The sequence below is a fragment of the Mustelus asterias genome, chromosome 5 (genome assembly GCF_964213995.1).
Source record: "Mustelus asterias chromosome 5, sMusAst1.hap1.1, whole genome shotgun sequence".
Classification (NCBI taxonomy): Eukaryota; Metazoa; Chordata; class Chondrichthyes; order Carcharhiniformes; family Triakidae; genus Mustelus; species Mustelus asterias.
In genome coordinates this window covers 148257533-148329621 of record NC_135805.1, presented here as the reverse complement: position 1 = coordinate 148329621, position 72089 = coordinate 148257533, and the positions used below count along the sequence as shown (strand labels likewise).

Sequence of the window (72089 nt, the reverse complement as noted above, 5' to 3'; positions counted from 1 at the left end):
GATAATGGTATAAGATATACAGGGGGGCATTAGAGGGGAAGACATAGAGATGATTGAATTAATAAGGTACTAACTTGGGCCTGATGAAATACATCCTAGGATTCTTTGGGAGGCAAGGGATGAGATTGTAGAGCCTTTGGCTTTGATCTTTGGGTCCTCGCTGTCCACGGGGATGGTGCCAGAGGACTGGAGAGTGGCGAATGTTGTTCCTCTGTTTAAGAAAGGGAATAGAAATGACCCTGGTAATTATAGACCGGTTAGTCTCACTACGGTGGTTGGTAAATTGATGGAAAAGGTCCTTAGGGATGGGATTTACGACCATTTAGAAAGATGCGGATTAATCCGGGATAGTCAGCCCGGATTCGTGAAGGGCAAGTCGTGCCTCACAAATTTGATTGAATTTTTTGAGGAGGTAACTAAGTGTGTTGATGAAGGTAGGGCAGTTGATGTCATATACATGGATTTTAGTAAGGCGTTTGATAAGGTCCCCCATGGTCGGCTTATGATGAAAGTGAGGAGGTGTGGGATAGACGGAAAGTTGGCCGATTGGATAGGTAACTGGCTGTCTGATCGAAGACAGAGGGTGGTGGTGGATGGAAAATTTTCGGATTGGAGGCAGGTTGCTAGCGGAGTACCACAGGGATCAGTGCTTGGTCCTCTGCTCTTTGTGATTTTTATTAATGACTTAGAGGAGGGGGCTGAAGGGTGGATCAGTAAATTTGCTGATGACACCAAGATTGGTGGAGTAGTGGATGAGGTGGAGGGCTGTTGTAGGCTGCAAAGAGACATAGATAGGATGCAAAGCTGGGCTGAAAAATGGCAAATGGAGTTTAACCCTGATAAATGTGAGGTGATTCATTTTGGTAGGACTAATTTAAACGTGGATTACAGGGTCAAAGGTAGGGTTCTGAAGACTGTGGAGGAACAGAGAGATCTTGGGGTCCATATCCACAGATCTCTAAAGGTTGCCACTCAAGTGGATAGAGCTGTGAAGAAGGCCTATAGTGTGTTAGCTTTTATGAACAGGGGGTTGGAGTTTAAGAGCCGTGGGGTTATGCTGCAACTGTACAGGACCTTGGTGAGACCACATTTGGAATATTGTGTGCAGTTCTGGTCGCCTCACTATAAGAAGGATGTGGAAGCGCTGGAAAGAGTGCAGAGGATATTTACCAGGATGCTGCCTGGTTTGGAGGGTAGGTCTTATGAGGAAAGGTTGAGGGAGCTAGGGCTGTTCTCTCTGGAGCGGAGGAGGCTGAGGGGAGACTTAATAGAGGTTTATAAAATGATGAAGGGGATAGATAGAGTGAACGTTCAAAGACTATTTCCTCGGGTGGATGGAGCTATTGCAAGGGGGCATAACTATAGGGTTCATGGTGGGAGATATAGGAAGGATATCAGAGGTAGGTTCTTTACGGAGAGAGTGGTTGGGGTGTGGAATGGACTGCCTGCAGTGATAGTGGTGTCAGACACTTTAGGAACATTTAAGCGGTTATTGGATAGGCACATGGAGCACACCAGGATGATAGGGCGTGGGATAGCTTGATCTTGGTTTCAGATAAAGCTCGGCACAACATCGTGGGCCAAAGAGCCTGTTCTGTGCTGTACTGTTCTATGTTCTATGTTCTACCTTAATGCCACAAAGCATTCTGCTTATATCTTTATCGAATTCTGAGCATGATCAAAGAGAGAAGATGAATGACAACTTCAATTCAAGAACGCTTCATGGGCAAGGCAGCAGAACTTCACCCAACAAAGATGACAAGAAAACAGTGCCGAGTATAGCGTGATTATAACGCAAAATATAATTGAATTTTACTTGGTTAACATTGATCAATGGTCGAAACTTATAAAAAGGGAAGAATCATGACAATTGTTATAATAAATGTATGCATTTCTATCTTTCTAGTATTGAATGTACAGATTTTGATTCAGGAAGGGCCAGCAACTGAGGGCCTCCAGCATTCCCCTTGGGAGGTATGTGCTAATACCTACTTATATTTGGCGTATGCAAGAATGAACAATCAGGTGAAGTGTTGGATATACAGTATACAGTAAATGGCAGAACCCTTAAGAATATTGATAGGCAGAGGGATCTGGGTGTACAGGTACACAGGTCACTGAAAGTGGCAATGCAGGTGGAGAAGGTAGTCAAGAAGGCATACAGCATGTTTGCCTTCATCGGCCGGGGCACTGAGTTTAAAAATTGGCAAGTCAGCTTGCAGCTTCATAGAACATTAGTTAGGCCGCACTTGGAATATAGTGTTCAATTCTGGTCACCACACTACCAGAAGGATGTGGAGGCTTTGGAGAGGGTACAGAAAATATTCACCAGGATGTTGCCTGGCATGGAGGGTATTAGCTAGAAGGAGAGATTGGAGAAACTTGGTTTGTTCTCACTGGAACGATGGAGGTTGAGGGGCGACCTGATAGAAGTCGACAAGATTATGAGAGGCATGGACAGAGTGGATAGTCAGAAGCTTTTTCCCAGGGTGGAAGAGTCAATTACTAGGGGGCATAGGTTTAAGGTGTGAGGGGCAACATTTAAAGGAGATATGCGAGGCAGATGTTTTGCACAGAGAGTGGTGGGTGCCTGGAACTCGTTGCCGGGGGAGGTAGTGGAAGTGGATATGGTAGCGACTTTTAAGGGGCATCTTGACAAATACAAGAATAGGATGGAAATAGAGGGATATGGACCCCGAAAGGGTAGGAGGTTTTAGTTAAGTCGGGCAGCATGGTCGGTGCAGGCTTGGAGGGCCAAAGGACCTGTTCCTGTGCTGTAATTTTCTTTGTTCTTTTGTTCTTTATATGTTCACACATTCCCACCCATGCAGGAGGGATTATATTTTTACAACCAATGCCCTTATCTTGGGCAGAATTGATAATCATGATGTGGAGATGCCGGTGTTCGACTGGGGTGGGCACAGCACCAGGTTAAAGACCAACAGTTTTATATAGAATCACAAGCTTCTGGAATGCTGCACCTTCATTAAATGAGTGAATTGATAATGGCAGACCAACCAGCCCAAGATGCCAAATATCCAGGACACGACATACCAGGATTGTCAAGTTGGGAGGCAAGGGAGGGGTTTCACAAGAGTGAGGCCTGTGCAGGAAAGTTAAACTATATGAAGGGATACACACCTGTTTATAATCTTTAAAAAAATCAGCTCCTAATTGAGCTTTAAAGCAGCCAACACCAAAATCGAGAGGAATCTATTACACAGAGAATTTGGAAGTTCTGGGAAAAATGTCGGTGTAAGCGATTATGCTTATACAGTAAGCCCAAGGAGTGTGCTATGCCTGAGTCCACCCAGTAATGACCAGTCATGCAATATATTGTATTGCTTTTGTGGAGCTAACACTTATTCAACCTTATATGGTCCAGCTCTGATGAAGAGTCATCTAGACTTGAAACGTCGGCTCTGTTCTGTCTCTACAGATGCTGTCTGACCTGCTTAGATTTTCCAGCATTTTTCTGTTTTTGTTTCAGATTCCAGCATCCACAGTATTTTGCGTTTATTGAAATGGTACATATTGGATTCGTGGAGATAGGCCATATGCTTGGCTTCCTGTTGGTTGGAAGGGATCTTGTTACCTTGGATATGCAATCCCGTACATATATCAAACTCCTGAATTCCCTTGCCTGCAAAGACATCAGCAAGCTATCACAGAGAGAGAAAGGATTTTTTGGCAAAATATTTCCCTCGTATGGAGTGGCTAAAATAACGCGAGAGTTTAGAATTGTGCGCTCCATTTTGGAATAAGCTGCCAATGATACAGCAACTGCCCTTGCTAAGATGAATGATGAGTTGTCATGCATACTATGGTGCTTCAACATGGGATGGCATTGGATTATGTCTTGGCAGCAAGAGGAGGCACATGTGCAGTAATTGGATCAGAGTGTTGCACTGACATACCAGACCGTTCAGAAAATGTAACCAATCTAGTTTCCCACATCAAAGGGGAGGTGGAGAAACTCAAAAACCCTGAACCATTGACCTTAGGTGGTTGGTCTCAGGCTGGCTTGCCTCTATGGGAAAATCGATCCTGCAAGGGACTATATTAGTTTTATTGTGATCTTAGTGTTAGTAGTAATTGTATTTCTGATCAAATGTAGATGTGCATGACTTTTCAAGTCCAAGCAAAGCACAGCATCAGGGATGGCCGTCAGGGTAAAGAAGAGGGGACCCCAGAAACCAACTCGTTCTTTAAGGACTAAGATTAGTTACATAGATAAATTTATTGAGAGGCCTATTCTTGGGCTGGCCAAGGGCCAAGAGGGGGGAACTGTTGTAAGTGGGCCAAATTAGGCTAATGAAAACATATCTAATGATGAGTTTAAAACATTAGCATAATACTGACATGGAGTAAATGATTTTAGATTAAAGAATGTACTAATAGGAGACTGACAGTGTAAAAGGCAGTTTGAAAAAGTAACCAGCATTTCTCATTTAAGCATGTATTTTCAACATAGAATGGACATAGCTTATTTGTTAGCATGTATTTTGTAAAACGTCAGCCAACGTAAAGTGCAGCAAGGTCTGATGGAATGAGACACTCAGGAGAGAGACACACTACGCAGAACAATGGTAATATTGAATGTGGACATCTTTATCAGTAGATGCCGGGAATGAAATGGCTTCCAATATCAGCTCAATGGATAGAGGCACACAAAGTCATGTTGATAACACAGATGCAGCCAGACACTAGCATTCTCTCAGGGTCTGACTTATCGTGACGTGAATATGAATCTGTGGGAACATTAACTTCAACCTTTGCTGTATTGCTGGACAACCGAGGGAGCTACCATCCAAACTTATGGACAAATAAGATGCCATGAGGTCAAGATGTAAATTGTTATTGGCTGGAGCTGGTGGCAGGGATGATTATTGGCTGATTTGCATTGTGCCTACCAGAAAGGGGGAAGATAAGATTCTGAGAAATGTATAATTGGCCTTAAGGAGCATTGTGTTTTGAGAGTGGCATTGGGTTTGCCACAGCCTCCTAATGGGTTATGCAGCCATCTAAGAGAATTCTCCCATTCGATCGATTGGTGAATAAAAGACACGTCTTGGAACAGGAATTTGTTTCACGAGTTTTTGTGTTTAGATTAAGTTGGAGCAATTCACAATCTCACACAAAAAAACCCTACACACATCCTCGGCACCCAGACTGTGTACACCACCTGTGAACCCAGACTGGGCACACGTCCTGTGTCTATAGACTGTGTACACCTCCAGTGAACCCAGATTGACTGGATTCGAAGTGGCCACACCTTTCTCTCTCACTATCTGACCATTGTCTAACTTACAAAGGTTGACATTTTGGACTTTGTAACCTTTCCCGACCCTGTTTAACTCTGTGCTGTACAAAGCTCAATGCTGCTGCTGTAACTGTGGTGACCACCCCACTTCCTCCCAGACTCTCTTTCCTCTCTCATTCAAAGTTTCCTGGTTTGAGGCTCTGAGTCTTGGAGGAGGAGACACAGTCTCTGTCCCTTCCAGCTCTCACATCTCGATGTAGCTGTGACTAGGAGATAGAGACAGGTGCCTTGTTACTGCTCTTTGGTGAGTCCTGCACCCGGCCTCTGTGCAACACTGTCGTACGTCTGGTCTGTGTGGTATCTGAGTGTGGGAATGGCAGAGGGGTGAGTGGGAATGAACCCGGGAGGTGTCTGATCTCAGTTAGCTCCAGGGATTAAAGCTAGTTTGGGATGGAGTGTGTTGGGGTGGATGGTGAGGGTGGAGATTTGCCTGTGTTGGATTCACTTTGAGTCACGTTGAGGGCAGTGATCCTGGAGTCAGTTTGCTGGACAGTTTTGGGATTTCAGTGACAGCTGCTGATCAGGATCCTCCCGATTCCCATGTTAAATCTGTAGTGGATCTCAACCTGAGATCCCCGGAGATCCGCTGTGTTGAGGTCGGGTGTTTGCACCTCCTGAAATCAAAGTATTCACCATTAACCAGGGTCTGAGCTCAAATACTGACTGTGTCCATTTGAACAAGGAGAGCAGTGAGAAGCTGCTGCCTTGGGAACAGGTTCCAGGCTGATTCACTGATTTATTTTTGGTGGCACAGCGGCACAGTGGTTAGCACTGCTGCCTCACAGTGCCAGCGCCCCGAGTTCAGTTCTGGTCACTGTCTGTGTGGAGTGTGCATGTTCTCCCTGTCTCTGCGTGGGTTTCCTCTGGGTGCTCCAGTTTCCTGCCACAGTTTGAAAGACGTGCTGGTGAGGGTGCCTTGACCCGAACAGGCGCCAGAGTGTGGCAACTAAGGGATTTTCACAGTAACTTCATTGCAATGTTAATGTAAGCCTACTTGTGACACTAATAAATTGACTTAAAAAATAAGCGGCAAGGTGAATTTGGCAGACAAGGAGAGATCCTGGGTTTTGTGTCTGATCGGATCTGTTCAAAGAATTGCAGAATCATAGAATCCCTACAGTGCAGAAGGAGGCCCTTCTGCCCATTGAGTCTGCACCAGCAGCAATCCCACCCAGGCCCCATCCCTGTAACCCCATGTATTTAACCTGCTTGTCCCCCAACACTAAAGGGCAATTTAGCATGGTCAATCCACCTAACCTGCACATCTTTGGAGTATGGGAGGAAACAGGCTGTCAGCGAACCCAAGTCCCTGGCACTCTGAGGCAGCAGTGCCACTGTCACACACCATTTGAGTTGATGAAAAAGGTAGAATCAACGGATTTTACGGTCTTGCTCGGGCGAGATCGTAAAATCCTACCCGAGGCCAATGGAGATGTTTGTTCTGGGAACCTCGCCCGCCCCGGATGCGGGTTAGAGTTTGGGCCTTTGTGGATATTGTAGGAAAAAATATGTTGCTCTTTTCAATCTGACCATCACAGTCTTGCTGTCTAAGTTCCTGTATCTTTGAACTGAACATTTTATAAGTTGTAGCCATTGCTTTCTGTTATAAAGCCTTGGTACTATTAATATTGCCCTCAGAACTGTATGTGTGTGAGAGAGTATGTGTGTGTATGTGTGTGTGAGAGTGTGTATGGGTGTGTGTTTGTGTGTGTGGGCGTGAGTGTGTATGTGTGTGTGTGTGCGTGTGTGTGTGTGTGGTTGTGTGTGTTTGCGAGAGTCAATATGTGTGTGTGTGTGTGTGTGCGTGTGTATGAGAGAGAGTCCGTGTGTACGGGTGTGTGTGTGTGTATGTGTGTGTGAATGTGTGCGTCTATGTGTGTGGGTGTGTGTATGTGAGTGTGTGGGCGTGCGTGTGTGAGTGTGTGCGAGTGTGTGTGTGACTGGACGTACGTTTGTGTGTAAGTGTGTTTGTGTGGGTGTGGGTGTTTGTGTGTGCATGTGTGCGAGTGTGTGCGAGTGTGTGTGCATTTGCGTATGTGTGTCTCTGTGTGTCAGTGTGTGTGTGCGAGTGTGTGTGAGTTTGTGTATGTGGATGTGTGTGTAGTTGTGTATGTGGGTGTGTGTGTGTACATGTGTGTATATGTGTGTGAGTGTGCATGTGTGTGATTGTGTGAGTGCATGATTGTGTGTGTATGCTTGGGAGTAAGTCTGTGTGTGAATGTGTGTGTGTACCTGTGGGTGTTTGTATGTGTGTATGTGTGTGAGTGGATGTGTGATTGTGTGCGTGAGTGTGTGTGTGCATGTGTGTATAAGTGTATGTGCGTGTGTGAGTGCATGAGTGTGTGTGTGTGTGTCTGTGTGGGTGTGTGAGAGTGTGATTGTGAATGTGTGTGTGTGTGTGAGAGTGAATGTGCGTGTGTGAGTGTATAAGTGTATGCGTAAGTCTGTGTGCAAGTGTGTGTGGGTGTGTGCATGTGTGTGTGTGAGTGTGTAAGTGTATGCGTGTGTGTGAGTGTATAAGTGTGTGCATGTGTGTGTGAATATGTGTGTGTGTGTGTGGGTGTGATTGTGTGTGTGTGTATGTGTGTGTGTTTGGGAGTAGGTCTGTGTGTGAGTGCCTGTGGGTGTTTGTCTGTGCATATGCGTGAGTGCATGTGTGATTGTGTGTGTGAGTGTGTGATTGTGTGTGTGCGTGTGTGGCTGTGTGAACGTGTGAGTGTGTGGGTGTGTGAGTGTGTGATTGTGTGTGTGAGTGTGTGATGATGTGTATGTGTAAGTGTGTGAGTGTTTGTGTGTGAGTGTGAGTGTATGTTTGTGTGTGTGTGAGTGGGTGTTAGATTGTATGTAAGCGTGTATGTGTGGGTGTGGTGTTTGTGTGTGCATATGCGTGAGTGTGGGTGTGTGTGTGTGTGTCTGTGTGGGTGCCTGTGTGTGTGTATGTGTATGTGTGTGTCTGTGTGGCTGTGAGTGCGCTGTGTGTGTATCTGTTTGTGGATGTGAGTGTGTGTGTGTTTGTATGTGAGTGTCGTGTGAGTGTGTGTGCATGTGTGAGTGTGTCTGTGTGCGAGTGTGTGTGTGTGTGTGGTTGTGTGTGGGGGTATGTGTGTGGGTGGGTGTGTATGTGTGTGTGCGTGTGTGAGTGTGTGTGTGTGTGAGTGTGTGTGTGTGTGTGTGATTGCGTGTGTGTGTGTCTGTTTGGGAGTAAGTCTGTGTGTGAGTGTGTGAATGTGTGTGTGCCTGTGGGTGTTTGTGTGAGTGCATGTGTGATTGTGTGTGTGTGAGCGTGTGTGAGTGTATAAGTGTATGTGTGTGTGAGTGTTTGGGAGTAAATCCGAGTGTGAGTGTGTATGGTTGTGTATGTGTGTGCGTGTGTGAGTGTGTGTGGGTGGGTGTTTGATTGTGTGTGTGTGTGGGTGTGTGCGTGGGAGTGGGTGTGTGTGTATATGTGCACGTGGGTGTGTGTGTGGGTGTGTGAGATTGGGTAGGTGTGGGCGTGTCTGTACGTGATTGGGTTTGTGGGTGCGAGTGTGTGTGGGTGTGTGGGTGTAGGTGCGAGTGTGTGTGTGTGTGTGTGCGTGTGTGTGTGTGTGTGGATGTGGGTGCGAGCGCGCTGTGTGCGTATCTGTTTGTGGGTGTGAGTGTGTGGGTGTGAGTGTGTGAGTTTGTGAGTAAGTGTACATGTGTGGGTGTGTGTGTGTGTGTATGTGTGAGTATGTGTGTGTGTGTGTGTGTGTGTGTGTGCGTGTGTGGTTGTGTGTATGTGTGTGTATGTGTGTGAGTGTGTATGTGTGTGTGTTATTGTGTGTGCGTGATTGTGTGTGCATGTGTTTGGGAGTAAGTCTGTGTGTGAGTGTGTGAATGTGTGTGCCTGTGGGTGTTTGTGTGTGTGCGTGTGTGTGAGTGCATGTGTGATTGTAAATGTGTGTGTGTGTGAGAGTGAATGTGCGTGTGTGAGTGTATAAGTGTATGTGTGTGTTTGTGTGGGTGTGTGGGTATATGAGTATGCATGTGTTTGTGTGTGTGTGGGTGGGTGTGTGTGTTTGGGAGTAAGTCCGTGTCTGGGTGTGTATGTGTGTGTGTGTGGGTATTTGTGTGATTGGGTAGGTGTGCGTTTGTGGGTGTGAGGGAGTGTGGGTGTGTGTGGGTGTGAGTTTTTGTGTAAGTGTGTGGGTGTTTGTGTGTGAGTGTGTGTGTGTGTGTGTGAGTGCGTGTGTGTGTATGTGTGGTGTGCGCGTGTGTGTGTGTGTGAGTGTGTGTATGTGTTTGTGAGAGTGTGTGTGTTTGTGAATGGGTGTGAGTTGTGTATAAGTGTGTATGTGAGGGTGTGGGTATTTGTGTGTGTGTAAGTGCTTGAGAGTGTGAGTCTGTATGTGTGAGTATTTGTGTGAGTGTTTGAGTTTGTATGTGTCAGTGTGGATGTTTGTTTGCGTGCGTGGGCGTGTGTGTGCATGTGGGTGTGTGTGTGTTTGTGTGTGATTGGGTAGGTATGGGTGTGAGTTTGTGGGTGTGAGTGTGTGTGGGTGTTTGTGAGTGGGTGGGTGTGGGTGTGAGCGTGTGTGTGCGTAGTGTGGGTGTGAGTGTGTGAGGGTGTGAGTGTGTGTGGGTGCGAGTGTGTGTGCATGCTTGTGTGTATGTGTTTACGTGTGTAGGTGTGTGTGTCTGTGAGTGTGTGAGTATGTGGGTGAGAGTGTGCGTGTGTGGGTGTGTGTGTGTTTGTGAGTGGGTGTGAGTTTGTGTGTAAGTGTATATGTTTGGGTGTGGGTGTTCTGTGTGTGTATGTGTGTGAAAGTGTGAGTGTGTGTGTGTGAGATTGTGTGTGTGTGCGTGAGTGTGTGTGTGTGTGTGTGTGTGAGTGTGTGTGTGTGTGTGTGTGTGTGTGAAGTGAATGTGTGTGTGTGTGAGAGTGTGTGTGTGTGTGTGTGTGTGTGTGTGTGTGTGCGTGAGTGTGTGTGTGTGTGTGTGTGTGTGTGTGTGTGTGAAGTGAATGTGTGTGTGTGTTTTCTGTCTGTTTAAATAAACATTGAACAGCCCAGACAGCTGGTAATTTAAGAGTGTCTAATATCTCCATTGTCCTCATTCAGACTGCCGAACTCGAGCATATTATTAAGAATTGGAACTGGGCTAACATCTTTCTTTTAAGGCATTGCTGCAGTTCTCCATGGGATCAGAGTTAATTTAACAATCTTCTCAGCTAATGTCCCTCTTTTGTGAAACTGCAAGGCTGATCATTTCCATCCCCCAATGCCCCAGCTCTGTTTGTTTCATTGAGTCCCTCCAATGGAATTTAGGACATGTCAGATGGACTAGGAGGTAAATCTAGGTTTTTTAAATGACCTGAGTTCAATTTACTTATAAAATGGGAATACATTTCTAATTACTCTGGTAACTTTGGTAAACTTCCAGGAGCCAATCAATGCAAGGCTTGGCTGAGTCCTTTCGGGAAGATTGCCACAGTTTATTTTAGTTCAATCTCTTTAAACACATGCCTGTTTCTCAGGTATCGCACTTCTTACTACCCCATCCCCCCATTTCCATCGAGAGGAGATACTGGTGCCACCAATCAGCTTGGACCTCCAAGACCATCGAAAGAATCAAATCACAGGATGTACAGGCATTTAGAGAGGCAAGGACTGATTAGGGACAGTCAGCATGGCTTTGTGTGTTGAAATCATGCCTCACAAATTTGATTGAGCTTTTGAAGGGGTAACCAAGAAGGTAGCTGAGGACAGTGCAGTTGATGTTGTCTACATGGACTTTAGCAGGCCTTTGACAAGGTACCACATGGTAGGTTGTTGCATAAGGTTAAATCACACGGGATCCAGGGTGAGGTAGCCAAATGGATGCAAAATTGGCTTGATGACAGGAGCCAGAGGGTGGTTGTAGAGGGTTGTTTTTCAAACTGTAGGCCTTTTACTAGTGGTGTGCCTCAGGGATCGGTGTTGGGTCCACTTTTATTTGTCATTTATATTAATGATGGCATGGTTAGTAAGTTAGCAGATGACCCCACATTTGTTGGCATAGTGGACAATGAAGAAGGTTATCTAGGATTGCCACAGGATCTTGATCAATTGGGCTGACGAATGGAAGATGGAGTTTAATTTAGATAAATGCGAGCTGGTGCTCTTTGGTAGATCGACCGAGGGCAGGACTTACTCAGTTAATGGTAGGGCATTGGGGAGAGTTATCAAACAAAGAAATCTAGGGGTACATGTTCATAGCTCATTGAAAGTGGAGTCACAGGTGGACAGTATGGCAAAGAAGGCATTCGGCATGCTTGGTTTCATTGGTCAGAACATTGAATACGGGAGTTGGGACGTCTTGTTGAAGTTGTACAAGACATTGTTCAGGTCACACTTGGAATGCTGTGTTCAGTTCTGGTCACCCTATTATAGAAAGGATATTATTAAACTAGAAAGAATGCAGAAGACATTTACTAGGAGGCTACCAGGACTTGATGGATTGAGTTATAAGGAGAGCCTGGAAAGACTGGGACTTTTTTCTCTGGAGCGTAGGAGGCTTCAGGGTGATCCATGGAACTCTGTAAAATAATGAGAGGCACAGATCAGCTGGATAGTCAATATATTTTCCCAAAGATCAGGGAGTCTAAAACTAGAGCTGAGAGGGGAAAGATACAAAAGAGTCCAGAGGGGCAATTTTTTCACACAGAGGTTGATGAGTGTAGTAGTACAGCCGAGTCCAATTTTGTCTTTTACAAAGCGTTTAGACAGTTACATGAGTAGGATGGCTATCGAGGGATATGGGCTAAACGTGGGCAATTGGCTTAGTTATTATGCAGCATGGGCAAGTTGGGCCAAAGGGCCTGTTTCAATGCTGTAAACCTCTTTGACTCTAAATGCGGTGTCAGAGTTCCTAAATGTCTGCTCCATGCAGGAGAAGGAGCATGCGCAATGGGAGGGTGGAGCTATGCCAGTGTCTCCAATGGACTCATGTCAGTCACTGTCTGTAGACTGACAGGAGTAGCGAGAGGAGACGCCAGTGCGCATGTGTGAATCAGCATCCTCAGGACAAATAAGTCCAAATTTGGGGGACATTCACACAATTTGCAAATATTGGAACAAATAGATTTTGAGCTAAGCCTGGCTTTGTTCGTCGCTGTCCTTGCTGACAGTTTTGCTAATATTTTCATTCTTTGTATTGAATCTCCTCGAGTTGGAATCATTCTCTGACAAATATTCTGTTCAATATCTTTTAGGTTATTCTGTTAGTTCTGAGTCATCGTCCTTCCTGAAAGTTGCTGAGTTCCCCTTCCTTTCAACTGAAGCCTCTACGAGTTGAAACAACATTATTTTATCTGTGATCTCGTGCTATCGTGTCATCTTTAGCTACACTTCCTTGCTCTCCCTCTCTCAAAAGCCCAGTCTGCAGGTACAACAGGTGATCAAGAAGGCAAATGGGATGTTGGCCTATATTGCGAGGGGGATAGAATATAAAAGCAGGGATGTCTTGATGCACCTGTACAGGGCATTGGTGAGGCCGCAGCTGGAATACTGTGTGCAGTATTGGTCCCCTTATATGAGGAAGGATATATTGGCATTGGAGGGAGTGCAGAGAAGGTTCACCAGGTTGATACCGGAGATGAGGGGTTTGGATTATGAGGAGAGGCTGAGGAGATTGGGTTTGTACTCGTTGGAGTTTAGCAGGATGAGGGGGGATCTTATGGAGACTTATAAGATAATGCGGGGGCTGGATAGGGTGGAGGCGGAGAGATTCTTTCCACTTAGTAAGGAAGTTAAAACTAGAGGACACAGCCTCAAAATAAAGGGGGGTCGGTTTAAGACAGAGTTGAGGAGGAACTTCTTCTCCCAGAGGGTGGTGAATCTCTGGAATTCTCTGCCCACTGAGGTGGTGGAGGCTACCTCGCTGAATATGTTTAAAGCGCGGATGGATGGATTCCTGATCGGTAAGGGAATTAAGGGTTATGGGGATCAGGCGGGTAAGTGGTACTGATCCACGTCAGATCAGCCATGATCTTATTGAATGGCGGGGCAGGCTCGAGGGGCTAGATGGCCTACTCCTGCTCCTATTTCTTATGTTCTTATGTTCTTATGTTCTCTCTATCTGTACCTCTGTCTCGTTCTCTCTCTTTGTCTCAATCGTTCTGACTCTATTTCTGTCTCTCTCTCTCTGTCTCTATCTCTCTATCTGTCTCTCTCTGTCTGTCTCTCTGTGTGTCTCTCTCTCTGCCTCTGTCTCTCTATCTCTGTCTCTATGCCTATCTCTCTCTCTCTGGCTCTCCCTCTATCTCTGTGTGGGTGCCTCTCTCTCTCTGCCTCTGTGTCTCTCTGTCTCTGTAAGTCTATCCTTCTCTCTCTCTCTCTATGTTGTTCTCTGTCTCTATCTCTCTCTGTCTTTCATTGGAATGGATTTGGGGGAACGGTCGGGAAATATACAGGGGATTTGAGGAAAAGCTTTTTCACCAAGCGGGTGGTGGGAATCTGGAACTTGCTGCCTGAAAGAATGGTAGAGTCGGGAACTCTCACAACACTGAAGAAGCATTTAGATGAGCACTTGAAACACCACAGGATAGGGAACAGATGCTGGAAAGTATTAGAATAGTTAAATGTTTGATGGCCAGCATAGGTACGATGGGCTGCAGGGCCACTTTCTGTGCTGGAAAACTCTCAGACCCTAACTGATCTGTCACCAAATCTGTTTGTGCGTCTCGGCTCCAGATCTAATATACATTTCATTTAGAAATAACCTCTCAATCTGAGATTTGAAATGCACAATTCTGCAAAGGAACAATTGTAATTTGCAGCGAGAGTTCCAATCTGAGCGCACCATTTTTCTGTGGAGAAATGTTTCCATGCTTCACTCCTGAAGGTGCTGACCCCAGAATCCTGTGTCTGCCCCCGGGCCCCAAACTCCAGAGCTGGAACCATTGGGCTTGTTCTCCTTCAAACAGAGCCGCTTCAGAGGAGCTTTGACTAAAGTTCCCCAAATGTTGATAGATTCTGATCCATCACATGAGCTGACATGGATTCCAGTTGGGGGAGACAAGGAATTTGAGAATGGAATATTCAGTGAACGATATGACAGGTACAGCAGGCAGCAAAGAAGGCAAATGGTATGTTGGTTTTCATAGCAAGAGGATTTTGAGGATAGAGTTAGGGATGTTATGCTACAATTGTATAGGGCGTTGGTGAAGCCACACCTAGAGTATGGTGTGCAGTTTTGGTGTCTTTATCTGAGGAAGGATGTCCTTGCTATAGAGCGAGTAGAGCAAAAGTTTAACAGACTAATTTTTGGGATGACAGGTCTATCATATGAGGAGAAACTAAATAGATTAGGTTTGTTTTTATTGGAGTTTAGAAGAGTGAGAGGGGATCTCATAGAAATTTATAAAACTCCAACAGGATTGGAACATTCCGATGGTGAGGGAGTCCAGAACCAAGGGTCATAGTTTGAGGATAAATGGTAAATGTTTTAGAACTGAGGTAAGGAGAAGTTTGTTCAGCCAGAGAATGGCGAATGTGTGGAATTCACTACCACAAAAAGTAGTTGAGGCCAAAACGTGGAGTGATTTCAAGAAGCAATTAGATATAGCCCTTGGGGCTAAAGGGATCAAAAGGTATGGAGGGAAGGCGGAATCAGGATATTGAATTTGATTGTCAGCCATGATCATAATGACTGGCATAGCAGGCTTGATGGGCCGAATGGCCTACTCCTTCTTCTATTTTCTATGTATCTATGTGTCGATGACACTATAATGTTCTGAGAACAAAGGGACCTTGGCATGTTTGTCCGCAGATCTCTGAAGGTGGAAGACCATGTTAGTGGGGTAGTGAAAAAGGCTTATGGGGCACTTGCCTTTATTAAGCGACACAGATATTACTATAGCAGGGAAATCATGTTGGAGTTGTGTAGAACTTTGGTGAGGCCACAGCTACAGTACTGTGTGCAGTTCAGGTCGCCACGTTATAGGAAGGATGTGATTGCACTTGAGGGCATGCAGAGACCATTCACCAAGATGCTGCCTGGGCTGGATTATTTAAGTTATGAAGAGAGGTTGGATAGGTTTGGGTTGCTTTCGTTACTGAGACTGAAAGGCGACTTGGTCAACATGCACACGATTATGAGGGCCATGGATAGAGGGGGTACGGAGCAGCTGTTCCCCTTTGTTGAAGGGTCAGTCAGGAGGGGACATAAGTTGAACATGAGTAGCCTGATGTTTAGGGGGGATGTGAGGAAAATAAATTTACCCAGAAGGTGGTGACGGTCTGGAATGCGCTGCCTGGGAGGGTGGTAGAGGCGAGTTGCCTCACATCGTTTAAAAAGTACCTGCATGAGCACTTGGCATATCATAACATTCATGGCTATGGGTCAAGTGCTGGTAAATGCGATTAGGTGGGAGGTCAGGTGTTTCTCCTGTGTCGGTGCAGACTCGATGGAATGAAGGGTCTCTTCAGCTCAGTATGATTCTATGAGAGTCAGTAACCAGGGCACACAGGATATAGAATGACTGGTGACAGACTCAAGAGGGGACACAATGGGTTAAACACAAGTGACTTCCACCTCAGAGTACAACTTTTGACAGAACCTCTCTCACACTGGTCTCTGAATTCACCCGCTGTGTATCTTACGCTGCCAGTTCCTAATGACTTTTGAGAGACTCTTATACGTAGTTGTCAATATATTAGCTTTATTACAAATGAAAGGCTGGTTTTAATCTAATCTTTAACGAAAGACTTAAGCAGAATCAAATTGTCTCGCTCCAGATTAAAGTTACAGACAGGAAAATCGCACCCAGGAATATAAATGCAGATTTACTCCAGAGTCTAGCCTTGTGACTTGTTATAGAACAAGAAAGTCTATTTGGAAACTGTCTATCCCCGTATCCCTGGACCCCGCACATTTAGCATGGCCAATCCCCCTAACCTAGACATCCTTGAACTGTGGGAGGAAACCGGAGCACCCAGAGGGACCCCATGCAGACATGGGGAGATCATGTAAACTCCATACAGACAGTCACCTGTCGCCAGAATCAAATCCAGGTGCCTGGGGCTGAAGCAGGAGTGCTAACCAGCGTGCTACCATTAGAATTACCAGGAATAATCTGCTTCCTAAAAATCAACATTGAATTTGCAATCAATCGTCACCACTTCTCTCTTTCCAATTGCAGTTCTGAATAAGCCACATTTCTGGGTGGATTCTGATGTTGCTGCTCAGGGTGGAGATGTCACCTTTAACTGTAGCAGCCCCCGCGACAATCCTGCCATTGCATTTTACTTATACAGGCAAGGAGAAATGGAATTAGTCAGCGTCAAGTCTCCTGCTGCAGACACACATTCCGTCACCTTCACCATCAAGAATATTGATCGCTCTAAAATAGGAACTTATACCTGTCGGTATGAAGCGGATGTGAATGGAAGGAGCCTAACCTCGGGTGATAGTGACCCTGTAAACATCACTGTGACACGTGAGTGAGATTCACTGTCAATATATCCATCTGATTTTCGGAAAAAGTTTTCCCTGTTTTAGTTTCAACAGTTGACCTTTCCTGGTCACACTAACTAGCACACTTAAAAGTTCAAACTGCCCTGACAAGGTGAATAGGCTGTTTCCTCCACACCTATGTAATATTGATCCAACGAAATCGAGAATCGAAGGTGTACTCGCTTGCCAGCAGCTGTGATTGGTGGAACATTGCCTGGTAGTTGGCTGACGGTTAAAAGATAATGGAGCACTTCATGAGTTGCGGCCCAGAACTGAATACTGACCAATGGAAATTGAGCTCGCTGCTGCATAAAACGAGCAGGATCAATGGGACCCCCATCCACACTTCAAATCCCGTTTCCAAATCCATTGTTAACTGGCTGAACTTGAAGGATATTTTCATTATGGGCCATTTACAGAGAGGAAGAGAGGGAGGCTGAGAATATCAAAGGCAATGGTAATTTATCGAAACACGCAAAGCAGATAGGAAAACCAGATCTGAACGTGCCACATTTTTGGAAAGTACAGTAATTGTGATCTGAAGAGGGGGTATGTTTACGGACGGTTTCATGGAATTGCTCAGAATATTGAACGAACTTGATTGGATAGATCTGGAATAGATCTATATGCTGATGGGGGTGTCATCCAGAGGAGCGAAGATCATACTCTGGTGACCCGGATTCAAATCCCAACATGTCAGATGGAATTAAAATGATGGCCATTGCTGTAAAAGAAAACTGCTTCAGCAATGTCCTTCAGGGAAGGAAATCTGCCTTCCGTACCTGGGCTGGCCTCCATGTGACTTGAGGTTGTCCTTTTCCAGCCCCTCTGAAATGATCTAGGGAGACATTCATGTCAAGAGGCAATTAGGAATGGGCAATAATGCCGCCCACACTCCTTGTAGATATGAAAAAAATACAGAATGATATTTCTCCAACATGTGGGAATGCTGGCAATGAAACTATGACGAGGAACATAAATACACAAGAAAAAGGATAGTTCAGACACACTGAGCCCTCTCTCTCTCAAACACACTCACCCTCCTCTGTCACACATTCATCTCTCTCTCACACAATCACCTCTCCCACATTCTGAAGCCTGCTACAACCAGTCACTGCTCACTCTCACACAGATTCACCCTTGTCTCTCACACCCACTCGTTCTCTCACATACACTTAGCCGCCTCTCTCATCAGAGCAAAAGTAATCAGACTGTTGAATGGACCGACCTCACACAAAGTTGCTCTTTCTCTACACCCTAGATATGACTGTAAACGCTACATTCTGTACTCTCTCCTTTCGTTCCCTATGATCTGTATGCTTCGTCTGTGCAAGAAACAATACTCTTCACTCGATGCTAATACATGTGGCTATAATAAATCAAATGAAACCAATCAAATTCAAATCAAAAAGATCACGGACATTCGCCCCATTTCCTGACTCAGCTCCTCTCATGTATATGCACCCCACTCTGTCAGACACCGACTCACCGTCCTCTCTCTCTCTCTCTCTCTCTCTCACACACACACACACATACACACACAGACGTGCGTACACACACACACTCTCTCTCACACATTCATCAGCCTTTCTCAAACACACTCGGCCCATCACTCACACACTCACTCACCCTCCTCTCTCAAATACATTCACCCCCTCTGTCAGACAGACACTCACCTCTTTCACACCCGCTCTTTCCGTCCATCACACCTTCTCTCTCTCCCTCACACACCCTCGCTCTCTCAAACATACTCATTACCCTCTCTCACACTTGCCACTCTCTCTCGCACACTCACACTCCTCTCTGACACAAAGTCTCCGTAGTCTCTCAGGCACATTAACCCTCCTCTCTCACACACACCTCTCTCATACACATTCACCCCGCTCTCATGTATATGCTTCCTCCTCTCTCACAAACACTCGCTCCTTCCCTCACACACTCTCACCCTCTCTCACCCACACACCTCTCTCTCAAAATCCCCCCACTCCCAGTCTCACCCTCTGCCCTCACAATCTCACACGTCCCCTCACAGACACTCACCTGATCCTTACGCACATTCATGCCACCTCTCAAGTATGCTCACCGCCCCTTTTAAACACACCCGCCCTCACTCTCACACCCAACCGTTCTCTCACATATCACTCACCAACAGTCTCTCTCTTACACACACTCACCCTCCTCTCACACACATACACATCTCTCTCTGTCACACACACTCACTCCTCTTGCACACACTCACCTCTCCCTTTCAAACATTCCCTCTTCCCCCTCATACCCACCCACCCTCCTCTCACATACACACACTCACTCCCTCTCCCACAGACAAGCACACCCCTTCTTTCCCACATGCTCAGGATATTCCCTCATACTTCCATCCCCCTCTCAGAATCTCACCCTCTTTCTCACAAACTCACCCTCCTTCCACATAATTTTACTCTCGCCTCTCATATATATTCAAACCTTCTCACATACACCACTCACCCACCATCCTCCATCACAATATCAAATTCCTCTCTCACACATAATCACACTCTCTCTCACACACTCACCCTCCTGTCTCGCAAATGCTCACTCTCCCTTCGCGCACACACCCCCACACACAAACATACTCTCTCTCTCAGACACACTCAACCACCTCTCTCCCACACACTCACCCTTCTTACTCTGACACACCCACCCTCCTCCCTCATGCTCGTTCATCACTCTCCCACAAAGGCGCTCACTCCCTCACTCACACTCTCACGCTCCCAGCTCAAAATTCCAAGTCCCCCTCTCACACACACTCACCATTCCCTGTCACATTCACTCACCCCTCTCTCACAAAGACACTCACCTCCTCGATCACACTCTCACCCTCCTAACTCAAAATTCCAAGTCCCCCTCTCACACACACTCACCATTCTCTGTCACATTCACTCACTCCTCTCTCACAAAGACACTCACCTCCTCGATCACACTCTCACCCTCCTAACTCAAAATTCCAAGTCCCCCTCGCACACACACTCACCATCCTCTCTCACACAGATTTACTATCTGCCCCACGCACACCCACCCCTCACTCTCACACTCAACCATTCTCTCACACACCATTCATGAACACTCCTCTCTCACAGACTAACCCTCCCCTCTCACACACATTCACACCCCTCTGTCAGACACATACTCAATTCTCTCACTCACTCACAATCAATCCCCTCTCTCGTACACACTCTCGTACTCCTTCTCTCGCTGGGTCTATCTGTAATTGCAAACACAATGCCACCACCCCCCCCCCACCCCCCCACCACCACCCCCCCCTCCACCCCCCCCACCACCACCATTTCGGTAAAAGCTCCCCATTAAAAAAAAGACACTTGGCCAAGAGTTGTTTGTGCTTCTCATAGAATTATAAAAAAGGTAACAACATCAAAGGAGGCCATTCAGCCCATGCTGTCCACGGCAGCCCCAGCAAAGCCAGGACATCATCTTCTGCCTGTCTTTGGATTTTGCTTTCCAATACTTGCAGAAGAAGGAGAGAAAGTAAGAGGTGGCATTTCGGCCCTTAGAGCCTGCTCCACCATTTATTATGACCATGGCTGATCATCCAACTCAATCGCTTGATCCCGCCTTTCTCCCATATCCTTTGATCCACTTCACCTCAAGTGTTATAGCTAACTGCTTCTTGATAACATTTTCAATGTTTTCTACGCAACTACTTTATGTGGCAGAGAATTCAATCGGCTGACCATTCTCTGGGCAAAGATGTTTCTGCTAATCTCAGTCCTAAACGGTCTACTCTGTGTCCTCAGACCGTGACCCCTGGTTCTGGACATCCCCACCATCGCGAGCAGTCTCCCTGCATCTACACTGTCCAGTCCTGTTCGAACTTCATAGGTTTCAATGAGATTCCTCCCTCATTCTTTTGAACTGCAGTGAGTGCAATCCTAACCAACTCAATCTCTCCTCATACCTCAGTCCCACCATCCCAGTAATCAGTCTGGCAAACCTTACTACCACATACTGCATGAGATAAGGAGATTGAAACTGCACACAGTATTCCAGATGTTGTCTCAACAAGGCCCTGTAAAACTGCATCAAGACATACTGTACTCTAATCCTCTCGCTGTGAAGAGCAACATACAATTTACCTTTTTAAACGTCTGCTGCACCTGCATGCTTACCTTCAGTGACTGGTGCACGAGGACATCCAGGTCATCGTTGGGAAATTGGGATAGAAACAAGGTATTGGCGAATCATTGTGCATGCTGAACTTTGATAGTGTTTGTTAACGCTGGTGAACAGGTAGATTTGAGGCCCTGGATCAATACAGATTCTGCCCCGCTCCTCCTTAAGAATCCCTTTTTTAAACTGAATTCTATGAGTTTCACAAACAAACGTTTATTCCCCATCACTGACTGAGCTGCTCAGCCAGTTGGAGGGTGACTCACAGTCACCCACATCGCTGGGGTTCTGGAGGCCCAGGGTGACCAGGCCAAGGAATGGTGGCACGTTTCCTACCCCTCTGGACATCTGCCAACCAGATAGTTTATTGTTTTGTCACAGTTCAGAACTTTCCCCGTCACCAACACCAATATCAAGCTTTCTATTTTGTTTTGGGGTTTAGCCTGAATTAAATTGAAGGTTCAGAGTTTCCCCGGGAGGGATTATAAATCCCCCCATCACTCTATCATTAATCTCAGCCTCAGGGTTATGTGAGCACTATGTTGTAGAGGGGATGACGCAGAGAAATAGAGAGACAATGATGTCATCACAGACTGAGCCATTGAAACATCAGAATGTTACAGCACAGCCATTCGGCCCATCGCACTCATGCCAGCCCAAGGATACCCAGGTGTCCTTTTCGAATTCCACCTTCCTGAAGCCTGCCCATAGTCCAGTAGTTTACAGAACTTAAGATGCAGCAATGTCAATGAAAATCTCACCATGCTCCCCCGAATTGTGAAGGGAGCAGGTTAGTCAGAGTTTCAGAGTGTCTCAGGACTAGACTTTCTCGTTTGAAATTGAACGTTTCCCCACTCACTCTCTTCAATTCATCCCCCTAATCTTACAGCTTCCTATTGAATCCCAATCCGATTGCCTGTGGCCATGCTCGTCACGTTTGGAATCATCATCATCCTGGGAATGGAATGTATCCGGATGAAGAGAAAGAAAGATTCTGCAGGTAAACTCCAATCCCTGGATAGATTGACTGGTTCCCCTGAGAATTAGCGAAGGAATTGTTGGTTTTCATACAATAAGTATCCAGTCTTCATCATGGTGGCCAGTGGCACAGTGGTTAGCACTGCCCCCTCACAGCACCAGGGACCGGGATTCGATTCCGGCCTTGTGTGACTGTCCATGTGGAATTTGCACATTCTCCCTTGTGTCTGCATGGCTCTGCTCCGGGTGCTCTGGTTTCCTCCCACAGGACCAGAGGTTGATTGACCATGTAACCTGCACATCTTATGATGATAAGAGGCCATTTGGCATGGCCAATCCACCTAACCTGAACATTTACAAGTCAGCCCGATTTCTCCTGAATAGCCACGTTGTTTAATGCCTCTCAGAATTAGTCACAATGTCATCTGAGATATATTTCCACCAGGTACCATAGCTGGAACTGTATTTATTCAAATCACTCGGTTTAAACTGGGGCAAACACTTGGCTCCAACAGGGACTGTCACTGCTGTAACATTCAGTGAATCAATCCCCTCTCCCCAAATTTTGATCCAATTCAAGCAGCAACTTCTGTCGCTGGTGTTGAAGCATGAATAGAAAAATACACACAGACTGACTCAGCAAATGAGGGGGGGGGGGAGGGATTAACAATATTGACAATTAGATGTTGCAGACAAATGCGGAAACAGACAACTTTTCATTAGCTGTAGATATCTCGTGATGTTGTCTCCAATAGGTTAAGAATATAAGTTGCTTCCAGATGCAGAAACTGAACATATCCTCAGGGATACAGTGATAGGATTAACTCTCAGAGCGCCCTCTCATTGCCTGAACCCAGAACTCTGTTATCACATTGACATTGTCTCACCGAATGGTAAATGACCAGATAACTATTTACCAAAGTGAATAGTCACACAGCATTTTTGCTGAAAAGCATGCAATCTAACGATTAAAAAAAAAGATTTTTTGCAGCTCCGGAATATTTGTTTTGAATAATTTATGCCGATATCGTCTATTGTGACTGGAGGATATCGGAGAGAGTCCATCACTCATTAAACTGCCTTAGTGATGGACATTTACCCTCTCATTTCACAGGTGCTCACGCTGATGGAGTTCATTGTGTAGTAACTGGCCCTGAAGAGACTTCAGTGTGAATGCACTGTGTTGAAGATCTTACACAAATGTGACAATATTGTGACTTCAAGAAATGTATGCTAGCCATGTTCCTGTGAAGGATGTTGCGAGCAGTCCCTTCCTTTTCATCTGGCCCCAGCAACACTGCATTGTTATTGCAGCAACATAATTGATCTGAATTGACAGAGTGTTTGGTTTGATTTGTATAAGTCCAGGGTTCTGTTTTTTTGTGTTTTCCCCTGGAACTTTGCAGAGTGGAGCTTCATTGGATGATTGACAGGTACGGTCATGTGATAGGGTGAAGCTAGGTTTACACAAAATATTCAAATGTAGACGGTGGATTTGAGTTAAGAGGGAGGAGTGCCTCTCTTTTCCTCTCTCTGAAGTCTGCAGACTGGGAGCTGTCAGAAACTAGGTTTACTTCCCTGTTTTGTTGTTTTGAGGATATATCCTTCTCTTAAAAACTGCTGTCTGGATCTCTGTCCAGAAGTGTTAAACTAACTGGAAATCTGACACCACGTAAGCATCTTTTGCTTCTGTGCTAACTGGTTCTACAGAAGCGATTTATGCCTATGGTGTATTGCTTTAAATTGGAACAACAGAGATAGCTAGCTCTTAACACTTATGCGTTGCCATGTTTAAATATTTTGATTGGTACAAATTATGCTTTTTTGATATTCTAACTGTTTTTAAACAAAGTTTGCTTGGATAAAAAGCTTCCTGGTGGGTCAATTGAATTATGCTTGAAGTGCAACAACATATGCTAATCCTAATGCCAAAATGAAATATAAAATTTAGTGTCTAGCCTAACTTCATAAATACCTTGGAGTTCCTGATCTGGTCCTTTACACAAGTCTGGCATCTTCAAACAGAATTGAGTTTCTTATTGCACAACACTGTAACTAAACATTTAATTAAGTCAAGCCAATTATTGTTACAATGCCTCTCCCTCTAATATCAATGGTTCACTGTATGTGTGCATGCTTCTGTCAGCGAGTGTGTGCTCAAGTGTGTCTGTGCGTATGTGTGTGAATGTATGTGTGTGAGAGAGAGAGAGACAGTATGTGAGTATGTGTGAATGAGAGAGGAGTGCGAGTGTGTTCACGTGTGTGCATGGGAGAGAGAGTGAGTGAGTGTGTGTGAGACAAGCAGAACGTGAATAAGCATATGTGTGGGGAGAAAGAGTGCGAGAGTGTCTTTATGTGTGTAAGGGAGAGAGAACGAGTTAGTATGCGTGAGTGAGCAAGTGTGTGTGGGTGTGTGTGTGATAGATTGTATAAATTACTGTGTATGTGGAAGAGAGAATAAATGTATGTGAGAGCGGATAGCAAATTCGTCATATATATCATTTTTTCAGACGTTTATCTTCCTCTTTGTAACATCATTTTCTGTAATTATCGAATGCAGTTGAATTATAGCATTGTAACTGAGATAAGAGTAAGATGATGAATAGTTTTCACACACAGTTCACAGGTTTCAACTGCAGGATTTGTACACTTGAAAGGCGGCACTGTGGCACAGTGGTTAGCACTGCTGTCTCACAGCGCCAGGGTCCTGGGTTCATTTCCGGCCTCGGCTCACTGTGTGAAGTTTGCACATTCTCCTCGTCTCTGCATGGGTTTCCTTTGGATGCTCCGGTTTCCTCCCACAGTCCACAGATGTGCGGGTTAGGTTGATTGACCACGCTAAATTGACCCTGGTGTCAGGGGAATTAGAGGATAAGTGCGTGGGGTTACGGGAATAGGGCCTGGGTGGGATTGTGGTCGGTACAAGGACCGGATGGTCTCCTTCTGTACTGTAGGGATTCTATGGATTCTGTCTATCTGTAGTTCAGGTTTACAAAGGACATAGAATATAGACAAATACAGCACAAACAGGCCCTTCGGCCCACAAGTTGCGCCAGTCATGTCCCTACCTCCCTCGGCTTATATATAGATTTACCTGTAACCCTCAATCCTATTAAGTCCCATGTACTCATCCAGAAGTCTCTTAAAAGGCCCTATCGAGTTTGCCTCCACCACCACCGACAGCAGCCGATTCCACTCACCCACCACCCTCTGAGTGAAAAACTTACCCCTGACATCTCCTCTGTACCTGCTCCCCAGCACCTTAAACCTGTGTCCTCTCGCAGCAGCCATTTCAGCCCTGGGAAAAAGCTTCAGAGAATCCACCCGATCTATACCTCTCAACATCTTGTACACCTCTATCAGGTCACCTCTCATCATTCGCCTCTCCAAGGAGAAAAGACCGAGCTCCCTCAGCCTATCCTCATAAGGCATGCCAACCAATCCAGGCAACATCCTTGTAAATCTTCTCTGCACCCTTTCAATAATTTCCACATCCCTCCTGTAATGAGGCGACCAGAACTGAGCACAGTACTCCAAGTGGGGTCTGACGAGGGTCTTATAAAGCTGCATCATTATCTCCCGACTCCTAAACTCAATCCCTCCGTTGATGAAGGTCAGCACACCATACGCCTTCTTAACCACCTCCTCTACCTGCGAGGCCGATTTAAGAGTCTACACTGCTAAGAGTCTTACACTTAATACTATACTCCTTCATCCCATTTGACCTGCCAAAATGGACCACTACACATTTATCCGGGTTGAAGTCCATCTGCCACTTCTCTGCCCAGTCTTGCATCCTATCTATGTCACGCTGCAGCTTCTGACATCCTTCCAACCTATCCACAACACCACCATCGTGTCGTCGGCAAACTTACCAACCCATCCCTCCACTTCCTCATCCAGGTCATTTATGAAAATGACAAACAGCAAGGGTCCCAGAACAGATCCCTGGGGCACTCCACTGGTGACCGACCTCCATTCAGAAAAAGACCCATCTACAACCCCTCTCTGCCTTCTGCAGGCAAACCAGTTCTGAATCCACAAGGCAACAGCCCCTTGGATTCCATGCCCTCTCACTTTCTCAAGAAGTCTTTCATGGGGGACCTTATTGAACGCCTTGCTGAAGTCCATGTAAACCACATCTACCGCTTTTCCTTCGTCAACGTGTTTAGTCACATTTTCAAAGAACTCCACCAGGCTCGTAAGGCATGATTTGCCTTTGACAAAGCCGTGCTGACTACTTTTGAACATACTAAACTTCTCCAAATGTTCATAAATCCTGTCCCACAGGATCTTCTCCATCAACTTACCAACCACTGAGGTTAGACTCACCGGTCAGTAATTTCTTGGGCTATCCCTATTCCCTTTCTTGAATGTAGGAACCATATCCGCAATCCTCCAATCCTCCGGAACCTCTCCCGTCTCCATCGACGACGCAAAGATAATCGCCAGAGGCTCTGCAATCTCTTCCCTCGCCTCCCACAGTAACCTGGGGTACATCCCATCCGGCCCCGGCGACTTATCTATCTTGATGCTATTCAAAATTTCCAACACATCCTCTTTCTTAATGTCCAGATACTCAAACTTTTCAGTCCGCCTCAATCCTGTAGTACAACCACCCAGGACTTTTTCCACCGTGAATACCGAGGTAAAATATTCATTAAGTACCTCTGCTATTTCTTCTGGTTCTGTACAGACTTTCTCACCTTCACCTTTTATAGGTCCTATTTATTTCATAATCTCGCGTTTCTAATTCAGGTGTGTTCAGTTGTGGGCATTGATATCAGATATGACTTGTGAAAATCGCGAGTAACACACACGTCCTCTCGTTCAGATAGCTGGATTAACATCGAATTATGGAAATTCATGGGCACAGATATGCAGGAATTTATATGTAAAAAATCGATATATATTGATCAGGACTAATGGAATGATTGAACTTGTTCATTTCAATTACACTTTTTTGTTGATGTCTGGAGCTGTTTTTTCTGATGTCTACTTGAATAAACTTTGACAACACATTGATAAATATGGTGAATTCAGAATGGTGAAGAAGGATTAAGCTCGGGGTGGGAGTGTGGGAGGGCGGGGGGGGGGGGGTGGCGTGGGGGGGGGGGGGAGGGGGAGGTGAGGTGGCTGGGGGCGGTTTGGGGAGTGGAGGTTGGAACTTATTGTTTTGTACAAACTCTCTAATTACTGCGGGCTTCAGTATAATTATGATTATATCATTATAATCATTTAGTAATTATAATTATTATACAGTATAATTATCAGGTTCTGCTCAAAGATCTAGCATCAACTGCGGGATGAGAGGCGGAAATGTCTGGAACTTTCCCACACTCAGGATGTAGAGAGAATGTGTGTGTGAGAGAGAAAGGGAAGATCTCAAAGCTGATTGAGATTATATTGCTAATCAAAGGAGTATCAGGTGTCTGTGTTCCAAATTTTGAAAGATTGCCATTCCCTTAGGATCACGTGAGCCTTCAGCTGAAGGTAATAATTGATGAAAATCCAAAAACCACCAACATTTCAAATGCAAAATTTGATCCGCAAAAGTCGATCAATTCCCCCTGAGCGGATGGTCAAGGGAGGGTGTTTTTCTTAATCTTACTCCATCCTTAAAGTTACAAAGGCAATGGTCAGAATGGACAGCGTGGACTCGAATCCATCTCCTTACTCGCTCCAAAGACCAAGTTCAAACTGAATCCAGTTCATTACCCGCCCCCGCTCCCATAAGGGGGACAAACAAGGTCCAAGCCGACAATATTAGATATTGGCACCCATCCTGGCCTTGAGCTGATGCTTCGTTTTAACCAAAAGCACATAATTCTAACAGCAGCTTTTTGGAAAAGGTGTGAAGGTTTTGGGGAGGGGACAGTGAACATTTGGGGGTGTTGGGGGGTTCGGTGATGAAGGACTCAGTCATGTGGGTAGAATGATTCTTGTTAATTAATTGCCGGGAGGTGGGCTTCTCTGGCAGACTAAATAGCAATATCTTAACTGCATATCTATTCACATCCCTTTCCCAGTTAGTATGCAAGTTAATTTTTTTATCTTGAGTCATGTCTTGCGGTCCAAATCAGTGCTGACCATTCCCCTAATTTCACGTCCCCCTTCAATGAAGAAATGTTGCCGACAAGAACAAGGTCTTAACCCTGACTATAAATGGTCTCAGAACGATCCCCCTGGGAAGTCAGAGTAACTAGAGCAATACCAGTACATTTCAATGTCAAACCACCATGTATTTATTGAGCAATTGATAGAGCAGTGTTGCTTACAAACAAACTCGCACCAAATTACAAACCTAGCAAAGCATCCCAAGTTACTGGAACAGCAAAACAAAAAGTGGCTTCTTCGGCAATGGAGATGACTAACAAATGCCCCTCAGAAATTATGAATCTACCAAAGCATCTTAAATAATTGGAACAGCAAAATAAACCTTACTGAGCAGTAAGCATGAACAATATTCCCCTCACAAATTGCAATAGATTTTGGCCTTTAGTTTCTGGGTGTTAGGAGTCGCCCTAGTCTGGATGCAGAGGGGGAAATCTGGGGAGGATGGGAGCAAACCAGCAGTTCTAAAAGGGCAGAACTATCATTGGAAGGGAATCGTTCCCCATTCGCAAGAGTCGCCTGATCTATCTCTTCACATTTTCCTTCTGGCTCTGGGTTCAACTGGGATTTAGCACCGACAGAGCAGATATTCACCACTTCTTTCTTTCATACCCAGTGCATCCGAGGAGGATTGAATTGGGGTGAAAAGCAGCGGTAAAGGAAGGTGACAATGATGTTCCCTGCATCTTCCTAAATCCATTTTAAATTCCCCACATACAGTGAGAATTCAGCTCTTTGAACATCAGCCTCTTTTTATCGTAAGTCCCGCCTTTGCCATCCTAGTGCACAATGGGTTCCGGAAACCCTGTCTAATTTATAGCGCTCCCCAACTCCTCCCTCCCACTCATATTCCATTCTCCTGATTAGCAGAAAGGTCACCTTCTTGGACAATCGGGAACAATTGCACAATTTTGCACCTGAGCTATGCGGTAACAATGAAACAAGTCCCAGTTCTTTCATGGATTTTGGAAATGTGAAAGGGATGGGCGGTCAAGCTTCAGGTCTACACATGCATAGCAAGATCCCAGCTGCAATGACAGTGTTCCGATCTAGTCACCGCACATTAGGATGGTACATTAGTCTTGGAGCGCAATCAGGCACAGTAGGTACCTTCCTCAGAGTGCCAAATGATGAACATAGATTAAGTTGAATTTCCATTGAAAGGGAGAATATTGATGGTGATCAGATGGAGGCACATTTACTTTTTTCAACACGTTTCATATGCAAGAGACAAATAAAGCATTTACACAGATTGGAGAATCTTTTAAGCAGACTGCATAATCTTAAACATTGATACAGGCAGTTTGGGAAAAACTCGGAAAGTGCTTGTGCAGAAAATTGGAAATTGGGAACCCATTGCCACGAAAGCCCAACAAAGAACAAAGAACAGTGCAGCACAGGAAACAGGCCCTTCAGCCCTCCAAGCCTGTGCCGCTCCTTGGTCCAACTAGGCCATTCGTTTGTATCCCTCCATTCCCAGACTGCTCATGTGACTAACGATGAAGGAGGATAGTTTGCAAAAAAAGATCTGACTGTTTTTGTAGTACTGGCGTCAAGGATTAGAGAGCAATGACAGATAAAGAGAACAGAGATACAGAAAGGCACTAGGGTATCATTTACTAATAGCAATAGGATTGTGGGGCCGAATGGCCCTATTGTCAGAATTCCCAAGACATTCTTTAGTTGGAACATGAAGTCATCGCAATGGCGCGAGTGGAACCTCTCCAGCATCTTGTATCTCTCCTTTAAACAAAGCGTTTCCTTGGACCATATTGGAATGGGTGACAAGGCAATGGTCATTGGCTTGCTGAGGCCCGGCCTTCTTCCTGAGGATCAAGGTGGGCCCCCGTCAGTGCTCTACAGCTTCACCCCTGCGTAGAGGGTGGTCTCCTCAACCTGGGCGATGTCTCGTTGACGCTGGCCCTGAAATGGACAGGGTGATGGGTCAGAGATTCTAGAAATTATCTTAAAGTTTGAGAAGAGTTCGGTGCTATTCTATCAGCTGATGAACGGGAGGGAGGGTACACGAGGAGGCAAAACATTCAACAGCGATTATGAACAGTTGTCGCTGGGGAGCGTGGCTCAATGCTAAATACTCTTTAACTACAGCAAAAGCAACTCGTCTTCTGATGAGGCAACTTTACAGCCTTCTGGACTTAACATTGGATTCAACTTCAGACTGTAAGCGTTCTCTATCCTGACCACCTCCATAATCCATTACTGTAAACAACTCTGCCCCACCCACATCCCAACACCCCTCACCCCAGTGGACCGTCACTTGTTCTTTCATTCCACTTTCACACAGCTCTGACCCCTGTTGACCTATTAAAAGCTTCTGATAACTTCCCCTTATGCTGCTATTAGCATCCTATTTAGCCTTTCACGCTGCAGGAAAGGATATCCCGAGGCATGGTACATCGGTGAGACCATGTAAGTGCTATGACAACGGATGAACGGACACCGCTCGACAATCACCAGGCAGGAGTGTTCTCTTCCTGTTGGGGAACACTTCAGCAGTCACGGGCATTCAGCCTCTGATCTTCAGGTAAGCATTCTCCCAGGCGGCCTTCAAGACACTTAATAATGCAGAATCGCTGAACAGAAACTGATAGCCAAATTCCGCACGGATGAGGAAGGCTTCAACTGGGATCTTGGGTTCATGTCACGCTACATGTAACCCCCACCATTTGGCCTGGGCTTGCAAAATCCTACTAACTGTCCTGGCTTGAGACAATTCACAGCTCTTTAACCAGTGATTAAACCTCTCTCCACTCGCATTGTCTGTACCTGTTGGAAGATGTTGGAAAAAATTATAAGGGATAGGATTTATAGTTATTTGGAGAGTAATGAATTGATAGGTGATAGTCAGCATGGTTTTGTGGCAGGTAGGTCGTGCCTTACTAACCTTATTGAGTTTTTTGAGAAAGTGACCAAGGAGGTGGATGGGGGCAAGGCAGTGGACGTGGTATATATGGATTTTAGTAAGGCGTTTGATAAGGTTCACCATGGTAGGCTTCTGCAGAAAATGCAGATGTATGGGATTGGGGGTGATCTAGGAAATTGGATCAGGAATTGGCTAGCGGATAGGAAACAGAGGGTGGTGGTTGATAGTAAATATTCATCATGGAGTGCGGTTACAAGTGGTGTACCTCAGGGATCTGTTTTGGGGCCACTGCTGTTTGTAATATTTATTAATGATCTGGATGAGGGTATAGTTGGGTGGATTAGCAAATTTGCTGATGACACCAAAGTCGGTGGTGTGGTAGACAGTGAGGAAGGGTGTCGTAGTTTGCAGGAAGACTTAGACAGGTTGCAAAGTTGGGCCGAGAGGTGGCGGATGGAGTTTAATGCGGAGAAGTGTGAGGTAATTCACTTTGGTAGGAATAACAGATGTGTTGAGTATAGGGCTAACGGGAGGACTTTGAATAGTGTGGAGGAGCAGAGGGATCTAGGTGTATGTGTGCATAGATCCCTGAAAGTTGGGAATCAAGTAGATAAGGTTGTTAAGAAGGCATATGGTGTCTTGGCGTTTATTGGTAGGGGGATTGAATTTAGGAGTCGTAGCGTTATGTTGCAACTGTACACAACTCTGGTGCGGCCGCACTTGGAGTACTGTGTGCAGTTCTGGTCCCCACATTACAGGAAGGATGTGGAGGCTTTGGAGAGGGTGCAGAGGAGGTTTACCAGGATGTTGCCTGGTATGGAGGGGAGATCCTATGAGGAGAGGCTGAGGGATTTGGGATTGTTTTCGCTGGAAAGGCGGCGGCTAAGAGGGGATCTTATTGAAACATATAAGATGATTAGAGGTTTAGATAGGGTGGATAGTGATAGCCTTTTTCCTCTGATGGAGAAATCCAGCACGAGGGGGCATGGCTTTAAATTGAGGGGAGGTAGTTATAGAACCGATGTCAGGGGTAGGTTCTTTACCCAGAGGGTGGTGAGGGATTGGAATGCCCTGCCAGCATCAGTAGTAAATGCGCCTAGTTTGGGGGCGTTTAAGAGATCCGTAGATAGGTTCATGGACGAAAAGAAATTGGTTTAGGTTGGAGGGTCACAGTTTTTTTTTTTAACTGGTCGGTGCAACATCGTGGGCCGAAGGGCCTGTTCTGCGCTGTAATGTTCTATGTTCTATGTTCTATGTACCTGTAAAGACTTGATTACTAGTAGAGATTTAGATTCCAACCATTATCTTGAAATTTAGTCTCTCTGCCTATATATGCACTGTTTGTGATCCCAACTCTCCACTCACCTGTGAAGGAGAAGCGCTCCAAAAGCTCGTGATATCAAATAAACTTGTTGGACTTTAAACTGGTATTGTGAGACTTCTTACAGTCGGCACACGCTTTCTCCCTCACACACACTAAAACATAGCCACACTCCCTCATACAAATACCCAAACACACACATTCCATCACACACACACACACACTCAATACACACAATCTCCCTCATACACACACATATACCGTTTCACACACACACACAAACACACATACAGACATTCAACATATACATCTCCCTCACATACATCAAATACATATTCCATTACACACACGCATGCACACACACAGACACACAGATGCACACACACAAGTACACACACACTCTCTCAAAGCACACACTCTCCCTCATACACACATCAACACAAATGTATTCCATTACACACACCCAGTCAAAACACAGACTCTCCATCATACAAACAACAACACACACACACATCTTCCGTTTGACACACAAACACACTCAAAATACACACACTCCCTCATGCACACACCAACACACACAGTCCATTATACATACATGCACACAGTCGAAATACACTCTCCCTCTTACACACACCAACACACACACATTTGGTTACAAACACAAAAACACACAATCAAAACACATGTTCTCCCTCATTAACACACCAACACACATATTTCATAACACATGCACACTGAAAAGCACACTCAAAACACACACTCTCCCTCATACAAACAACAACACACACATATTCCCTCATACAAACACTCAAACGAACACTTCCTCACATATGCCTTCAAACATACTCTCCATCACAAGCACACACAATCATACACACAGACAGTGGTCTACAGCGCACACACGCACACGCATGCGCGCACACACCAAAACACGCACAAACTTCCGTCACTCCCTTTCTCAATCATGCAAAACTCGCCAACGCACACACCAAACAACATAAACAGCCACACAAATGTTCCCTCACATACTTCAAATACTACATACACACCTTTACACACTAAACACACAATATCTCCCTCCACACTCTCTCAAACACACACATATATATTATATATACCCACACACACATACACCTTCTGTTACACAAAGCCAAAACCCACACACATTTTCCCTCACACCCTCTCTCAAACATGCATATATTTTTTATTAGTGTCGTAAGTAAGCTTACATTAACACTGCAATGAAGTTAAGGTGAAAATTCCCTCGTCGCCATACTCCGGCATCTGTTCAGGTACACTGAGGGAGAACTTAGCCTGGCCAATGCACCTAACCAGTACATCTTTTGGAGAGTGGGAGGAAACCTGAGCACCCGGAGGAAACGCACACATACATGGGGAGAACGTGCAGACTCCACACACACAATGAGCCAAGCCAGAAATTGAACCCAGGTCTCTGGCGCTGTGAGGCAGCAGTGCTAACCACTGTGCCACCCGATATTCCCCTCATACTCCAATACACAGGCGCTCTCATTCACACACGCACAAACTTACACACACACAAACTCTCTTCTCAAACACACATACTCTCCCTCACAAAATCTCCCACACGCACACAGAATCGAATAACATGCATTCTCTCGTGCACACACAAACATGCACATTGTGCCTCAAACACACACACACACTCCCACACAGACACACACACTCAATCACACTCTCCTACACAGACCTACACACGGTCAAACACACACTCTCTCCCTCACACACACACACACACACACACATACACTCAAACACAGACACACACTCTCTCTCACGCACACACACACACACAGTGCCAATTAAAACTTACATCCTCTGTCTTCTGTTTTTCCGGTAGATTCAGAACGGCGTCTAAACAAAACAATTTGAAAACAACACATTGATTTTTGAATACTGACAATAATTTAGCCTCACCCTTTGCTGCACTGCCGTGTGGGGCCACCCTTCACGGCAACACTCCACTTAAACCAGAATATACCCACACAAATTCATCAAGCGATACACAAACAACCTTATGCCTATTCACAACTACTTCTGTTCAAAGTATCTTTCTGTTACATTCTCCAACATATATTCATTTGCCGCGATCACTTGGATAACACATCTCTGCTGCTGGAAATTTGTTGCACTGGAATTAAAGTCAGCCACTGCGATTGCCGCTGCAGTGTCTGCACATTGCAAAACCCTGGCTTCTGACTATAGTCACGCAGATAGAACGTTTCTAAAATGTAGAGATGGCCTATCTCTGTGTGCATCCACACAGACATAAGAAAGAGGACAGGAGGGGGCCATTCGGCCCTTCCAGCCTGCTCCACTATTAATCATTATCATGGCTGATCATCAGAGCCAGAGGCTGACACCGCCTCCACCCCTCCCCGCACCCTCCCGCCCGCATTACCCTTTGATCTCCTTTTCCCCAAAAGCTATATCTAACTGTTTCTTGAAATCATTCAATGCTTTTGCCTCAACTGCTATGTGTGGTAGCGAATTCCACAGGCTCACCACTCTCTGGGTGAAGACATTTCATAGAATCATAGAATCCTTACAGTACAAGAGGAGGCCATTCGGCCCATCAAGTCTGTACCGACCACAATCCCACCAGGCCCTATTCCCGTAACCCACACATTTATCCTGCTAATCCCCCTTACACTAGGGTCATTTTAACATAGCCAATCAACCTAACGCACACATCTTTGGACTATGGGAGGAAACCGGAGCACCCGGAGGAAACCCACGCAGACACATGGAGAATGTGCAAGGTCCACAGATACAGTGACCCAAGGCTGGAATTGAACCTGGGACCCTGGCGCTGTGAGGCAACAATGTGTTCTGGCACTGTGCCACTGTGCCACCTGTCATTCTCCTCATCAAAGTCTTGAAAATTGTACCCTGTATCCTCAGACTGTGACCCTGGTTCTAAAAATCCCACCACCATCGGAAATGTCCTCCCTGACCAATCTTATTAAAATTTTACAGATTTCTATGAAATCTACCACCAGACCTCATTCTTCTGAACACCAGAGAATACAATCCTAATTCACTCAATCTCTCCTCATACATCAGCTTTATTGTGAGCGTCTTTCCATCCGCATTCCACAGCTGACTGCATGTAAGATTATCTGTGCTTGGTGACGGTCACCGCCTGGCATTTGTGTGGCATGAATGTTACTTGCCACTTCTCAGCCCAAACCTGGATATTGTCCAGATCTTGCTGTATTTGAGCATGGAGTGCTTCAGTATCTGAGGAGTTGTGAATGATGCTACACATTGTGCAGTCATCAGCAAACATCCCCACTTCTGACCTTATGATGGAGGGAAGGTCATTAACGAAGCAGCTGAAGATGGTTGGGCCGAGGGCACTATGCTGAGGGTGTCCTGCAGAGATGTCCTGGACCTGAGATCACTGACACTCTGTGCCAGGTATGACTCCAATCAATGGAGAGTTGCCCCCTGATTCCCATTGACTCCAGTTTTGCTCGGGATCCTGGATGCCACACTCACTCGAATGCGACCTTGATGTTAAGGGCTGTCACTCTCACCCGACCTCTGGAGTTCAGCTCTTTTGTCCATGTTTGAACCAAAGTTGTAATGAGGTCAGGAGCTGAGTGACCCTGGCGAAACTCAAGCTGGGTGTTACTGAGCAGGTTATTGCTGAGCAGGTGCTGCTTGACAGCGCTGTCGATGGCCCCTTCCACTACTTTACTGATGATCGAGAGTACACTGATGGGGCAGAAATTGGCTGGGTTGGATTCATCCTGTTTCCTGTGTACAGGGCACACCTGGGCAAGTTTTCACATCGTCGGGTAGTCTGGCTGACACAAGGGCATACGCTTATCAGCCCAGCGACAAATGCTGTAATAATTCTCTGCTCATGCTGATTCATGAGATTCTGACAGGTTTCTGAACACAAACGATCATTCTGACTGCGGGGATGCATAACGGAACTCACAAGTAAGGGTTTCGCTGCTGCAGTCGACAGGAGGCACTGTGTCCCTTTGAAAGAAAGAAACAGTCAGTCAGTCACTTTACCTAATGGGAACCGGGGTGTTAAATTCTCCAGACTGTTATAGATAGGCTGCTGACGTGATTCTATTGTTGTGTATTTTTAAAAATTCATTAATGGGACATGGGCGTCGCTGGCTGGCCAGCATTTGTTGCCCATCCCTACTTGCCTGAGAACAATTGAGAATCGACCACATTGCGATGGCTCTGGAGCCATATGTAGGCCAGACCAGGTGCGGATGGCAGATTTTCTTCCCTCAGGGACATTCGTGAACCTGATGGGTTTTTTCCGACAATCGACAATGGTTTCATGGTCATCAGTAGATTCTTAATTCCAACTAATTTCGATTGAATTCAAAATCCACCAAAACAGTGGGAGGTCTTGAACCTGGGTCCCCAGAACATTAGCAGAGTTTCTGGATTCATAGTCTCATGATCATACCACTAGGCCATCACCTCCCCCCAAATTTTTCCTGTCGGTACAGCAAGGGCAATGTTTGTATTCAACTGATTTAGTCCATATGTGTTCGTGAGACTCAAATTTTTTTTAAAATGATGAGGGTGCACATGGTTGAATGTGTGTGTGTGGGATTGCGACTTTGCTCGTGTGCATGTGTGTTTGACTGTGTGTGTGAGTGCTTGAGTGTGTGTATGCGTGTGTGTGCGTGTTTGAGTGCCTTTGTCTCTTGCTTTGAGTGTTGGTTTGCCTTTGCTTTTGTTTTCAGTTGTGCGCATGTATGTGAGATTGTGTTTTATGCATACATATCTGTTAATCTCTGTTTGAGTTTGTAAGTGTAGGGTTTTGTGTTGGGGAAGCGAGTGTCTTAAATACAAAAGACACAATGCATGATAATAGCACAAATTGTTCTTAACATTGAATGATTCTGAGCATTGTGTCGAATGCGATTATTTGAAAGTTAACATTAATGGTCTCACCTGGGTTCTCTGCTGCCTCCCCTCTTCCCTGGGAAGCAAACACACGTGTTAGAAATTAAGAACCAGTTATTAGTCGACAAAATAGGAGGTTGAGAAACAGTGAAAGGGCAGAGAGGGTCCCTGAGACTCCCAGTGGCCCTTCTAAATGTGAATGGTTGTTACCCGGGTGATTGTCTGGTCTACTGATTCATAAACCTGCCCTAAGTCATAGTCATATAGTGCAGAAAAGTCCATTTGGCCCATCGAGTATGCACCCACAATAACTATCACTAAAGTCTTGTGAATCCCATTTTTCATCGCTTGTCCCATATCCTTGAATGTTGTGGTATTTCAAAGGCTCACCCAAATATTATTTAACGCTTCTAAAGTTTCTGGCCTCCATTACATTCCCAGGCAACGCATTCCACATTCCCATCAGCCTCTGAGTTAAAAATAAAACGTTTTATGAAATCCACTCGGAATTTCTTGCTCCACACCATAAAACTACCCTCATAATGTTACAAACCTCAATCATATTCCCCCTTAGCCTTCTCTGCTCTAAAGAAAACTATCCAAGCCCATCCCATCTTTCCTTTAACTCAATTGCAACATCCCAGGCACATCTTAGTGAGCCTCCTCTGTACCCCCTCTCGTCCTATCACACCCTTCCTCTCGTGAGGTGACCAGAACTGCACACCGTGCTCCAGCTGTGGCCTAACCAACTCTCTGCACAACTCCAAAATTACTTCCTTCCTCTTATACTCTGTGCCTCGACTGGCAAATGCAAGTGCCCACATGCCTTCTTGCATATCCTATTCACATGCTCTGCCAACTTCATGGATCTGTGAATAAGTACCCCGAGATCCATCTACTTCTCATGAGCTTCCTAGTGTCCTGCATTCATTAAATTCTCCCTTGCCTTGTTGCTTCTTCCAAAGTGCATAACCTCACATTTATCAGGACTAACTGCCACTGCTCTGCCATCTGACCATGGATGCTGATGAGTTTTAGTCCATCCCCATCTGTTGAAGTAACCCAGCATAATGTTGATGCTACAATAAATCCAATTGATGGATCTTTCCGTAATGCTGAATATCCAATGGAAATATCCACGGGTTCACAGAGTCTGACGTGGATAACACTGTGACCAAAACTGCAAAACGATATTAATCATTTATTGATGGTGTCTGCTGCAGTGGAATTGATAAATGTCGTCTGCAAGAACTTTCTGCATCTGGAAAATAGAGCTTTACTTTTTTTCTTGTAACCTACAACCATCTTCTTGACTATTAACCATGCTACCAATCTTGGTGTCGACTGCAAACTTGTTTAACATCCCCCCACACTATCATCTGCATATTTTCTGTATATAACAAACAATTAGGGTTCCAGCACAGATCCTTGTGACACACTGCTGGATCCGGCCTCCAGTCACTCAAACAGCCTTCTACCACCATCCTTTGTGTGCTGAAGGATTAGTTAACTTCCCGGTTTAAGTGGTTGCAACTGAGTTATCCATAGATGGTGCTGTTTGCGGCAATTACAAAGGCAAATGTTTAATATTGACAACACAACAGTGTCATTGAGGGATGGGGGGGGGGGGGGGGTGTGAGTGTAATGAAGGCGGAATGTTAAGGGGCAGAATTCAGAGTGTGACTGAGATCGCTGTGCAGCCCAGGTTGAGCAAGTCATGGGGTTCAGCATTGTGACCAGGGGGCGATAGGTGGAAGTGGCAATGGGAGAGAACAGTTCCAGGGAGGAGGAGGTCTGTTCTGCTCAGAGGTGGGAGGAATGGCCAAAGAGTTAATGAAATGGAGAGTTCCAGCGAGTTAAGAATGACAATAAGCCACGCTCGCACTCAGACAAGAACAAGTCTGGAATATTTACAGAGTGGAAGATTGTTTGAGAGGCTTTGAACAGTAAGCTTTGTGAGCAATGGGAACATTAATATAGCAGCGCATCGATCAAACACTCTCTCAATAATGATGTCTGTGGATATGGGGAGCTGGGAAAGGAGAGAGTATTTCCTCAAGACAGCAGCTTTGACCAGCGCCATTGACTGAGTGAATTGAAGGTCAGTGCGTTGTTCCTCTGGCAGCAGAGATGAAGAATTCGAGTGTGGAAAACATCTCAAGGGAAAGAGTCCATTGAGCAGTTTTTTTAGTCTCATGGAGGGGATGAGTTTAAATGTGATGCGTGGGGTAATATTGAAGAAAAATGCCCATTTCATTCGAAGATGGTAAGGCAAGGGGTAACACCAGGTAGCTAGGGGGAAGCATCCCATGGGGAAGCTGTCTTTCTCTCATGTCGAAGGGCAAGTGTCTTCCAGAAAAGGAAGACCATTCAACACATCTTCCCAGTTTATATCCTCCAGAATGTCACAATGGTACCCTCGAGCATATTGCAACATCCAAATATTTGGTCAATGATTCCAAGATAATGGCCCCAGCCTAGGCATTATGAGTCACTTCTGAACCTCATCGCTGTTTCAAAACTTCTCTTACATCTGCCCAAGCTAAATTTCAAGAGCTTGTTACTGCTTGCTGTGTCATTCTTGCATTGTTCCAGATTCCATACCATCTCCTCTCTGAATAAACTGTTACAAACCATCTCTCCAGCTCTCGCTCCATTCCAGATAACCTGACAGATTTGGGAGAGGCTTTTCAATTTGTTGAATCTTCCTGTGTGACACTGTCGCCAGCCAAGGCAAAATCGAACCCAACCAAAATTAGCCGTATGGCTGTGGTTTGCATCACAAGCCCAGCCACTTGTTAGCTCTTTAGAACGCAATGCTTCTGAATATTCGATTGGTTGTCTGACAGGTGGTGGAGTTGATAGTTCCTGCTTTTCTGTTTCGCCCAAAGGTACTTTCTACTTGTGGTCCTTGAAGCTTCGCCCTTGAAATAGGGATGCTACTACATCTATTATCAGAGAGGAGGGGGTAGATGGTTTAGCAAATTGATTCATAGTGAACATGAAGGGATAGGATCGGAAGAATTAGGAGCAGGAGTAGACAATTCATCCCTTCTAACTTATTCCGACATTTAACATGATTATTGCTGATCTTATCTTGGTCTCAACTCCACTTTCCTGCGTGCTCCCCATAGTCCTTTATCCCAGCTTTCATCAGAAACATATCAAATTCTTTCTTTAATCTGCTGATTTATTCTGCCTCCACACTCTAGGGCAGTGAGTTCCACAGATACACAACACTCTGAGATATGTAGTTTCATCTCAGTTTTGAAACTACCGCCTCTCACCCTGTTGCTATGACCGTTTGTTCTAGACTGTCGAGAACAAGTTACAAAGGATAACTTCTGTTCAACGTCCACATTATCAATCCCCTTTAGCATTTTATGTGCCACAATCGTACTCCCCCCCTCATTGTTCTGATTTCCAGAGGGTTACAAACCCAAGCTATTCAATCACTCCTCGTATGACAACCTTTAATCCCTGGAACCAATCTGGTGAACCTCCACTGAACTGTGTCCAGTGCACCACATCATTTCTCAAATAAGGAGGCCAAAACTGTACACATAACTCCAGGTGTGGCCTCACTACTAGATTTTACAATTGTATAAAGTCTTCTTCACTTTAAAAAAGTCCAGTCCTTTTGTAATAAATGCCAAGATTCCGTTTGCCTTTCTGATGGAGGTTACCTTGGCATGTGGGATGAACGGTTGTTACACTAATGCTGACCTACCTTTCCTCCAGAGGCAGAACCCCAGAAGAGCGAGGATGAGAATCAGCCCCACGGCAGAACCAATGCCAGCCACCAGGGGAGCCACAGAGCTGTTTTCTGAATGAGATACAGGATAGAGAGCAGAACAGTGTCACTGAACTGTTTCTACACGAGGTGAATGCAGGAAAATAATTGAACCTGGAAAACCGCAGGCACCAAAGTTAGCTCCAGACCAGAGGGAGAAAACACAATAAAACAATGAGATAAAAACATGATGTAGAATCATAACATTCTCCAAACGAGAAGGAGGCCTTTCAACCCAACATCTCCGTGCTATCCAATTGAATGTCCTAATGCAGTACTTCCACTTCCCCACCCCACCTTTTCCTCCATCATCATCTGCTAACTTTTCTTTTAATGTTTATTTTCAACTATACTTTAAGAGTTAGTGAATATTCTTCCACCATGGTTTCTATCTGTGTTCCAGATCGCAGAAACTCGCGGAAGAAAACAAGTATCAATTTGCACTCAGGTTATTTTGTCAATTTCCTTTCATCTACATCCCCTGGTTAGAAATACACTCGCTAGTACAGATCACCTCAGAGTTGGTAAGGGGGTTGGAGTGTGAATGGAAGTTCCAGTTAATTTGTTGGTTTTCGGCAGCAGGGAGCTCTATTTCCATTGGTCAATGTCCTAAATCTTGGCGTAACTCATGAAGTCCTCCATGAGATGGTGACCGTGTGCCAACTACCAGGCCCCTTCGAGCCTGCTCCGCCATTCAATAAGATCATGGCTGATTTTTTTATGGACTCAGCTTCACTTACCTGCCCGCTCACCATAAGCCTTAATTCCTTTACTGTTCAAAAATGTATCTATCCTTGCCTTAAAAACATTCAATGAGGTAGCCTCAACTGCTTCACTGGGCAGGGAATTCCATAGATTCACAACCCTTTGTGTGAAGAAGTTCCTCCTCAGCTCAGTCCTAAATCTGCTTCCCTTTATTTTGAGGCTAGTTTCACCCGCCAGTGGAAACAACTTCCCTATTCCCTTCATATCTATTCCCTTCATAATCTTATATGTTTCTCTAAGATCTCCCCTCATTCTTCTGAATTCCAATGAGTATCACCCCAGTCTACTCAGTCTCTCCTCATAAGCCAACACTCCCAACTTCAGAATCAACCTAGTGAATCTCCTCTGTACCCCCTCCAGTGCCAGTATATCCTTTCTCAAGTAAGGAGACCAAAACTGTATACAGTACTCCAGGTGTGGCCTCACCAGCACCTTATACAGCTGCAACATAACCTGAAGAAGACGCTCAACGTCTCGGCCTCCACAGCCCTCTGTGGCAATGAATTCCACAGACCCACCACTCTCTGGCTGAAGAAATTTCTCCTCATCTCTGTTCTAAAGTGACTCCCTTTTATTCTAAGGCTGTGCCCCCGCGTCCTAGTCTCCCCTGTTAATGGAAACAACTTTCCTACGTCCATCCTATCTAAAAACCTCGCTGTTTTTAAACTCCATCCCTCTAGCAATGAAGGACAGAATTCCATTTGCCTTCTTAATTACCTGCTGCACCTGCAAACCAACTCCTTGAGATTCCGGCACACGGGCACCCAGCTCCCTCTGCACAGCAGCATGCTGCAATTTTTTACCATTTAAATAATAGTCCATTTTGCTGTTATTCCGCCCAAAATGGTTGACCTCACATTTACCAACATTGTACTCCATCTGCCAGACCCTCGCCCACTCACTTAGATTATCTATATCCCTTTGCAGACTTCCACCAATCACAACTGCTGGAAAACCAGTACACTTTCGAATCTCGATGTTAATTGGTGTGGTTGTGGTCCACGTCACAAGCCCAGCCATTTGTTTAGCTCGTCATTACGAAATGCTACTGAATATTGCACAGGTGTGGAGCCAGCACTCTGTTCACCTTGTCAGGGCAGTTTGTACTGTTACCTGCGCTAATTAGTGTAACCTAGAAAATGTCAGAGATTGGAACTGAAACAGGGAAGCCGTTTTACTAAAATCAGATGGATATATTGACAGTGAATCTCACTCACCTCTCACAGTGATGTTTACAGGGTCACTATCACCTGAAGTTAGGTTCCTTTTATTCACATCCGCTTCATACCGACAGGTATAATTTCCTATTTCAGAGCGATTAATATTCTTGACGGTGAAGGTGACGGAATGTGTGTCTGCAGCAGGAGACTTGACGCTGACTAATTCCATTTCTCCTTGCCTGTATAAGTAAAATGCAATGGCAGGATTGTCGCGGGGGCTGCTACAGTTAAAGGTGACATCTCCGCCCTGAGCAGCAACATCAGAATCCACCCAGAAATGTGGCTTATTCAGAACTGCAATTGGAAAGAGAGAAGTGGTGACGATTGATTGTAAATTCAATGCTGATGGATTTGTAAGAGGCAGACTTACCTGGTCATTGTTAATGGCGGCTCGGTGGCAAAGTGGTTAGCGCTGCTGCCTCACAGCGCCAATCCTCGCCTCGGGTGACTGTGTGGAGTTTGCATGTATCACCTACCCACCCACGACCCCTGTGTGAGTGCGCATTTCTTCCAGCTGATCTGGTTTCCTCCCAAAGTCCAAAGATGTGCAAGTTAGGTGGATTGGCCATGCTAAATTGCCCGTTAGTCATCCAAAGATGTGTAGGTTAGGTGGATAGGCCATACTAAAGTGCCCCTAGTGTTCAAATGTGTGCACGTTAGGCGGATTCGCAATACTAAACTACCCCTTACTGTCCAATGATGTGTAAGTTAGGTGGATGGGCATGTTAAATTGCACTTAGTGTCGAAAGACATGCAGTTAAGTGAATTAGCCAGACCAGTCTGCGCCTTTGTGTCGTTAACTGTGTAGATTAAGTTGATTGGCAATTTTTAATTTCCCCTCATTATCCAAAGATATATAGGTTTGGGGGACTGACCATGAAAAAATGACCTTTCATTTCCAAACATGTGCAAGTTTGTTGGATTTTCTGCTTTGATAACGATAAACAAGTCACAAGCTAGACACTGGACTAAATCTGTACTTCTTTTCCTGGGCGTGTTTTCATGTGTGTAACTTTAATGTGGAGCGAAACAATTTGATTCTGCTGAAGTCTTTCGTTAAAAACAGCCCCCCATTGGCAACAAAGCTAATATATTGACATTCCAAGGTCCAGAACCACGTGCTGAGGGACGCGCTCAAGCTTGGGGCAGCCGCCGCAAAGACACAATGGGGAAAGGCCACCGTGTAAAGCCTTTCAACCGAGGCAGACCGAGGGCCCGGTAACTGCAGAGTACCCTCGGCCTGCGTAACTGTGTGCCAATCTGAAAAATACCGGCACACAGTAAACTCTGATGTATGTACATAGTTTTAAGTAATGAAATGTAATTAATGTAATGTTTTGTAAATAAGCACTGTATTGTACTGTAAAAATGATTCTTTTTTTGCACTGTTTGTAACTTTTGGATCTGTCGTTTTGCAATGTTTTACTTGAGAGTTTTTTTTATGAATAACGTATATTTTTGAAATAAAAAGAATATATTGACAACTACGTACAAGAGTCTCTGAAAAGTCATTAGGAACTGTCAGTGTAAGATACACAGCGGGTGAATTCAGAGATCAATGTTAGAGACTTTCTGTTAAAAGTTGTGCTCTGAGATAAAAGATAGTTGTGTTTAATTATTCTGCCCCAATATTACAACAATCCATAGTGCTGCAATCATGGCAATAGAGATTCGAGGAAGAAATTCAGGAAACATTCGAAAAATCTTTGTTTCTCGTCACTTACCCGCGATTGTGGGAGTTACCATGTTGCTAAATTTCGATTCTAACCACGTTCCTTTGATGCTGCATCCATACTGGCATTTATAATTCACTATGGTGTTTGTATAAGTTACTGTGTAGGTTGCACTGTTTTCTCTTGTGAATTGGCGCCCAAACCAAAGGCGATCATTATCTTTATAAAAGTAGAAGGTTCGATAGCGATAATCTCCAGTCACGGTGCAGGTAATGGTAACCTTCTCTCCGACAATGTAGACCCCACTCTTCTGATCCAGAGACACCACTGGCGCTGTCAGGGGATCTGTGGTAGAGTAAATGTGAGGAACTATTAGCAATGGATCAGATGGGTCTTATGTACAGCAGCTGGTGAGAAGGTTGTTCCTTCAATAGTCATTAGAAATGGATCAGATGGGTCTTATGTCGAGCAGCAGGTGAGAAGGTTGTTCCCTCAATAGCCAGTGAGCTGTGTGGAAGGAAAGTGATTCAATCTGGATTTGAGATTACAGTTAGAAAAGGTTGGGGATTTGATTCAGAAGGGACAAAGGAACTATTAGACATCGGAGGAACTTTCAGGACTTCAGCACATCCCAAAGTAACTTTACAGCCAGTGCAGTACTATTGCAGTATAATCACTCTTTTAATGCAAATACACCGGCAGAACAAACATACTCAGTAAGATGCCATCAACAGTCATTGAGCTGATAATGTGTTATCTCAGACTCTGACGTTGGTTTCAGGCTTTATATTTACCAAAGGATACCCAGGGAACCAGCCCTGGATTCCAGGTCATATTATATACATCAAACTCTGACAGTGCAGCGCTCCCTCAGTGCTGGCACTGGCGGGAGTGCCAATTTTGATTATAGATCTCAGGTACTTGGAATAGAAATGGAAAGCACAGGCAAGAGTTTTACAAACCACAAAGGGCAAAGGATTGGAGTGAATGCACCCAACTGGACATTGTTCCAGCATTAAGTCGGAGACTGAGGGTCAAAGGATGTAGCAGCCCATTTGGTTGGTACCCCTTCCACAAACATTCACTTCCTCCACCAGCGCCGCACAGAGGCAGCCATGTGTACCATCTACAAGATTCATTGTAGTGACTCACCAAGGCTCCTTCGGCAGCGCCATCCATTCCCACTATCTCTACCATCTCAAAGGACAACGGCAGCAGACGCATGGGGAACACCACCAGCTGCAATTTCCCCCTCCGAGCCCCCCCCCCCCACAAACCCCCCCACCCCCCCACCCACCCCGTGCCCCTCCGCCGCCCACGTTCCATCCTGACTTGGAAATATATTGGCCGTATCGTCATTGTCGCTGAGGTCAAAATCCTGGATCTCCCTCCCTAACAGCACTGTGGGTGTACCTACACCACATGGAGACTGACGGAGTCCAATAACGATCCTGGAACTCTCTCCCTAACAGCACTGTATGTGTACCCACACCACACGGGGTTGAGTGCGTCCAATAATAATCCTGGAGTACCGTAAGTTACAGCACTGTGTGTGTACCTACACCACACGGGACAGCAGCAGGTTCAAGATGATCACTCATCTACCACCTTCTGAAGGGAGGAATTAGGCGTGGGCAATACAGGGGCGGCACGGTAGCACAGTGGTTAGCACTGCTGCTTCACAGCTCCAGGGACCTGGGTTCGATTCCCGGCTTGGGCCACTGTCTGTGTGGAGTTTGCACATTCTCCTCGTGTCTGAGTGGGTTTCCTCCGGGTGCTCCGGTTTCCTCCCACAGTCCAAAGATGTACGGGTCAGGTTGATTGGCCATGCTAAAATTGCCCCTCGAGTCCTGAGATGTGTAGGTCAGAGGGATTAGTGGGTAAATATGTAGGGATATGGGGGTAGGGCTTGGGTGGGATTGTGGTCGGTGCAGACGCGATGGGCCGAAGGGCCTCTTTCTGTACTGTAGGGTTTCTATGATAATTTTCTATGATGATGATTCTGGGCCGAGTCAGTGACACCCAGATACCCTGAATGATTAATAAACTCAAGGTAAAGACTGTGTGACTCAGCAACTCGCTCCTCGTTAGGGCAGTGGGAGACAGTTTGAGTTCATCAATTGTTGAACCCTAACTAATCCCTCGTTAGACTGCGCCATCATATGGCAATGATCAAAATCTGCCGTCCAGTTACAGGACCCTTCATCTGCGAACAGGATCCTTCACATCTCCCCCTGCCTCCGTCCCTTTGTCACCTCTGACCCTTAACCACAGGCCAAGAATTCGGGCCCCAAACTCTCATGGATTCTGTCAAGTGTTAAGGAATGATCGGGAAGATTATTCAGTTACACTCCTCCCTCCTCATATCTAACCTTCCATTTTCTGACAGTGGATAATACATGATTTGTGAAAGTCAGAATGACTTTGAACAGATATGTTAACAATCTCCGTTCCCAGTCCCTCACCTGCCACTGTCACCTGCACAGATTCACTCCATGGGGAAGATGACTGATCACTCTGACACCAATAAACACACTGATAAAGGCCTCCTTGGTTCAAAGCAGGAAACGAGAATCTTGCAGAGCTGTCCCGTGTGGAAACTGGAGGAAGATTGGAAGGCTGATCATCCTTGTAAATGCTGACGAATTTATCGGAACAATGTGTCTCCACAGTGCAGGTGAGGGTGACATTCTCTGTTTCTAGATACACTCCAGTCGGTTGATCCAGTGATAGCTGCGGCTTTGGCAAGTCCCCTGTGTTGGGAGGAATGGAAATCTCTGTTAGGAATGGATCTCCAGGGTTCCATGTACAGAGGGAATGAGCGAAACCACTAACCATTGTACTGATGTTGAAGGGAGATGTTTGTATCGGGAACTGAGGATGAAGAAAAGGGAGTTTTCGGGATGAGTTCTCGAAGAAACAGTGAGATATTGGAATTTACACAATGGATTTCAGTAACTCAGCTCGTTAGAAAACGATCCACAGCCAACTGTGTAAATGTAAAGTGTAACTCATTATTTAATGTAGAAACTCAAATCACAACACTGAATAAAATAAACCATTTGGGATTCCCTTTCCAAAGTGAGATGTTTAATCAGTAATTGTTCACTCGGTTACAAGAGAAAGAAGGATATGGTTTCATTTACAGTCAATATTTCTGTTCAGTGCAGCTGATTTGAACATTTGACTTAAAGGGGTGAAGATTTCCTTTAATCTGTGTCTTTTCAAATGGAATCGCTTTGGTGAAATCAGCTTTTTTGCTCCTTCAAGAGGTGAGTGTCTCTGACCAGCCTGCCAATTATTTTCCCTCTCTCATTGCCCTTTGTGAATCTGGTGGTGATCCACTCTGATGTGAGACTGTCCATGGAGTGTTGTTAAAGGGAAAGCCAATGGAAGCCCCGTCTGGGCCCAGAGATTATTGAAGAAGCACTGGCATATTTGGTGTTTGTGTTTGTGTGAGACCCGGAGGGAACCCGTGTGTTGATGGTCTTCCTATGCATCTGTTGTTATTGCCCATGTTAATGACTTCAGTCCCCCCCTCCTTCCCCCTCCCCGCACCCCAGTCCTCCCTATAGAATCCTTCTCCACCGCCACCTCGGTTCAGCTCACTGGCATTTGTCTAAGGGCTGGCTGAGGCACTTCACAATCTTACTATCCTGTCAGACACTGAGTGATCTTTTGTTCTCCGTACCTGCACCGCCTCTCAATCCGTTAATGTCCATCTCCCTGCCATTGCCTCACTCCACTCTTTGTTTCCTCCTGCCTCCAAGCATTTGTCTCCCTGCCCTTTCCTGCTGGACCACCCATCTGTCACTCGGCATCGGAGTAACTTTAATTAAAAATCTATCTCCACCCTCCCTGCCGTACTTCAAGCCAAGTCCCATTTACCCCCTGTTCTTACAGAACAACATAATCCATCGCATCCGCCCCCCACCATATTATCCCCCCCTCCATTGAAAAACGTCTGAATTTGAAAAACAAAATGTCCAAAATCTCCAAAATCCTCGTCTCCTCTGCACCTGTGCTCCAGCAGATTATGAACCCTCTGATATTTCTATCCTCGGATAATTGCTGCCTCGGGAACGCTCCCCACATCTTTCCACAATGGGCTCCTTCAGCTGCCTCGGGGCGCTGAGCTGTGGAATCCCCTCCCTAAACCTCTCAGCCGGTCTCTTCCCCGCTCCTCAATGACACTCCTAAACACCTCCTTCCTGCCACACAGAATTCTGTCGTGTGCAATAACATCTCCACTCAGTGTTCAATTGATCATGGCTCCTTTTGATACGCCCGGTGAGGGGTTACCACATTACAGGCGTTATATCAAGGAAATAATGTTTCTGTGAGGATGAGGCTGTTGTTGGATGGGCAACCACATCTGTTCTTCAGGAACACAACGAGAGTTCATTGGTGTTGGATGAGGTGAGGAGGTGACAGATAAAGATGCAGACATTTAAAGCTTTAGATCGCTAGAGAATGGGGTAGGTGGGATAAGACAGCTGTTTCTGAGATTGGACCCCAACTGGAGTGATGCATTAGAACGATTCCAGGGTGAATTCTGAAAACAGTCTGCATGGGCGCCACTGAGTGTGGAACACAAGCGGCTGAAATGTAATTGTTTGAGGGAAATTAATTACTTCATGCAGCATTCTGGGACACTCTCTGTTCTTTGATCTCACCCTGGCGAAATAGTCAGCAAAATCTCAGAATTAGAAATCACCCTTTCAAGGGCGATGTTGGGAAGAAATTCCTCACTCGAGGAGCAGTCTAGATCAGCTCAAACATTCCTCAAATCACAGCTGAGGTTTGGTCGGTTGTAAATTGCAGACTCGAGGGTGAAAGGTTTATGTTATTTCATGTTGTCAGAGGATGTGTGAAATTACGATTTAGATCGCCCACACTCCAACTGAACAGCAGAACGGACACAACGACGTCCAATGGCAACTTTGGACATCTTAAAGAAGTATTTGGAATTGTAACTACAAATTTGGAATGAATGTTCACACTCAAGCGAACATTGGCTGTGGCCGGTGGAAATGGCGGATTGTTTCTGAGTTATTTTTCCCACACTTTGTTAATGGAGGGAAGGCCAACAAGAATACGGCATTTCCTATAGCATTGACAATCTAGGCCCCAGTCACCAGAGTCATTGTTACAACATGATGGATTACAACAATCAAATCCATTACTCTACTAGTAGGGAAGGCGTAGTGATATTTTCACTGGATTAGTATTCCAGTGACCCCGAAGAATTCTGGGAAACTGGGTTCAAATCCCATCACGGCAGATGGTCAAATTTGAATTCACAAACAGAAGAATCAGGAATTAAATGCCTAATGATGACGATGAAGCCATTGTGAGGTTTCTTAAAGACCCATCTGATTCACTGATGTCCTTTAGGAAATCTGCTTTTCTCCTTGGCCTGGTCTACATGTGACTCCAGATCAACAACAGTGTAGGTGACTCTCAAATGCCCTCTGAAATGGAGGGCAGTTATTGGTGGGCCATAAATGCTGGTGCAACAAGAGATGCCCACATCCCATTAATGAATAAAACAACAAACCAATTGATTTAACACGATCGGGATTAATAATTCAATTACATATTAGAGAGAAATGTCAACACTTACTTTGAGAGAGGCTCCCCTGAACAGCAAAAGCCTCTGAAACGAGAGAATATCAATGAGTGAAATGAAAACTGAGACCTTTCCCAGAATTCCAGAATCACGGGTTATTACAATATTCCCCAAAGAGGGTCTCTCCTCATTTTGTACTCTCATCTCCAATCGTTTAAGGATCTCTGTAATTAAACTCACTCCCTCTACTTTCTCAATATCCAATCTTTTCTCCAGGTCGGTAATGATCTGATTTTCTTTCAAGTGTTCTTGTCAAGTCGTTTCTGTCGACATTTCAGGTGGGGCATTCCAGATTACAACAACTGGCTGTGTGAATAGAAATGTGTCCATCTCGTGACCCCCTTTGGGTCTGTCACCAATCACGTTATATCATGTGTTCTGGTTACTGACTATCATATAATCATAGAATCATACAATACAGAAGAGGCCCTTCTGCCCATTGGGTCTGCACCAACATATTAGAAACACCTAAACTCCCACCTAATCCCATCTGCCAGCACTTGGCCCATAGCCCTAAATGTTTTGATGCACCAAGTACTCATCCAGATACTTTTTAAAGGATGTGAGGCAACTCGCCTGACCACTCTCCCAGGCAACGCATTCCAGACCGTCACATGAAGGTAAAGATGTTTTTCATCACATTCCCCCCAAACCTCCTGTTCCTCACCTTGAACCTATGTCCCCTTGTGACTGACCCATCAACGAAGGGGATCAGCTGCTCCAAGCCCCTCATAATCTTGTACATTTCGATCAGGTCGCCCCTCAGTCTTCTCTGTTCAAACGAAAACAACCCAAGTCTCTCCAACCTTTCTTCATAACTTAAACTTTCCATCCCGGGCAGCTTCCTGGTGAATCTCCTCTACACCCCTTCCAGTGAAATCACATCCTTCCTATAACGTGGCGACCAGAAATGCACACATTACTCCAGTTGTGGCCTCGCCAACGTTCTATACAACTCCAACATGACTTCCCTGCTTTTGTAATCTATGCCTCGATTGATAAAGACAAGTGTCCCATATGCCTTTTACACCTGCTGCTAACATGCCATTTCGCCTTCAGAGACGTATGGACAGAAACACCAAGGTTTCTTTGTTCCACATCTCTTTCTAGTGTCATGCCATTCACTGAATGCTTTCTTGTCAATTTCCGTATCTCCGGCAACTGGAATCGATTTAAGCTCATGTGATGGATCAGAATATATCATGATTTGTAGAACTTTAGTCAAAACTCCTCTGAAACTTAAGGAGAACATGTCCAGTGGTTCGATTTCTGGAGTGTGGGGCTCGGAGGCAGAGACAAGAACGTGGGGCCAGCACCTTTGATCCCGCTGAGGCGACAGAAGAGGATTCTGGGGGAAATCAACTCAGTCACCTCGACTGCACCGTGGGTAGCCGAATAATGGATGTCAAGGAGCTTTCTAGCATCCCTGATGACTATGTCTGCACGAAGTGTGACCAGCTGCAGCTCCTCACAGACCGCATAGTTTGAATGGAGCAGCAGCTGGGCACATTGCGGAACATACAGTGGGCAGGGAATCTGATAGACACTAACTTCAGGGAGGTGATCATACCGCAGGTTCAGATAGGTAGATGGGTGTCCACCAGGAGAGGCAGGCAGGTAAGGCAGGATTTTCCTGTGGTTGTTCCTCTCTCAAATAGGTATACCGTTTTGGATACTGTTGGGGGATGGGGAGGATGGCCACTCAAGGGAAGATATCAGCAGCAGCCAGGCTTGAGGCACCACAACTGGTTCTGCTGCAGAGCAGGGTCGGGCTAAGACCAAGGGTGTGATAATATTAGGAAACGATAGTCAGGGGCACTGACAGGCGTTTCTGTGGCCGCAAACGGGACTCAAGGATGGTATGCTGGCTCCGTTCCAGGGTCCTGGATGTCTCTAAGCGGGTACAGGGCATCCTGAAACGGGAGGGTAAACAGGCAGGTGTCACTGCCATCATTGGCAGTAATGGCATAGGCGGGAAGAGGCCCGATAAAGACAATTCAGGGTGTTAGGTTGGGAGCAAAAGGCAGGATCTCTAGGTTAGTAATCTCAGGATTACTCCCCATGCCACGTGCTCGTGAGGCTTGGAGCAGAGAGATCATATAGCTGAGCACGTGGCTAAAGAGCTGGTGTGGGATGGGGGGGCTTTAGATATATGGAACACTGGGATGTCTTCTGGGGAAGGTGTGCCTGTACAAGAAGGATGGGTTGCACCTGAACTGGAGGGGCACCAACATCCTGGAGTGCATTTTGCTTCAATGCAAGAAGTATAACAGGTAAAATGAACTGAGAACCTGGATTACTGCATGGAATTATGATGTAATTGCAATTACGGAGACTTGGTTAAAAGGTGGGACAGGACTGGCAGCTTAACATTCCCGGGTATCATTGTTTCAGACCGGATAAAAGGGTAAACAAAAGGGGTGGGAGAGTTGCATTGTTGTTTAGGGAGCAGATCACAGCTGTGATGAGAGAGGCCACATGGGATGGATCTTGTAGTGAGGCATTATGGGTGGAGCTCAGGAATAGGAAGGGTGAAATCACAATGCTAGGAGTATACTATAGACCTCCCAAAAGCCCACAGAAGACAGAGGAGCATTTGTGTAGTCAGATACTGAAAAAGTGTGAAAAAGTCAGGGTAGTTGGGGCAGGTGACTTTAGCTTCCCCCACATTGACTGTGAAACCCTTACAGCCAGGGGCTCGAATTGAGGGCAATTTGTTAGGTGTGCCCAGTAGGGCTCTTTGTTACAGCATGTGGGCAATTGAACCAGGGCGGAGGCCATACGTGACTTGGTACTGGAGAATGATCCATGCCAGGGGATCGATGTTTCAGTGGGGGAGCATTTTGGGCTAATCAATCATAATTCCATAAGATTTTGGGTAGTCATGGATTAGGGCAAGAGCGGCCCACGGGTGAAGGTGCTTAATTGGCGACGCCAATTACATCCAAATTAGACAGGAGCTGGGGAATGTAGATTGGGAGCGGCTATTTGAAGGCAAATCCACGCCTGGTATGTGGGAGGCATTTAAAGGCCAATTGATTGAAGTTCAGGACAGCCATGTCTCCTCGAAAATGAAGGATAGAAATGGCAGGAAAAGGGAACCATGGATGACAAAGCCAATTGTAAGCTGAGTCAAAAGGTAAAAGGAAGCATAGTAGGTATCAAGAAACTGACAAAGCCCTTGAGAACTACATTGAAAGTAGGAAGGAGCTTAAACGTGGAATTAGGAGGGTTAGAGGAGGCCCTGAAATGTCTTTAACAAACAGGGTCAAGGAGAATTCCAAGGCTTTTTATGCATATATTAGGAGCAAGAGGGTAGCAAGAGAAAGAGTAGGCCCACTCAAGGACAATGGAGGGAAGTTATGCGTGGAACCACATGAAGTGGGTGAGATCTTTAATGAGTACTTTGTATCGGTATTCACCAAGGAGAAGGGCATGACGGATGTTGAGATCAAGGATAGATGTCTAACGTTCTTGAGAACTTCAATATATCAAAGGAGGAAACGTTGAGTATCCTGAGTTGCATCAAGGTAGACAAGTCCCGGGCCGGATGGGACCTATCCTAGGTTATTGCGAGAGGCAAGGGGAGAAAGAGGTGGGGCCTTAAGGAATATCTTCACATCATGTTTTGCTACAGGCGAGGTTCGAGAGGACTGGAGAAAAGCCAATGTTTTTCCCCTGTTTAAGGAAGGAAGCATGGATAATTCAGGAAATTATAGGCAGGTGACACTGATGTCAGTGGTGGGAAAGCATTTGGAGAAGATTCTGACGGACAGTATACATGCACATTTGGAGGAAAATTGAATCGTTAGTGCCTGGCAGCATGCTTTTACACGGGGAAGGTCATGTCACACCAACTTTGAGATTTTTAAAGGGGTGACAAAGAAAATTGATGAGGGAAGAGCTGTGGTTGTAGTTTATATAAAGTCATAGAGTCATAGAGGTTTACAGCATGGAAACAGGCCCTTCGGCCCAACTTGTCCATGCCACCCTTATCTTTTTTAAACCCCTAACCTAATCCCAATTGCCCGCATTTGGCCCAGATCCCTCTATACCCATCGTACCCATGTAACGATCTAAATGCTTTTTAAAAGATAAAATTGTACCCGCCTCTACTACTACCTCTGGCAGCTTGTTCCAGCCACTCACCACCCTCTGTGTGAACAAATTGCCCCTCTGGACACTTTTGCATCTCTCCCCTCTCACCTTAAACGTATGCCCTATAGTTTTAGACTCCCCTACCTTTGGGAAAAGGTATTGACTATCTACCTTGTCGATGCCCCTCATTATTTTATAGACCTCTATAAGGTCACCCCTCAGCCTCCTACGCTCCAGAGAAAAACATCCCAGTCTATTCAGCCTCTCTTTATAACTCAATTCATCAAGTCCTAGTAGCATCCCAGTAAATATTTTCTGCACTCTTTCTAGTTTAATAATATCCTTCCTATAATAGGGTGACCAGAATTGCACAGATTATTCCAAGTGTGGCCTTACCAATGTCTTGTACAACTTCAACAAGACATTCCAACTCCTGTATTCAATGTTCTGACCGATGAAACCAAGCATGCTGAATACCTTCTTCACCACTCTGTCCACCTGTGACTCCACTTTCAAGGAGCTATGGACATGTACCCCCAGATCTCTTTGTTCTGTAACTCTCCCCAACGCCCTATCATTAACTGAGTAAGTCCTGCCCTGGTTCAATCTACCAAAAAGCATTATCTCGCATTTGTCTAAATTAAACTCCATCTGCCATTCGTCAGCCCACTGGCCCAATTGATCAAGATCCCGCTGCAACTGGAGATAACCTTCCTCACTATCCACCATGCCACCAATCTTGGTGTCATCTGCAAACTTACTAACCATGCCCCCTATATTCTCATCCAAATCATTAATATAAATGACAAATAACAGTGGACCCAGCACTGATCCCTGAGGCACACCGCTGGTCACAGGCCTCCAGTTTGAAAAACAATTCTCTACAACCACCCTCTGGTTTCTGTCAAGAAGCCAATTTTGTATCCATTTAGATACCTCACCCTGGATCCGTGAGATTTAACTTGATGCAACAACCTCCCATGTGGTACCTTGTCAAAGGCCTTGCTAAGGTCCATGTAGACAACATAAACTGCACTGCCCTCATCTACCTTCTTGGTTACCCCTTCAAAAAACTGAATTAAACTTGTGAGACATGATTTTCCACTCACAAAGCCATGCTGACTGTCCCTAATCAGTCCTTGCATCTCCAAATGCCTGTAGATCCTGTCTCTCAAGGTTTGACAAGGTCCCACATGGCAGTCTGGTACAAAAACTAAAATCACATGGGATCAGGGTGGTTGGACATAGAACAGGCTTGGTTATACAAGACAATGTAACGGTGGAAGGTTGTTTTTCAGAATGGAGATCTGTAACTAGTGGTGTTCCGCAGGGACCTGTGTTGGGACCTCTACTGTTTGTGGTATAGATAAGTGATCTGGAGGAAAATGTGTGTGGTCTGACTGGTAAGTTTGTGGTTGACATGAAGATTTGTGAGGTTGCTGGCAGTGCCAAGATTATCAGAGGATACAACAGGATACAGATAGTTTGGAGACTTGGGCACAGTAATGGCAGATTGAGTTTAATCTAGACAAATGCGTGTTAATGTATTTTGGAGGATAAAATTTATGTATGAATTGCACTGGAAAAGGCAGAACCCTTAGGAACATTAACATAGCGAGGAATCTGGGCGTGCAGGTCCACAGCTCCCTAAAAGTGGCAACACAGTTGACCAAGGTGATTAAGAAGGCATATGACATTCTTGCCTTTATCAGCCGGGGCATTGAGTACAGCAATTGGGAAATCATGTTGCAGCTATATAAAACCTGGTTCGGCCGCATTCGTAGTATTACGTGCAGTTCGGGTCACCACATTATCAGAAGGACGTGGAAACATTGGCGAGAATGCAAATAATGTTCACCAGGACGTTGCCTGGTCTCAAGCGTGTTGGCTATGAGGAGAGGTTGAATGAACTAGAAATGTTTTTTTTGGTTCGGGCATCATGATCAGCACAGGCTTGGAGGGCCGAAGGGCCTATTCCTGTGTTGTACTTTTCTTTGTTCTTTGTTCTTGATCTTCAGAAGTGAAGGTCGGAAACACTTTTCCACAGGAAAATTGTGCTCTAAGACTAGAACTCCCAACTGCAAATTACAATTGTTCCTTTGGAAAATTGTTCATTACAAATCACAGATCGAGAGGTTATGTCTAAATGAAATTCATTGACAGATCTGGAGCTGAGACGCAAACATGGAGTTGGTGACAGGTAAGTTGGAGTCCGAGAATTTCCAAGCATAGAAAAAGGTTCTTCAGCTGATTATGCCTGCGCCGGCCACCAAGCACCTATCTATTCTAATCCCATTGCCCAGCACTAGTTCTGTAACCTTGTATGTTACTGCATTTCAAGTATTCCTCTAAATGATTCTTAATTGTTGTGAAAGTTCCCGCCTCTGCCACCCTTTTACGCAGCGAGTTTCAGATTCTCACCACCCTCTGGGTGAAAAAGGTTTTCTTCAGACCCCCCTATCAATCTCCTGCCCCTTTAAATTAAATCCATGTGTCCCTCCCCCGATTATTTACCCTACTTCCCAGAAGAGTTTCTTCCAATCTACCATATCCTTATCCCTCATAATTCTACATTTCACCTGTCTGTGAGTGTGTGTCCATATATGCCTGTTTCTTTGTGACTGTGACTGTCTTTTTGTCACAGTTTGTGTGCGTGTGTCTGTATCCATGTGCTGATCTCTGCGTGTCCATTTCTGTATGCGTGTCACTTAGTCTGTCTGTCGCTATATGTGTCTGTTCCTTTCTGCTGCCGTGTGTGTTTTTTCGTGCATTTTCCTCACTCTGTGACTGTCTATCCGTCTATGTGTGCCTGCCTTGCATACGTTTTTCTCCGTCTTTGGTTGTAGTGTGTCTGTCTCTGTCAGTGTGTCGATCTCTTTCTGTGTTTGTGTCTGTCCGTGTGTCTGCCATACTTGTGTATGTGTGCCTCTGTCTGTCTCTGTTTGTTTATGTGTCTGTCTGTATGTGTGTGCCTCTTTGTATATGTGTATGTCTATGTGTACGTGTCTTTCTCTGTGTGTCTGTCCTTTTCCCTGTGTGTCTGTGTGGCTGCGTCAGTCTCCCTGTGTGTCTGCTTGTGTGTGCGTGTATGTCTGCCTGTCCGTCTCTGTCTGTCTGTTTCTGCGTCTGTGTCTGTACATGCGTCAATGCCATTTTCAGTGTGTTCGTCTGTGTGTCTCTCTGTTTGTCTTTGTGGTCGTCTCTCTGTCTGTCAGTCTCCGTGTCTGCATGTCAGTCTGTGTGTGCCTTCCCCGTAGGTCTGTCTCTGTGTGTGTCTGCGTCCTGATTGCTGTAATTCCCTTCCAGTCTGTGTGTCTCTCGATCTGTCTGTCTGTGTCTCTGTGACTGCCTCTATCTGGGAGTACAATTTTGGAATGGATTCACACTGTGGGCAGTTAAACTGAACAAAACAAGGGAGAAATGTTGAAATGTTGACCACAAAACGACAGCTGCTGTGATGTGTTCACTGAAGGACATTAGTCTCCACCCTCTACACAGATCTCAATCTCAATGATGTGACCAACTCCAGGAGACTACAGGAGAGAGTGCCGTCTAAATAATGAGAACTGAATATTGTGTCAATGCAGGGAAACAGAAAATAGTTTACAAACTGTCAGAGACGTCACAATAAACCGACAGTGGGAGAAAGTTCAATATGAATTTATTTCCAAATCAATCTGGGTACATTTTAGTCACGGTCAGTGTTTGTAACGGAAACCTGTGGTTTCAGCTCAGAAACACATCACTGGGGACAAATATAAAGTTAACCCTTGACAGAGAAAACAGTGGATCAGGGAAGACGTGTTCAAATACACTGAGAGAAAAAAAAAACATTGTGAGAATATCTACCTAATATTTTGAACAAATTCAGTAATTAATTCCTGGATATACGATCACCAATGGTGGTGGACTTACAGACTGCATCTCCCTGCACTCACTTATCTATATTCACCAATACCTGCACTCGTCCAATTAAATTCAAGCTATTTCAAACTAAATTAGTTGTTAAATATGCCCCACAAATCTCAGGATATTTTAATGAGCAGACACATTGCCTCATCACGATGTTTTGAGAATTCGAACGCCATCAGACAGGATAAAAATAGACAGAAAATTATTCAAAGGGTACATGAAAAATAAGCGAGTAGCGAAAGTGAGTCGTGGTTCCTTGGGGCTCGGCCGAGCGAGAGAGAAAGAGACAGACAGATAGAGAGAGACAAAGAGGAGAGATAGGGAGCGGCATAGGGAGAGAGATATATAGAGACAGGCAGAGAGAGAGAGATGGAAAGAGTGCGGAAGTGGAGTTAACATTGAAAGCGATAGCACGTAGCGTCACAATTGATAGAGGCTTCCGTTGACAGAAAGAGGAACTCAGCCACTTCCACGAAGGACAATGACTAAGAACTAACAGAAAAGCCAAAACATATTGATGAGAATATTACAGAACTATGCTCGAGTGTTGACCCCCAATTGAATTTCCCAAATCTCCTAATGAGGTTCATGCACGAATTAACCCTATCCATGCTGAATGTCCCACCCCATTCCACCCCACTCCATTCCACCCCCCTCCGCCACACCCACACATTCTCTCTCTCACATACATTCTTTCACACTACTCTCGCTTTCACTTTGTCTTACCTCTCACACACTCTCCCTCACACAATATCGTACAGACTCTCTCTCACACACACACACAAACTCTGTCAAACTTCTCTCTCTCTCTCTCTCTCTCTCTCACATCACACACACTCTCTCTCACACACTCTCACAAACACTCTTTCTCTCACACACACATTTTTTCACAAACTCAGATCAGATCTCCATCCTCACCATCCACCCCAACACACTCCACTCCCAAACTAGCTTTAATCCCTGCAGCTAACTGAGATCAGATATCTCCCGGCTTCATTCCCACTCTACCCTCTGCCCTTCACCCACTCAGGTACCACGCAGACCAGAGATATGACAATTTTGCAGAGACGCTGGGTGCATGACTCACCAAAGAACAGTAACAAGGTGCCCATCTCCAGTCGCAACTACATCGAGATGTGAGAGCTAGAAGGGACAGCGACTGTGTCGCCTCTTCCGAGATTCAGAGCTTCAAACCAGGAAGCTTTGAATGACAGAGGAAAGAGAGGCTGGGCGGAAGTGTGGTTGTCAGTACAGTTACAGCAGCAGCACTTTGGACAACACAAATTTAAACCTAGGTGGGAAAGGTTACAATGTCCAAAACGTCAACCTTGTAAATAAGACCATGATAAGGTAGTGAGAGACAAAGTTGTGGCCACCTTGACTCAGCGAATCTGGGTTCATAGGAGCTGTACACTGCCTGGATGAGCAGGAGGTGTCCACACCCCAGATTTACAGGGGGTGTACACATTGTGGGGGAACAGGAGGCGTGCAGAATTTGTACAAACAGGAGATGTTTATTGAGTTTATCGAGGGTCCCTGTTCAATTGTGTAAGATAAATGCATGTGCCAGTTAAGGAATGTTCACTTTTCTCAGGGGAGAGCAGTAACCAGATGTGTTAATAAAAAAAACTAACCAGAAAATTGTGAATAAAAATGAATATCTGTGGTGAAAACATCAATGTATTGATTTAATCGGAAGAATAATTGATCATGCATCTTATTATAACTATATATTAAATAGCAAGACAAGACGGAGGGTCATCCTAACTCAAAACTCGTGACACTATTCTCTCCCCACGTAGGCCGTCAGACTTGCCAGGATTTTCAGCAGTTTCTGTTTTTGTTGTTCGTTTTTGGCAATTGAAAGGTTTGAGAAATACAATAATGCCAATTTACGAGAAATTTCATGTCTGTTATTTGTTAGTGATTGGAAATTAACCTTCAAATTGCAGCAAGTATTCACAGATCAGGCATCTGTACAGCGAGGAACCGAGATCAGGTTCCAGGCAAATGATCATAGAATTGTAGAATCCCTTTAGCGCAAAGGAGGCCATTCGGCTGATCGAGTCTGCACCGACCACAGTCCCACCCAGGCCCTATTACTGTGACATCACATATTTACCCGGCTAATCCCCTGACACTTGGGTGAATTTAGCATGGCCAATCAAGATAACCCACCCATCTTTGGACTGTGGGAGGAAACCAAAAGAAACGCAGGCCGACACGGGGAGAATGTGGAAAATCCACCCGAGGCAGTAATTGAACCCGGGTCCCTGGCGCTGTGAGGCAGCAGTGCTAACCACTGTGCCATTGCATCGCCCAAACTGGAACCCAGACACTTTAGACCTTTCACAGGCTCTAAGCAACGACAGCACCAGGGTACACTTCGTGCTTACAAAAATGGCTCTGTAATTGCTTGTAAACATTCCAGTCTCCGACATTTTCAAGTTCTGAGCTAGAGTCATCGACCTGAAATGATAACAATGAACAAAGAAAGAACGAAGAGCAATACAGCACAGGAACAGGCCCTTCGGCCGTCCAAGCCTGCACCGATCATGTGTTCCTAACTAGTCCATCCATATGTATCCCTCTATTCCCAGTCTGTTCACGTGGCCATCTAGATAAGTCTTAAATGATCCTAGCGTGTCTGCCTCAACCACCCTGCTTGGCAGTGCATTCAAGGCCCCCACCACCCTCTGTGTAAACTACATCCCCCGCATATCTGTATTGAGCCTTGCCCCCCTTACCTTGAACTTGTGACCCCTTGTGTTTGTCATTTCTGACCTGGGAAAAAGCTTCCAACTGTTCACTAAGCCCTTCATAATTTTATAAACTTTTATTAGGTCGCCCCTCAAGCTCCGTCTTTCCAGGGAGAACAACCCTAGTTTACTCAATGTCACCTCATAGCTAATACCAGGCAACATCCTGGTAAACCTTTTCTGCACTCTCTCCAAAGACTCAACGTCCTTCTGGTAGTGTGGCGACCAGAACTGGACGCAGTATTCCAGATGTGGCCTAAACAACGTTCTATATAACTGCAACATCATATGCCAACTTTTATACTCTATGCCTCGTCCAATAAAGGCAGGCATGCCATATGCCTTCTTCACCACCTTTTCCACCTGTGCTGCCACCTTCAAGGATCTGTGGACTTGCACACCCAGATCCCTCTGTGTGTCTATACTCCTGATGGTTCTGCCATTTATTGTATAGCTCCCCCCTGCATTAGATCTACCAAAATGCATCACTTCGCATTTATCTAGATTAAATTCCATCTGCCACTTCTCCGCCCAATTTTCCAGCCTATCTATATCCTGCTGTATTCTCTGACAATGTTCATCACTATCCGCAACTCCAACATGATACTCTCTTTGCGATATTCTCTGACTGGCTTGTTGTTGCCTGCAATATCTAGTTTTATCTCAGGTATTCATGAAGGTGTTTGTGTGTGATTCTGAGATTGCTAAGTGTGTGTGTGTGATTCTGACATTCTCCACCGGGGGTAGATTTGTAAAGGTGCGTGTGTGAGATTCGGAAATTCTCCACTTGGGGATAGATTGATAAAGGTGCGTGTGTGTGATTCTGAAATTCTCCACTAAGGGGTAGATTGATAAAGGAGCGTGTGTGTGATTCTTGGCACTCTCCACTAGCGTGTCGATTGGTAAAGGTGTGTGCGTCATACTGACATTCACCACCAGGGCTTAGATTGGTAAAAGTGTGTGTGTGCGCGTGCGTGTGTGACGGTGACTGTATGTCTGTGCGTGTGTGTGCACACGTGTGTGCGTGTCTGAGTGTGTGTGTGTGATTCTGACATACTCCACGAGGCAGATAAGTTGGTAATTGTGTGTTTGTGTGTGTGTGTGTGTGAGGGAGAGAGAGAAATAGAGCGCGAGAGAGAGAGATTCTGAACTTATCCACTAGGGGGTACATTGGTAAAAAGAGTATTTTTGATTCTGACATTCCCCTCGAAGGGATAGATTGGCAAAGGTGTCTATGTGATTTCGGCAGTATCCATTGGCGTGAGTCCAAAGATGTGAGTGTTGGTTTGATTGACCGTGCGAAGTTGCCCGTTAGTGTCAGGAAACTAGCCGTGTAAATACGTGGGATTTCGGGAATAGGACCTGGGTGGGATTCTTGACTGTGCAGGTTCGATGGGTCACATGGTCTTCTCCTGCAGTGTGGGGTTCTTTGATTTATATTATTTTTATTCCATTAAGAACATGGCGCATGCCTCATATAGCCAGGCCGGGCTGCACACCAGTCTGTTCAACTCTTTTCCCATCGCTCAAGGGTGAGGGGCAGAGTAGGAACTTCGAATCCGATAGCCCCTTCCTCCCATTGCAGAGAGCTGTTGATCAGACTCATCCTTTGTCTTAAAAGGGAGAGTGGGATATTTTACTTTTTAGAAAGTAAATTCGGATCATCTGCGCGTATGGGCTGGGAGTATTGACGTGCATGGAAAAATATTTAAAATTACCAAATGTTGCTCGAGATTTATAACCTGAATTGGGGTGCAATAAGGAATGATGACAATGCCAGACGGCCACCAGGCCCCTTATGCTGGACCATGTTCCCCTACGACTCCGGCACCGCCCTCTGGCTGGCCCGCCCCTCTCTGGCTCCACCCCTGAATGAGATATTGAACCCCTGGTGCCTGCCATCAGCCCAAGGCTGGACTGCGAATGAGGCAGCTCAGTGAGTGAGGGAGGGAGACGGGGACAGAGAGCATCCTGGTACTGCTCACTGCAAACCCTTGCACTGCCAATAGGCACTCTGCCGTTGTCCACCGAGCATCCTGCCGTTGTCTACCGAGCATCCTGGTACTGCCCACCAGCCACACTGGCACTGAACACTGGTCACCCAGACAGAGCGCACTGTGCACACTAGCACTGCCCAATGGGTACCCTGCCACTGCATACCAGGCACCATAACAGTGCCAGGGACAGTTTCAATGTGCTGGGGTCTAAGTGGGGCAGACACTGACTTGTGGTGTGGCTATGGTAAGGGTGGCAATGGCATAATGGTATTGTCACACTGGAGTCGTGGGTTCAAATCCCACAACTGCAGATGGTGAGAGTTGAATTCAATCCAAATCTGGGATGAAAAGCCTGATGATGACCATGAAGCCATTGATTACTGTAAAAATGAAAGTTCACTGATGCCCTTTCGGGAAGGAAATTTGCCGTTCTTACCTGGTCTGACCTACATCTGATTCCAGATCCTCAACAATGTGGTTCACTCGTAACTGCTCATTCATGGGGAAATTAGGGTTGAACAAAGAATGTGAACCCAACATGTATTTATGAAAGTAAAAAAAAAACATTGTCTGGACATCAATAGGGAATGGGTTCAACTGAATCAACAAACAAGCAAAAAAAACGAATTAAGGTCAAATGTACAATGTTGATAGTGAGAGCGGAGTGAAAGTATGTTCTGCAGAGAGGTCGGAATTGAAGCATTGCAGATGTCAGAAGCCAGAGGGTTTGTGAAAGTTTGTTCTATCCGTGCTCAAACTGGGTGACTTCCAACAGCCTTGAGCCAGCCTCTATTTTATAGTGGCGTAAAAAATGAACGCCCATTGCACTTGGCTAATATCAGTTAATTTAAATGATTATTCGTTTGTTTGCATTCTGCTTTTTGCTACTCATCTAGGAAAAGGGCAAAATGGCCATTTGCCATCCCGACCTAACTTCCCTTGAGATGCTTGGCAATCACCATATCAAATCTTTGACAAAGGGTCATCAGGACTCGAAACATCAGCTAATTTCTCTCTTTACAGTTGTTGCCCGACCTGCTGAGATTTTCCAACATTTTCCCTTTCGGTTAAAAATTGAAACTCGCTGGAGTTTATGGTCCCGTCACGAAACGGGTGGGGCTGCAAAATGCGGCGAGACATTCAAAAGTCCGTTGACCTCGGCGGGAGTGGAAAATCCACCTGCGGAAAATTCCATTTTTTGGGGGATGCCACGCTGCCACTTGGAGCATCATAGTTCAAAATGGAACAATGGGTGGTGGAAATTTCCAGTCCTGCTGCTGCGGAAATCGTCACGGGCAGGACGGAAAATTTCACCGGACTCTTTAAGCCTGGTGTGGGGTGGATGCAACCGGATAACCCCGTCCAGCGCCCACATTACTCCTTGCGATCTGTAGCTTTGTAGGCTGTTGCACTTCTATATGATTTAATTATCTCGTTCTAGTTCGACTTATTTTAAGTGTGTTGGAGTTTATTGTCTCTATTGTTCTTTCACGCAGTGAGATCCAGGCACCTATCACTTTGCGGTTGAGAAAAATAACCTCAGTACTAATTAGTTTAAATGTATATTACTTCGTGACTGATCTACCTGCTAACAGAATTACCTCCTTTCGAATAACTCAACTTTTGCCCGTCTTGGCTTCATACCTCAGCAATATCTGCTTTCAGATTCCTCCAGTACAAAAGTGAACAATCAGCCAATGCAATTTTAACTCGTAGTTTTCATTTCGCCACTCCTGACAACAGCATCGCCAATCCCTCTGTCCCAAAGCGAACCAAATGTCCTCATACCAACACCCAGCTCTTGGTCTGTAGATTGTTTTTCTCCCAAGTTCCCTCGATTGTGGGAAAGTTTCAGGTGATAGGGAAACAGTGAGTGTAACTCCTTTATTCAAGAAATGAAACTGCAGGCTAGTTAGCTTAACATCTGTCAAAGGGAATATATCAGAAGCTGTTATTAAAGATGGTATAACAAGGCTCATGGGGGAAAAAATCAAGGCAGTCACGCAGAGTCAACATGGGCTTTTTGAACGGCAAACATTTTTAACCGATTTATTGGACTTTGAATGAGTCACCTGTGTTGTGAATAAAGGGGACCCTATGGATGCATGGTTCTTAGATTCCCAGAAGATATTTGATGACGTGTAACAGTAAAGGTTATTGTGGAAATTAACGCATTTCATGTGATGATAACGGCAATATTATTAACCAGCTGACAGGAAAAGAGGAAGCATAAATGTGCCTTTATCCGGTTGGCGGGATGTGATGAGTGGTGTGCCACATGGATCAGTGCTCAGACCTCAAATGTTTACCATTTATATACATGAAGGGCCCGGTAGTATATTTACCACGTTTGCAATAACCGAGCGGGAAGTAGGTAAGTACATTGTGAAGTGGAGGCAGCTTGGCTAAGAGAGTGTGCAATCAAATGGCAAATGCAGTACAATGTGGGCAATAGCAAAATTGTGCATGTTGCATGAAGAAAATAAAGAATCATTATCAAACTGTTGATAGATTTCAGAGCTGTGACCTGAAGAGGGATCGTGGTGTCCTAGTGCATGAATCGCAAAATGCTGGCACACAGATATTAACGAGGAAAGCAAATAGAATGATATTGTTTATTGCGAGGGGAAATGACTATAAAATTACGAGGCCATTCTTCAGTTGTACAGCACACTGATGAGTACACATCCGGAGCATTGTGTACATGATGTCCATCTTCAAGAAAAGGTGTGAATGTGTCAGAAACAGATCAGGGAAGTATTTCTAAACTAACAGCACAAACGAACACGACCGAAATTCTCCAATGCCAGCACAAACAGAAAATGTGGTGTTCGCCATACACTGCAGCCGAAGTGGAGAATCCCAGCTGTGGGCAAGGTCAGAAAATCCAGGCCAACCGTTGCTCAAGAGAAAAGTTTGGGGGCAGAGGAGTCACCAGCCTCCACAGATGCCAGCTCAAAGCAGATGAACCGCTCCATGGACATTCTGTGTTTGTATACATCGAGAGTTCCAAGAGCAAGGACCATGCGAGATATGATATAATGAATGTGTGAGGCTGTTCCCTCTTGGGGGACAGTCGAAAACTAGGGGTCACTGTTTTCAAATAAGTGATCGCCCATAAGAGATAAGGAGATTTTTTTCAAATTCCCTTAATTTTTTTTCTGAACGTCTGCAGGGAATAATAAGGCAAGGGGATGCACAGTCATAGAATTCAGCTCATCGAGTCTGCACCGACAGAGCATCATAACCAGGCCCGATCCCCGCACCCCACGTATTTACATTATGCACCTTGCGGCACTAAGGCGCAACTTATCTTGGTCAATCCACCTAACCTGCACATCTTTGGGCGGTGGGAGGAAACCACAGCCCCCGGGGGAAAGCCGTAGAGACACGCGGGGAATGTATAGACTCCATATAGACAGTCACCCAAGGCCGGAATTGAACCCGGGTCCATGGCAATATGTGGCAGCAGTGCTGACCATTGTGCCAGCATATCTATATGGAGGATAGAAATAAGTGTTGGGCAGTACAGAGCAGCCTTTGTGCGCATGTCGGAAGCTTCCTGAAGGCACTAGGACAAGTAGATGTAATCGTTACAAAGGCATTTGGGACATTTACTTTTATTAGCTGACATATAGAATATGAGAACAGGCAGGCTATGGCGCCGGAGGCTTATAGCTTGAGGAGCGCCCCTCCACATCACGGCTAAGCAGGAGACTCTGCCACCTGCCATTTGCCTGTTTGGAAGCGTATTACAGGTTGAGACACCTATTTGACCGCATTATGAATGCACCAACCTTGGTCATCCAGTCCTGGGTGGGACTCAAAAACGGAGCCTCCAGCTCCGAGGCAGGGACACTACACGTTGCAAGGTAAGAACTCACAGGGATATTTTGATGGAGCTGCATAAAATGCTGCAGGCCACAGCTAGAGTACTGTGTGCAGTTATGGTCGCCAGCATATAGCAAGGAAGAAATTGCACGAGACAGGATGCAGCGGCGAGTTACCAGGATATTGCCTGGGCTGCAGCGTTTCAACGTTGAAGAGAAGTTGGTTAGGCTGGGGTTCTTTTCCTTCGAGCAGAGAAGTCTGATTGAGAAATACAAAATTATGAGGGACATAGATAGGAATAAAATTTTCAGGTTCGGATGGGTCAATAACCAGGGGCACATCGATAATTAAGGTAAGGGGAAGGAGTTTTAAAGGGGATTTGATGGAAAACGTATTCACCCAAAGCTTGGTGGGAATCTTGAACTTACTCCATGAAAGGGTGGTAGAGGCGGGAGCTCTCACAATAATTAAGAAGTATTTAGATGAGCACTTGAAACGCCATCGCATACGAGGCTACGGACGAAGTCCTGGAAAATGGGTATCGGATAGAGTCTTGACGGCCAGCACAGAGAATATGGGCCGAAGCGTCTCTTAGTGCTGCAAAACATGACTCTGCAATGGTGGAACATGCCGATTAACTTAGTTCCTGCTCCTAATTCTTTTGATCATTGTTGATGGCTCCAAAATACATATCAAAGAATTTCTTAACTTAATTGCGATGCACTTTGTGATTGCATCAGCTCTTCTGGCAATGAGTCCCAGTTATCCATTACCATCCGCGTCAAACAAAGCAAATATTATCATCGTTTACATTACAGGTCCGGCAATGTTTCTGTCCCCCCCCCGCCCCCGCATTTATAGTGATGCAAATTTGAAGCGATTTTATAAGTTTTAAAGTTTATTTTATTAATGTCACATGTAGACTTTCATTAACACTGCAATCAAATTACTGTGAAAATCCCCTCGTCACCACACTCTGGCGCCTGTTCGGGTACACTGAGAGAGAATTTCGCATGCCAGTGTCCTTTACCCGCACGTCTTTCGGACTGTGGGAGGAAACCGGAGCACCCGGAGAAAACACATGCAGACACGGGGAGAATGTACAGACTCCGCACAGACAGTGACCCAAGCCGGGAATTGAAACCGGGTCCCTTGAGGTCTGAGGCAACAGTGCTGAGAGTTTGTTTCCTCTTAGGGAGAGTCAAGGCTCAAAGGGCATAACCTCGGAGCAAGAATTTGCCCATTTCAGAAAGAGGTGAAGAGGAATTTTCTCTTACAGAGGGTAGCGAATTTCTGAAATTCTTTACCGCTGAGGGCTTTAGAGGTTTGTTCGTGAAGTATGTCTTGGTATAATATTCATCACACCAGCAATGCAGCAAAATATCACAAATTATGAAATCAATCCATATTATGTGTTTGACGTCATAGAAAATCATAGAAAATCATAGAAACCCTACAGTGCAGAAACAGGCCATTCGGCCCATCAAGTCTGCACCGACCAGAATCCCACCCAGGCCCTACTCCCATATTCCTACACATATTACCCGCTAATCCCTCTAACCTATGCATCTCAGGACACTAAGGGGCAATTTTAAGCATGGCCAATCAACCTAACCCGACATCTTTGGACTTTCTGACTCCAACAGAGTAGAATAATAGAAACAAATATTAAAGTGGCAACAATCGATTTTTGTTCCATGCCATTCAGAGAGAAATCCCTTGACTGATTATGAATCAAAACAAATGCGTGCTTTAAACATCTGAACAATTTCCTCACTCGGTATTTTCTAATTCCCAGTCCTCCTTGCACGGGACTGTTTGCTGCTTGGGTTAAGCAGCATATTTCTGCAACAAACTAAACATGCTCTCGAAGCCTGAATAGACAGGAAGTCAGAATGTTCTTGAGGTGACTGAAATAGTCACCTACGTGACAACTGCACGCACATCAACACATCGATACAATGGACCTTCAGGCATTGCAAATTCAGTGAACGTTAAGTGCTCCACTAGATAAATAAGTTAATTGTCCACATAGCATTTTCATACTTGGGAAATGTTGGGTTTTGTGTATGTGTGCGAGCATACATTGTGTGATTGTGCGTGTATGTGTCTGTGTATTTATTTGTGTGGATGTATGTATATGTGTATGTGTGTGCGCGTGTTTCATGTACGCATGTGTGGGCGTGTGTGTTTTGGATTAATTATTGCTGCTTGTGAATTATATCACCTATTTTTATAAAGCACGAAACAATGGTTTCTTACCGCACGTTGAACAACAGGTGAAAACGATATTTTTATCAGCAGAGTGAGATGTTTATTTTCGGATCCTGCCTGTTTTGTCGTAGGGACTGAAGAGAGGCGATGGGCTTGCAAACATTACATGTATAAAATAAGCAATTCAAGGAATTTACTGTGGCATTAATAGTTTTCACAGAACACCGCACCATAGCAAGAGCTGCAGGCACTAATACGCCTGACCAATTTAACTCAACGTCATTTCTTTCCTACCAACGTCTTGCAATTATCCGTTTGCAATAATATGCCCAATTGTCTGATCATATTTCCCATGGAATAACATTCCACACGTTGTCCTTTTAACAATCCTGTGTGAAACACACATCTCCTCGTTTCTCCTGTTTCCAATTCATCTTTCCAAAGCCGTGAAAAGATGAGAAGTGTTTGCGGCTGATTGGATTGGAACAAACATGCATGGAAACCGTGCCGTCACCCCGAACTGCAAGACAATGGAAAATGATTTGGAGAAGGGTTAGTTGGTCAAACATGCCAAAGACCGCTAACTGGTCGTGGAAAATGCGTGGGCAGGAATCGAGAGCTGTCTGGGGTGGTTTATAGCTCCACACGGTCAGAGAGGGCGTCAGCGTGTCTCTGGGTAGAGCTGATTCAGTGCTGGGCCAGGGTGAGGAAGACAGAATTTGGGTACTCATACATAGACTTCTGGGATACATACCCCAGATTGGGAGGGAGCAGATAATCAAAGACTTTGGAGTGGAAAGGAGGGTTTGTTATGAGTAGCAAGTTTACAACAATTCTAAGGATTTTTTTTAAGATCAGCTTGATTTGAAGAGACGATTGACATAATGTCGCCATGTTGTGGAGATGCCGGCGTTGGAAAGCGGTAAGTAGCGTAAGAAGTCTGACAGCACCAAGTTAAAGTCGAACAGGTTTATTTGGATTCATGAGCTTTCGGAGCGCTGTTCCTTCATCAGGTGACACAGCTGCTGAAGGAAAGCTGCTCCAAAAGCTTCTGATTCCAAATAAATCTGTTGGAATTTAACCTGTTGTTGTGAGATTTCTTACTGTGACATAATGTTGGCGCAGTGAGGACAAAAACTACAATGTTTCTCAAAGAACTCAGAAACTGAAGGTGATGTTTGAATGAGTTGTTCAAATGTAGGAATGGATTTAACAGAGCACAGGGGGAGAGCTTGCCTGCAGTGACAGAATGCTCTCCAATCAGAAGTATGAAATTACACTCACAGGCAACAGAATTAGAAATGATATTTTTCTTCAATCGATAAAGTACTTTTTCGGTTGAATTCGGCAAATTGTTCGGCATTTTTCGAGAGATACAGGATTATGTAAAAAAAACAGTCGAATAGTTTTAATAACTCAAACAACAGGTAGAACGGTAATTGGACAAATGGACTGATTATGCATTTAACCCTTCTATGTTACTATGCTAAGATGTGATGCACTGAAAATCTGAAGAAAGGAATTACCGGCAATTTAACAATTGGGAATGCACCGTTCATTGGAAAAAAAATGTTTTTTTTGCAGGGATTTATGTTCCGTTCACTGAATTTCATCCTGTCCATTTTTTCATTTGCCTGTTTCGACAACATTTCCACATGGAGTCATAGGTTTCGTTCCGATGTTAAACACCCCACGCCATCTTCAGATTTTAAGAGCACTATGTGAAGAATTGTCTTTTGATTCTGTTTGGATTTTTTTCTGTTACAGAAACACACCTGAAGAAGTTCAGCAAATGATGAGGCTTTTACCATTGAGTGTGCGGCTGTACGAATTGCAGAGACAGACACCCAGCCTTTACCATTCACGCCATCACTCAGCAGGGTATTTCAGCTCAACAAAACATTCTCAGTTTTCGGCATGAAGTCATTATCATATTCATATACAGAAATACACCCTACCCACTGTATTTTTGAAATTGTTGCATTTGGCAATGAATTACCATAAAAACAGACATGTAAAAACGTTTCTAGAGAAACAAAAACTTGCACACAAAACATTACAAGGAAACAGGTGTTTGCAAGGCATAGACATTGACTGTCGAAGTTGCAGGGTATCTATATATACATGCATATATAGATAGATAGATAGATAGATAGATAGATAGATAGATAGATAGATAGATAGATAGATAGATAGATAGATAGATAGATAGATAGATAGATAGATAGATAGATAGACAGACAGACAGATATACCTTTAGAAGACTCTGGAATTTCCGTTTATGTTGGCTGCCAGTATTTTCTCATACTCTCTCTTGGCTTCTCTGATGATCTACCCCCTCCCCCCTCCCCACCGCCCCCCCCCCCCCCCACACACACGCACACATAATGTGTGTGTGTGCGTTTATGTGGAAAGGAGGGGGTGGTGGTGGTGGTGGGGTGGGGGGGGGGGGGGGGGTTAGTTCATCAGAGAAGCCAAGAGAGAGTATGAGAAAAGACTGGCAGCCGAAATAAACGGAAATCCCAGAGTCCTCTATAGGCGTATAGATAGAAAAAAGGTGGTTGTAGCAGGAATAGGACCCATTAGGGTGCTAAAGTATATTTACGCATCGTTGGAGAAGGTGTGGCTGAATTGTTGCAGGCATACTTTGCACCCGGCATTACCATAGAGTTAGAAGCATCCAATCACATGGTGACAGAGGAGGAAATTATGTCCCGAGAATGGATAAAAATTAACAGAGAGGAATTGCTGTATATAATGTAAACATCGGAAGTTACCAAGGCACAAAGACCAAATGCGATACATCCAAGGTTAGTGACGGATGTGAGAATGGAAATTGCAGTGGCGCTGGCCATAACTTGCCAGTTTTCTCCAGGCTCAGCAGAGGTGCGAGTGAAATGGAGAATTGCAAATGCGACACCCTTGTCCAAACATTTGGAAGGTTAGCCTCAGCAATTAGAGCCCGGTCCCTTTCATGTCAGTCATGAGAAAATTTCAAAAATTAATTATTCTGATGAGAATTGAA

The 72089-nt window shown here is 45.2% G+C and overlaps 1 protein-coding gene across 1 annotated transcript; it reads right to left on the bottom strand.

The window, feature by feature from the left end:
- Positions 1-28143: 28143 nt before the first annotated feature.
- LOC144493888 (immunoglobulin superfamily member 1-like) lies at positions 28144-59451 on the bottom strand. Its single transcript, XM_078213470.1, has 10 exons — positions 59351-59451; positions 50248-50280; positions 47087-47374; positions 44673-44966; positions 42946-43242; positions 40901-40996; positions 37219-37246; positions 36230-36273; positions 34091-34131; positions 28144-29956 (listed from the first exon to the last, which is right to left on the bottom strand). The coding sequence occupies exons 1-10, from the start codon at positions 59373-59375 to the stop codon at positions 29891-29893; spliced, it is 1212 nt and encodes a 403-aa protein (XP_078069596.1). The 5' UTR covers positions 59376-59451; the 3' UTR covers positions 28144-29890.
- Positions 59452-72089: the final 12638 nt, after the last annotated feature.

Excerpts from the sequence above, each read along its gene's own strand:
- LOC144493888 (XM_078213470.1), bottom strand. The coding sequence starts at position 59,375 with ATGGGCACCTTGTTACTGTTCTTTG. Across the intron at positions 43,243-44,672 it reads GGTAACTCCCACAATCGCGG|TTCTGAATAAGCCACATTTC; the intron begins GTAAGTGACGAG and ends TTCCAATTGCAG. Across the intron at positions 36,274-37,218 it reads GGAGGCAGCAGAGAACCCAG|GGACACAGTGCCTCCTGTCG; the intron begins GTGAGACCATTA and ends TTTCTTTCAAAG.